A 72,089-nucleotide genomic window follows, 5' to 3' on the forward strand; every position below is an offset into this window, starting at 1 on the left:
TCGGAGACTGGCATGAGGAATGGAGAACCAGGATTGGTCTATACCAGCCTGCACTTCCCTGCAGCCCAGGGCTCATCCCAACGCTCATGTTTCCTTGGAAATATTCCCCACCCCTAACAGGGCTTCATGATTGCTTCTCATCTAGTCACTCAGCATCATTCATTGAGCATTTGGAGGTGCTGAGCATAGGAGATATGGCTGTAAACAAACAGACACTGTGCTGCCTTCCTCCTGTTCTGTTTCTATGATAGTAATGCACATACTTAGTATATTTTGTGGAGTCTATGACACTGGGTATCTCTCTGAGCCTCAGTTTCTTCATGTATAAAAGGGGGCAATAATGTCCACTTTATTGTTGCAAAACTTAAAGATAGTGAGCATACAGCACCCAGGATGTGCCCCGTTGATGCCCAGAAATGGTAACTCCTAAAATATTTGTTTTCCCCATCTGAGGGATGACTTTCTTTGCTGTGAACTATTTTGACAGTCTGGAGTGTTTTCAAATGCATTAAATAAAATACATGGGATAAGAAAGGAAACCAACTATATCAAAAGACTATTATCAAGATAGTTAAAAATATTTATAATATAGAAGTATGTTCCTTATTGATAAATAACATAGTGTCAGATCTGATATTATTATCTAACTAGAGGCCCGGTGCACGAAATTCGTGCACGGAGGGGGGGGCGTGTCCCTCAGCCCAGCCTGCACCCTCTCCAATCTGGGACCCCTTGAGGATGTCCGACTGCCCATTTAGGCCCGATCCCGGTAAGATCGGGCCTAAATGGGCAGTCGGACATCCCTCTCACAATCCAGGACTGCTGGCTCCCAATTGCTCGCCTGCCTGCCTTCCTGATTGCCCCTAACTGCTTCTGTCTGCCAGCCTGATCACCCCCTAACCACTCCCCTGCCAGCCTGATTGATGCCTAACGGCTCCTCTGCCAGCCTGTTTGCCCTAACTGCCCTCCTCTGCAGGCCTGGTCACCCCTAACTGCCCTCCCCTGCAGGCTTGATCGCCCCCAACTGCTCTCCACTGCAGGCCTGGGTCCCCTCCAACTGCCCTCCCCTGCTGGCCATCTTGTGTCCACATGGGGGCAGCCATCTTATGTGTTGGAGTGATGGTCAATCTGCATATTACTCTTATTAGATAGGATAAAGGCCTGGTGCATGGGTTGGGGCCAGCTGGTTTGCCCTGAAGGGTGTCCCGGATCAGGATGGGGGTTCCCTTGGGGTGTGGGGCGGCCTTGGCGAGGGGCCTGTGGTGGTTTGCAGGCTGGCCACGCCCCCCAGTGACCCAAGTGGAGGCCCTGGTATCTGGGATTTATTTAACTTCTACAGTTGAAACTTTGTAGCCTGGAGTGGAGCCAAACCTCCTGCTTGCTCCATGGCGGCAGCCATTTCTGTTGGTATTTATGTATCTTCTATAATTGAAACTTTGTAGCCTGGAGCGGAGGCCAAGGCAGGCCAGGGCTTCAGAAGCGTGGCTTCCTCCATCGCCAGGGGCAACCCTAACCTCCTGCTCTTTCCAGCTCCGTGGCTGCCGCCATTTCTGTTTAGATTTATTTATCTTCTATCATTGAAACTTTGTAGCCTTGAGTGGAGGCCTAGGCAGGCAAGGGAAGGCAGAAAGCTTGGCTTCTTCCATTGCCAGGGAAACCCAAGCCTCCCTCCTGCTCTCTGTGGCTGCAGCCATCTTGGTTGGGTTTATTTGTATACTCACTCCTGATTGGATGGTGGGCGTGGCTTGTGGGTGTGGCGGAGGTATGGTCAATTTGCATGTTACTCTTTTATTATATAGGATATTATTTCAAAGGCGTGATGGTGGAGACCTGCACCTGCTACCGCCCCAGGGGCAGCGCCTGCCTCCGCACTGCTGACCACGGCCCAGGCTGGTGGGGGCAAGTTGTTTGTCACCAACATTCATATTTTAAGCAAGTGCTTACTTTCAGATACAGGCTAGGGAAAGTACAGATGCAGTTCTTCCTAGTAAGGTCTCAGCCCCACCCCCACTCCATTCTTCCCGTGGACCCTTTGGGAGCTCAGGGACCTCAAATTAAAAACCTGCCCTGGAGTTGGGGCAGAGATGGCCTCTTTTCCCCAGGCCCTAAAAAGAGCATCCAATAAGATCTCTATACCCGGAAGACCTAAGGAGTGGGTGTGTTCTCATTTCCGGGTACATACTAGAAACCGTGTACACACACGGAGGTGCAGGCTGGGCCTTCTTTTCAGACCGCAGAGCCTGGCAGGGCTTCGGACAAGTTCTCCCCGTCAGTGGCAGTGGCTGTGTATATCCAGTCTCTCTCCTCTTCCAAGCTGAGAGGCTACTTGGAATCTGCAGGGAGCTCTACTCAGATGGCAGTGGCTGATCCCTAAGAGAATCAGGATGCCTTTCCTTGGGCCAGGCCAAAGGGCTGCCTGAGGCTGTTGACAGGAGGCAGTGCCTAGCAAAGTGAGAGTCCAGAGTTCTCAAACTGCACCACCAGATTAGCTGTGTGACCTTGGCTAGGCGGATCTTCCTCTCTGAGTTTGTTTGCACATCTATAAAAAGCAAGGGTTGGGGGAGATATTTGTCAGATTGGGCTCCAGGCATGCATTCTTGGTGTTTAAGAATTTTCGACTAATGGCGTGCCTCTCTTTCTGTGTGTGATTTCATCTGGATAATTTTTAAAAGACATTTTCTGGACACCTTACAACTAAGTCTTATATATCTCAGCATCTGAATTTGCATTGATATTTATGATTTTAGGCAACAATACTATCTCAATTGTCACAAGCCAGTAAGGAGAGGCGGGCAGGCAGGTATGGCACACATATGATGAGCTGGTGCCAAATAAAGGCCACATGACAGCACAGTGTGCTGTGCTGGGGATATTCCCCTGTGGTTAGAATACAAAAAGTGATGGAGAGCAGTTATTCCACAGGCGGAAAATAAATACACTCAATGAGCAATGCCTTGGGATGAAGTGCCCCAGTTCTATGCGCAGGAGATTTGTGCGGGCACACGATGTATCACATATATTAACGAGATCACTTTGAATTGTATTGATTTTGTTTGTTGACTTGTTCTCACTTAATTTGAATTTTTATTTCTGTTTATTCTTGTATGGCAGTTTTCAGTATAAGGAGCTTATTGGTAGTTTTATGTTTGCATGTTTAAGTAGCATTACCACAAAACAGGAAAGCGAATTAAAATAACATTGGATATATTCCTAGAAGTGAGATTACTGGGTCAAATGGCAGTTTGATTTTTAATTTTTTGAGACAACTCCATACTGTTTTCCACAGTGGCTGCACCAGTCTGCATTCCCACCAGCAGTGCACAAGGGTTTCCTTTTCTCCACGTTCTTGCCAGCACTTATTTGTTGATGGTAGGCAATCTGGCAGAGAGTTTTTCAAACTCTCTTTTTAAAAAGAGAGTTCCCAATTTGACATTCGAGAAGCAATGAACTAATAAACATATTTGGAGCTTGTCCCCGCCTCTGACCTTCAGGGACTCAAATTCCCGGACAACAAAGTCAGTCCCGAGTGCTTTCAAGGTATGGGAGGGGGAAGAACTTTGGGTGTGCTCTGCTGCCCTCTGCTGGCCATGTGGATCATTGGCTGGGCTCTGGGAGTTTGGAGGGATGCATTTATTTTCCCACAGGTGGTGGGGACAGAAGGAAGGTGGGGTGATTACAGCTCCAAATAACCTTTATTTAGCTAGGCCCCGACTCTTATCAACCCTTAAGATCTAAATTGAATAAATTTCACAAGCAAGTATTTTTCCTGCTTGTGGCTGAGGCCTGGGTAAGGCATGGTGGAAAGAAGCAAGTGATGAAAGGGAGGACCCAGAGGTGACACTCCTGTGTCCCCCTAGCGGCCAATCGTGGGGAGGCTCCAGGGCTTTGAGACTCGGAGCACTGCCTCAGGCCTGGGTTCTGTACCTGTTACAGGGCCTTGTCCTGAGCTTCCACTCACAGCTGAGGAACCTGGCCCTACGTGCACGCTGTTCTGTTCCGGGAGGTGCCGCCTTCTCCAGGGCCCTGGTTTACAAGAGACCTCTGTGATGACCAGACCATCGGGAAACAGTGCTGAACCTGGGACCCAGGCACCCAGCGGGCGCTTGGAGACCCAGTCCTGCCTTCTTCCCCCACCACTTCCCTCTCGCCCGGTTAGCCTTCCTCCCGGCAGCTCCTCCGCCAGCTCCGTCCCAATCAACCATTCTCAGGGCCACACTCACCGAAGGCTGGGTTTCCTGCCTAGATGCTGGGATGGGGGTATTCGACAGCAGACTTTAAGGAATGTGTAAGGGATGGGAAAGCAGACCCCTAAACCAAACACTAGGACTCTGTGGGTCAGTGCTGAAGTGGGGCGGGGACGAGGGGCCAAAGGAGGGCTGACTGGGCTCTTGCATTCAAGAACCAGTTGCTTAGAGGCCTGGAGCAGCGCCAGGGTGTTGTCCCAGACATTTACCTTCTCATCAACTCCAGCACATCTTCCCCTACTTTTTTATCTATCCCTTGGTATTCAGTGTAGTGCCCAGCACTTGGTAGGAAGTCACTACACTGCTCCTCGGCATTTGCCCAGGCCCTGGCCCCCAGGAGGCCCCCAGGAGGCCCCCAGGTTGTGGGATTGACGGCCTGAAAGGGAAGATCTGGGAAGATGCTCTTTGGGCAAAGGCAGCAGGAAGGACAGCAAAGGTCCTCTTCTCTGTCCAGGAGGCTAATGGCCCTGCCTCGTCTGTGTTGCCACCGTTTGTTTATTCGGGGACACAGAAGATGCATGCGGTCAAGCCTTCCTGGCTCATCCAGCTGCTTTCTGAGTCTTCCCAGTGGGGCCGACCGGGCTCAGCCTCCTTGTCAGCAGCTGGAATCCCACAGAACAGCTCTGACTCCACTCTGTACTCTAACACCCACTCCGTGCAGCAGACACCTGTGCCCAGCCAGCCCCAGTGAGGAACCCAGCTCCAAGGGAGAGCCCCAGCCAGAGACAAGCTCCCTGCAAAGGGACCAGCTCTGTGCCCCTACACAGAGCAGCTGGCCCACCTCCTAATGTTGGGCCCTCTTCTCCCCACCTCTACCTCAGACATGGCCAGCTCAGTGTGCGCACATGCCTCACCTGCAGACTCTGATTGGAAGACTTGGAGGCCACCCGAACCAAAGCACCTCTCCTAGTCTAGTACACGATTAAGCTCAGAGACCCTACACCCAGCCTCATATATCTCCTCCGTCACCTACTGGCTGGGTGGCCGTGGGCACGCTGCTTAACGTCTCTGACTTCCTTTCCTCATCTCTAAAATGGGGATTCTAGTCGTATTTGTCATCCAGTCTTCATGGGGATTGAAAGAGTCTATGTCTGGAGAGCGCTTTAAAGGGCTCAGCACATTCGTGCTCAAGAAAGGAAACCGTTCCGCCATCATCATTGCAACTAACCCATGACCCCCACCCCCAGCAGCCCTCGCAGAGCCTGTTGCCGGGCACGAGGGCTCCGTGATGGCCACTCCAGCCCTGCACCAGGCTGTGCTGGCACTCTGAGGCCACACACAACTCTGTCTTCTGGGAAGTGGCAATCTCACTGGCAAGATAAGACTAATTCTTGAAGCAATTAGCGAAATACACAAGATAGCTTAAAAGTACTAAACTGATTGGTGCAGACTATACTTGTGCTAATAATCAGAACCATTTGTATGGCATTTTAGCATTTACCCAGCACTTGGAAATGCATTACCTTATGTAATTCTCAGAACAAACCAGCAAGGTTAAGTATTGTACTGTAATTAGTAGGCGGGGAAACTGAGGCTCATGGCGGTGAAATGCTGGTAATAGCACCAGCAGTGAGTGAATGAGAGGACAACTTCAACCTGGTTCTGACTTCAGTTGTATGAGGCTTCTGCCTTCTTCTATTGAGCGGGACGTGTGTGTGCCTGGGTGTATGTTTGCATGGGTGGGTACTTCTTCCACACTTGGCCCCAAGACCGCTGTGGCCAGAGTATCCTCTAGTTCACGTTTCATGTCTGTTTGTGCTGTGTCCAACGGCTCTGTTCTGGTCCCCTTTCACAGGTGTGGTGGCCTCTCAGAGCTACTAGGTCTCTGAACTACAAAGAGGACAGGGGATTTGGTAACCCCTGTGGCCCTCGCACTGACCTGAGGCCCTCAGAAAATGGAGCAAAGGAGCAGGTGGCTTGGGTGCAGGTCACAGAGCCCCGGAAGGCAGGGCTGCAGCAGCCCCCTGGTGGGGCTCCCGGAGAAGCCGCCATGCTCCCAGGTCCACCCACAGAAAGGGCCATGGCCTGGGGAAGGATGCAGAGTGCAGACCGCAGCAGAAGGTGGCCAGCTCCCTATGACATGGTGTGATGAAAAGTACACATTGGGTTTGAAGTCACATGCCTAGCTCAAGTCCAATCTCTGCTCCCTGGCCAGGCCCCTTACCTCAGCTCCTCAGTCTCCTTCCTAAAATGCAGACGATAGTAACGCCTACTCCACAGGTTGCTGTCAGGATTAAAGTAACTTTTGTCAAGTATTGCTTGGCACATAGTAGGTGCTCTCAGTGCCACATCATTCCATCTGTGGGCCCTAGGCACATCTGCTTTTCCTTTGAAAGAAATGAAGGCACTTTTATGCCCTCTAAATGCATCATGACACAAAGCTCCGGGCCTCTTGTGCTGACAGGTTCATCATGCATGCTGCTGTGGATGTTCAGGTATCTTGGGGACTAACAGTGCTGTGCTATAGGCCACAGTCATTCCTTCAGGGATGCCTCCCATCCTCCCGGGTATCCAGCATCGTTGTATTGAACGCCATGCTGCGACGCCAAATCTCCCAGCACATGGGTAGCCTCTCCCTTCCTTCCCTGGGCACCATGGGATGCAGGGTGGCATGTTCGATGTGGGGATGGCAGGCAGAGTTTAGCCTGAGGGACCGACTCATTTAGACCCAGTGGAGGCCAGGTACCCACTGGGTCCTCACAGCGACCCTCAGACTGGTAGCAACAGCGGCCTCTAGTGGCACCGCCACGCGATGCCTGCCTCACCTGCCTCAGGGGCCCCCACAGTCCAGGGCATGACTGAGGCTTGGGCTGACATTCGTGTATTTGTGTTTGCGTAACCCCCTCAATCAACACAGGATTCGAATCCAGAAATAGAACTAAACCCACAACTGTGTGTGGTGTGTTCATGTGTGCACAAAGCCAAGGCTGAGCTCCAGATCACTGCTGGCCATAAGTACAGGGTGAGCCACAAGGTGAGCCACATGTATAACTTCCAATGACCTTGTAAGTGAAACCCGATGAAATTGATTTAATGTTTTATTTAATCCAAAACATCAAAATATTATCAACATGTAATCAATATAAAATTATTAATGAAAAATTTTTGATATTTTTCATTCGAAGTCTTTGAAGTTCCATATGTATTTGACAATATGGCATATCTCAGTTCTAACGTAGTGTTCCAACTAATTTCATTGGAAATACCATCTGTACTTTATGGACTTCATAAAATTTACAGCTGAAAAGCAGATTCACATACCAGCATTTCCCAACCACACTGCAAAATTTTCTAATAACCGATACAAGTAATAGTTTTTAAATGCAAATTAATTAAACATTAAATAAAATTTAAAATTTAATTCCTTAGTTATACTTATTCCCATTTCAAGTACTCAACAGCCACATGTGGCCAGTGGTTACCGAGCTGGACAATGCAGGCTAGAGGGTAAAACAGCAGAGGAATCAAGCACGCCTTTGTGAGAGGGAGCACTCTGCAAGCGGAAGACCATTTGTAAGCAAAGTCCTCGCTGTCGGGTACAGGAGTCATCATTTCCAGCTGGGCTGACGACGGACAGGACACAGGACCGAACCTCGGGCAGCCTGCGGGGTCTCTATGGCCTCATCCGAGGACGGGCTCCCAGAGGCCAGTGCAGTGTGAGGCATGGGGCGGGGAGAGCAAAGTCATGTGCTCAGAAGAGGATCTGACTTCTCCGGGGCGCTGTGACCATGGCCCCATGGAAATGCAGGCGTCTGGGCTGGGCTTAGTGCTCAGTGAGGGATCCCTGCTTCCTGCTGCTCTGACACCTGCCCTGGGTTCATAAAGTAGGCGAACCGGTACTTGTACCGGTTCTCAGTCCGCACCTTGCGGAGCACTTTCCCACATGGCGTCCACCTGGTGATCCCACAGCTCAACCCTCCCCGCCACCTGTGCCACCTGCCAATGACTGCCCTGCTGCCCCTCAACGCTGGGCCAATGAAAAGCAGGTGAAGGATGTAGCACATACCACGCACCACCACCACCCCTGGCAGCCACTGTCCTCGGCCACAGGCCGGCACAGTGGACATGCACTTGTGTTCTCGGGATTCCGACACTCGGCAGGGTGGGAAGGCCAGCCGGTATCTCCAGATAAACAGGTGCAGACGGCGGAGCCCCAGGCTTGTGCTAATGGAGTATGCAGCCCTGCCTGCACAGGCTTAGGGTCTGGGGTCCCAGACTCTGGGGCCAAGGTCAACTCTGTGCCCAGGAGCTCCATTTGCAGGCCCTGTGCTGTCCAGCGGTGGGGGTGCACTTCCAGCAACCACGCACGGCCCTATGCAGCCCCGCTGACGAGGCACCACCCCACCACGGCGAGAGCACAGAGCAGCTGTGGGAATGAGCAAAGCCAGCAGGCTCCAGACCCCACTGAGCAGCCTCCTGAGAACCTTCCACATCAACTCTTAACAGGGAGAAGGTAGCTCCGAAGGCACGCCCGCCCCCACCCTGGGGTCTGAAGCCTAAAGGAGGCCAGCTGCAGCCGGGCTCTCTGGGAGCACTGGGGACGTGGCCCTCCACCACCGGCCCATGTCCTCAATTGTGTCCCGGAGCATCACCGTCCAGTCGTCACTCCTCCGCATTGGGGTGCAGCACGTCTCCTTTCCCTCCAGGGCTAGGATGTCCGCGGGAGTTTCCGGGCTCAGTCCAGCAGCCGTGACAGCTTCGGGAAACTTGGCTGCAGAGGCAGGGGCCAGACAACACCGGGGAGGGCTGCGAGGGTGGGGCGGGTGGAAACAAGTATGTTGGAGACACAGATGGAGGGACAAGGACAGAAAGGGGAGGGGAAGGAGAAGGAACAGAGATGGTTAGGAGGAGGAGTGTGGGACACAGAGGAAAAAGAGAGAGACAGACCTTAAACTTGTCTCTGCAATGACTGCTGAGCAAACTGCCTCTTCCTGTGGAAGGCCCAGCTCACCCACCACCTCCCATGCGGGCTGTCCTGGGACACCTATCATGTCCCCTCTTCCAAGACCACGATTCTTGAGGCCCAGTTCCACAGAGCACCCACTATGCTCACTCAAGCCATTTGTTCACATTCCTGTGTTCCCTGCTTGGGGAAGAAGAGGGTCCCTGAAAGTGGCCCAGGTGCCCACAGCCGTACCTGGGGGTCTGCCTGAGCATCTGCTGGTAATGGTAGCTCACGGCCACGGCCGTGTGAGGGCACAGCAAGGACTGGTTCTCTTCCCAGCAGCGGGCCATGGTCTGCATGATGGTCTCGTCTGACACTGACTCAGATGTCACTGCCGCTGAAAGCTAATGGTCCCAGGGCCGGGGGTGGTAATCAGGGTTAGGGGAAGCAGGAAGAAAGGTGACAAAAAAACACACTAAATAACAAGAGTCTCAGTTCAGATGAAATGGCTTAGATTCAGCTCAGAGGAAAACCCGTTTTCCCACATTTCCCAGTTGTAAGCTGACTCACTCAACTTGAGGAAAGGATGCATTTGACTTCCAGGCCAATAAACTTAGGATTTGGCTCATGAATCAGCAAATATAGAGTCTGGTTCAACAACCTCAAGAACACAGAAAGTTAAGGGCATTCAAACACTCCCAGTGTTATGTGGTTGGTGTACCCTGGTCCTGTGGGCACAAGACCCCTTCCTGTATGTTTCCACCTGGCTCAGCAGCAGCTCCTCTGGGAAACCTCCCCACTACACCAGGCGGAGAACACCCCCCTTCTTGGTGTCCCCTGGTGGATGGCTTATTTGATCATCCTCTGAAAAGTTATTGCAGGCCTACGATGTGCCAAACACCCTGCATACACTCGATGGCAACAGAAACCAGAGGGTGTTATAAACTTCTCCCATTAGGGCTCATGGAAGACAATGAGTGCATTTTATTTGCATTGTTATCTCCAGCACCACACACAGTCTCTAATATATATGGAATATATAATAATATATAATATATATGGAATGAATGAATAATATATATGGAATGAATGAATGAATGCTATTCTAGCGATGAAGTGTCTTCTGCATGCGTAGACAGGGAGAGAACAAAGAACTGGTGGATACTGTGTCTGTTCCTGCAGCACCTCACTCACACGAGGAGAAGGAAAGTGGAGGTCAAAACAAACCATTAACCTAACAAGTTGATCTGTGCTTGTGTTACAGTCTGAATGTGTCTACCCCAATTTCATATGCTAAAAATGTGATGGCATTAGGGGGTGGGCTTTTGGGAGGTATTTAGGTCATGAGGGTAAAGTCCCCATGAATGGAATTAGTGCCTTGATAAAAAGAGGGCGGAGATCTGGCTAAGTCTCTTTTCTCCTGTGTGAGGGTACAAGGCACCACTTGCAACCTGGCAGAAGGCTCAGCAGAACCCATCTACACTGACCTCAGACTTTCAGCCTCTCCCCATAACTGTGAGAAATGAATTTGCTTTGTTTATAAGCCACACAGTCCATGGCACTTTGATACAGAAGCCCAGACTGATTCAGACAGGTTAAATCAAAAGCAGCACAGATTCTGAAGACAGAAATTCCACTCTGCTCTACATGGGTGGCTAAGCCCAGAGAGCTGTGTCTAGTTCTGGGACCAAACCTTTAAGATGGACAGTGACCACTCAAAACTATGTCACATGAGACATAGCTTCCACTCAACACGAAGAACTGTGCAATGCTTGAACTGGTGTGAGGTGGCGAGGCCCTGGTCCCTGGGGACAGAGCCCAGATGACCACTTGGTGGGAATGTGGTAGAGAAAACTAAACGCAGCTTCAACATACAAAATCCTATTTTTTTTATATTAAATAAGTGAACATCACCAAGGTAATAAGTGAACATCACCAAGGTGGCATTAAAATGAAAGCAATCGCTCCCAACTAGATTCCTATCACTCTGAGGAGATAAAACTGCACCTCCTTTTAAAATAAAGCTAACATGCCCTAACCGGTATTGCCCAGTGGATAGAGCATTGGCCTGTGGACTGAAGGGTCCCAGGTTCGATTCGGTCAAGGGCATGTACCTTGGTTGTGGGCACATCCCCAGTGGGGAGTGTGCAGGAGGCAGCTGAATCGATGTTTCTCTCTCATCGATGTTTCTAACTCTCTATCCCTCTCCCTCTCCCTTCCTTTCAATAAAAAATCAATAAAATATATTTTAAAAATAAAATAAAATAAAGCTAACAGGACAGTGGTCTCTGCTCATACTGGATGGACAAAGTGACTTCCAGTTGAGACTATTGGAAATTAACAACAATAAAAATTAAAATAATAACAGTTAACATATCAAGCCCTATATTGCTTAGCAGTATTCAAAATACTTCATAAGTATTATTTGTCTTAAATCTTCAAGGCTGTAGCATAGGCATTCTTATTATCCCCAATATACAGGTAAGAAAACTGAGGCACTGAGTTTGAGAAGCGGGCCCTGTCTGACTGTGAGCCAGCACTCTCTCCTGCCTCTCCACATTCAATAAACGCATCCACGTAAAGTGACTGCAGAGTGCCAGGCTCAGAGCAGGTGCTCGAGAAACAGGTCTCCCTCCCTGGAACGGATTTTCAAACCCCAAGTTTCAGTTGTGTCTTGGGGCTGCACTCTTTCCTTTCTCTGTGGTGTGTGGGAGAGACTGACCTTGCTTTGCAGTTCCTCAGGCAGCCTCACTTTTTGGGTCCTTTCAAACTGCTCCATGAGGCCTCTTGTCATCTGGCTGTCAGAGCCAGAGAGTAGCCAGAAAATCCTCTCCATGTTGTAGGGCACCTGCACAGAAAGGAGAAGCCGGGGGCGGGGGTTACTCTTATCTCAGCCTTGTCCATCCCACCCACCCAACACCTGACTGCATGCTTCCCCACAGGTCCCACCTGGATGTCCATAGCCGATGCTAAGGTTGGCTTGACAGTCTCAGACAGAGAGAAGTCTCCTCGCTGGACAGTCCTATGAATGATATCATTGCAGTTCACCGCTGCGACCAGGTGGATGGGCAGGCCCATCTTCTGAGCAATGCACCCAGCTTAAGACAAGAGGAGAACAACCATGGCTTCCCAGACACGACTTCAAGAGCACACACAAAACAAAAAAATTATAAATTGTACTTTATCAAAATTATGAAACTTCTGGGGTTTTTTGAAGCTTTTATGCTTCAAAAGACACTATTAAGAAAATGAAAAGACAAAGCTATTTGCAAATCATACATTTGATAAGAGACTTATGTCCAGAATATATAAACACTTACAACCCAACAATAAAAATACAAATAATCCAATTTAAGAATGGGAAAAGGACTTGAATAGACATTTCTCCAAACATATACAAATGGCAAATGAACACATGTAAAGTCACTCAATAGCATGTCATCAGGAAAAGTGCAAAACAACACTACAATGACATACCACTTCATACCCACTAGGATGGCTAGAATAGAACAAAACAGATAATTCCATGTCTTACTCAGGATGTGAATTAACTGGAACCCTCATATACTGCTAGTGAGAATGTAAAATGGTGCAGCCACTCTGGAAAACAGTCTCAAAAAATTAAGCGTAGAGTTACCATATGACCCAGAAATTCACTCCTAGGTATAACACTCAAGATAAATAAACACAAGTTTACACAAAAACTTTTACATAAATGTTCATAGCAACATTATTCATAATAGCTAAAAAAATAAAACAATCCAAAAGTCTATTAATTGATAAATGGATAAACAAAATTGTGATCTATCCATACAATGGGGTATTATCCTATATAATAAAAGCCTAATATGCAAATTGTCCCCTTGACTGGGAGTTCAATCGGGAGTTCAAACGCTCGCTATGACGTGCACTGACCACCAGGGGGTGGCGTGGAACATGGTGGGCATCGGCGACGTGGCATTGGCAGCCGGTGGCAGTGGAGGCACTGCTGGCCCTGATGGACCCTGACGAGAGCCGGACCACAGTGAGATGGTTGGAGCAGGTGAGTGGGCGGCTCCAGGCCAAGGCAGATGTAAGCGAAGGCCCGATCACCCCACTGATTGCTCCACAGATTGCAACCAGCAGCCAGCAGGCCCTGATCACCCAATCAGGGCCGGGCCCCGGGCTGGGACAGGGAACTGGGGGTGGGTAGCGGCGACCAACCTCCCGCGATGCCTGGGTGGCGGGGGGGGGGGGGGTGGCTGTGACCTCTCGCCAGCTACCTGGGGGTGGGGTGATGGAGACGGAGGTGCAGTGAGAATGTGGGAGGGTGTCCGCCAAGCTCGCTCTCCCCCAGGACGCTAGGGCTTGCGCGCTGGGGAAGCCCCCATGCTCAGGTGCTGGGCACCTGCGAGGAGCCCACCCCACACCCGTGCAGCCTCTTCCGGGTAACCTGGGCTGCACTCACCGCATCTCTGCATGGGAACTCAGGCACCGTGACTCAGGCTGAGGGGTGTGTGGAGGGGTCTGGGGGCCCAGGTGCTGCCCAGGGCCAAGAGGTCAGCTTGGACCTGCCCTTCCCCACCAGATGCTCACGTTTTGATCGCTGACCAGGTCTAGGGACTGCACTGTGCACAAATTTCGTGCACCGGGCCTCTAGTTTAGACATAAAAAGAAATGAAGTACTGATCGATGTATCAACACAGAGGAACCTTGGAAACATTATACTAAGTGAAAGAAGACAGACACAAAAGGCCACATATTGTATGATTCTATTTATATAAAATTTGCAGAATAGGCCAATAGAGACAAAATAGACTAATGGTTGCTAGAGCTGGGGTAACAAGGGGCTAGGGAGTGACTATTAATAGGTCAGGGTTTCCTTTTAGGGTGATGAAATGTTCTAAAATTGATAGTGGTAATGGTTGTATAAATCTTTAAATATACTAAAAACTATGGAATCATATACTTTTTTAAAAAATATATATTTTATTGAGTTTTTACAGAGAGGAAGAGAGAGGGATAGAGAGTTAGAAACATCGATGAGAGAGAAAAATCGATCAGCTGCCTCCTGCACACCCCCTATTGGGGATGTGCCCCCAACCAAGGTACATGCCCTTGACCGGAATTGAACCTGGGACCCTTGAGTCCGCAGGCCGACGCTCTATCCACTGAGCCAAACCGGTTTCGGCTGGAATCATATGCTTTAAATCAGTGAGTTGTATGGTACTAGTTTGTGACTCACACAGCAATAAGCTGTTATCAAAAAAAAGAGAAAGAGGAGAATGCCCCTCCCCCCCCCCTGCCCCCCCCACACACACCCCAGGCACTGACACACTCACTACCATTTGCAGAAAAGAAAATGGAGGTTCTGGGAGCCTCCAAAACCTGCTGAGTGGCAGAGTGAAGATTCAAACGAGGTCTAAGCCAGACACAGGTGCTTGCGCTCAGACATCCTCCGAGAGCAGCGCCTTCAGGTGCAGGAGCAGCAGCGCCCTGGGCCCACCCTCACAGCAGTCCTGTCTGCATGGGACAGACAGGAACTCCTCACCCTGAGAGATGGTGAGCCCCCAAAGCAGCGTAGTTTAGGAAGGTTCTATTCAGGAAGGGCAAACGTAGGTTTACAGTTGTGAATATGCGAAACAGAGTTTACTCTTGTATTATCTATTACTTATTGTATTATTTATTTGTATTACAGCTGTTCACCTACTTTTGCCCACCCCCGTATACTTCTGTGAATGGTTTATCTCCGGTGAGTAGTTAAGAAGTTAGGACAGCCACCCACCTCAACATCATTCTTAATTTTGCAAAGTGTTTTCACATTCTTATTTCATTTGCTACTCATGAAAATGTCATGATATACTTCCGTGAAAGAGGGGAAACGGAAGGTCAGGAGGGCCGAGCAGCCTAAGGTAAAGCTGGTCCCTAATGGATGAGGGGGAGATAGAAGCACCCTCTGCTGATGTTTATTTTGTGCCAGGCACTGTGGTGGGCGCTGGGCACCGGCAGGCTGTGTGACTGCAGGTGGCTCCATTCGCTGGGGTGAGCAGAGGGCAAGGAGCATGCTGGGCTTTGCCCCGGGGGTGGGGAAGAAGGCTGAGGCCTCCTTGCCTAACCACTAAGATGTCTGCAGGGTCTCACTGAGGCCACCCATTGGCACCCGCTGACAGAACCCCCAGAGAAAGTGATGCCCACAGGAAGCAGCCCAGCAAGCAGGCGAGGACACGAACCCTGGAGCAGCCTGGCCCCGCACTGGCTCTGCCACGGACCCACGTGGAAGCAGGGGTGAGCCAACCAACCTCTGTGCCGGTGTCAGCACAAAACAGAAGGAACAGCATCATCCTTCTCATGGGCACACGAGTATCAAATGAGTTAATACGCGAAAGGCACTTACAGCAATGCCTGCTATACAGCTGGTGCCTGATGTTAATTATTATCGAAAATGATTTAGTATCATGCAGCTGTACAAAGGTCATGTGCACACAAACCAATCTCACCGTCCTCACAGCTGTCCTGACACGAGTGACCCGTTGTCCCTTTCACATCTGAGAAGCCAGGTCTGAGGGGCCACCCATGGCTGATGGGCCAGAACCCACGTCTGGAACTGCCCAGCCCTCCCAGTGTCCCCAGAGGGGCAGCCCAGTGCCAGGGGAGCTGCCGCCCTCCAGCAGGCAGCACCGAGCAGGAGGAAAGCCCGCATTCGGGAAGAGGGCACCACGAGCCAGTATGGTGGCTGAACCTTGACTTCATCTCCCCACACTCTGCCCAGTTTGGGCATCAGGTCAGGTGACCAGAGGATGTCAGGGTCAACCTGTCCCTCTTCCTCTGCAGCCAGTGCCGGTGTCCCCCAGGGCGTGGGGGGAAGTGTTTTGGAAGCTTCTGCAGTTTCCCATCCCCTTCAGAGCCAGGGCTCAACCTTTCTCAGGGCTGCAGGCAAAGGGCATTTGAAAGGGGTGGGGCCACAGATGATTTCTGCAAAGCCCATTTGTGCCCAGGGTCTCCTTACCTGCAAGGTTACCAGCAGCCCCTGTTGGCACAACCACCTCCACAGCGGGGAGCGGGTGCAAATCTAAGGATGGCACACACTGGAAGTAAGCAAAGAAGTGGTGAGCCATTTGCACGAGGACCCGGGACCAGTTGATTGAATTCAGACTCATCAGATTGTGCTTCTTGACAAAAGCCTCATCGGCAAACACGGCCTTGATCGGTTCATCGAGCTCATCGCTGTTTCCCTCCACTGTTGGGAGAGAGGAGAGAGTCGCTGTCAGGAGCACAGAGCACCCCAGGCAGTCAGCACAGCCCACAGGCCCTCCCAGGCTGAGCCTGCCAGCTGGGACTTTGGCTCAGCCTTGGTTTCTCTACTCTAATGGCCTGGCTTTCTACACTCAAAATTAAGCTCCTCGAGGCTAGAAATCATGTCTCGTGTTCATGTGGTCATATTTCTGATGTTTCTACCATTATATAAACTGAGATATAAAATACCAACCTCTGGGATATTGGAAAAGAATTCCCATTGGTATCCGTGCCCACCTCCCCTCGGGGAAGAGGAATGGCTTGTCAGGTAGTGAGACAGTGACAGGCTGATCCTCTATCAGCAGATCAAAGGGGAAGAGTCACTGGCCCATGTGCCCGCCCTTCCTCCCTCATCTAGATCGCAGGTGGGTGGTCTGCTCTCTGCTCCTACTTGGTAGGTATGCCGGCATGGGCAGGACTCCTCCCTGAGATGGGTACGTACAGAGGTTAATTTATGGATGAATTATTGGGTGAATATATGAATGAACTGGCTACTAGTCCAACTTGCTTTCTCCAACCCAATCAGGCCAATATTAATCTCATACCTGAAACCTGGGTCTATTTCTCCACTGGATCCTAACTTGAAGGACATTGGGAGAAGGGCCATGGCTTGCACTGAGGTTATTAGCCGTCCTACCTTCATCATTGTGCCACAGCAGTGAGGTCTGGGGATGACTTAACCAGGTGCAAGGGGGATCTTGCTGCGATTTCAGGAAAAGATCCACTGCTTTTAAGAGCAAGTCACGGGAAGAGAGAGACTTGCTTACCTCAAGTAGTCATCAAAGGACACAAGAATGGGCCTTAAGATTGGGGAAAGCAGAACAGAGAATGCAAAGAACTGGATCCCTGAAGGTACTGCTGAGTCATTGAATCAACCAATCAGGAGACTACCCCACCTCTGGACTTCCAGTTACATAAGCTGGGAAACCTTACTCAAGCTGGTCTGAGTTAGATTTCCTGTTGCTTCCCACCAAAACCATCCCAAATAATATATTAACTAGCTCATGCTGATTACTCTGTGCTTAACAAGAACCACATACATAATGTATATGGAAACTAATTACTTACAAAAGTGTCCAACACATAACAATCTAGGTGATCCACCCCTACTGCCTGAGCTCACCCGTCTAAGAGAAAATAAATATTTACTGCTCCCGAACTACACACATTCTCCTGGAAACCAAATCGGCAGATTCTAGAAAGGAAAGGAAGAACTTGAACAGTGGTGTCTAGAAACGAAAACTAATTTAAAGTCTGCTGCCTTATATTATTAAAGCTCAGAACATGTACACAACAGAAATGCCCCTTTGGCTCCAGCAGTAACACTTTCTGCCTCTCTTCTGCAATGGGCACCTTCTCCAACTCACACCAGGAATGAAGCTTCCCTGCACATCCTCAGGGAAAAGCCTTCCAGCATCTGTGCAAAGTGAGGGGGAGCAGATGGCAGGACAGAGGTACAAAAAGCTCTTCTCCTCTTGGCTTTGATTCTAGGAAAAGATGGTCCTAGTTCTACAACTAGCAATTTTGGTAGTTGGGGTACAACAGGGACCCTCGAGAACCTGAATCTTGTGCACTAAAATCTTGCAATGACTGCAGGAAAATGCAGCTAAATATGGGCAATCACCAAAACTAATGTGTAAGATCTTGCCAATATCGGCATTAGCTGACTGTGGATGCACTTGTTAAAGAGAGCACACAGGGGCTTTTCCTGGGTCTTGAACAAACAGACAAAGGATAGTCATGCGGCTCCCATGGGTAAGGTTAGTTTTCACTGTGCTTTTGCTTTTTAAAAACGTGGTGTTATATAAAAACACCCTTTATGGGATTATGCCAGGAGACCAGGCCAGCTGGGAAAGGAATGTCTTCTTCCACATTTGCTGCTCTGCCAGATAAGTGACCAAACCGAGCCAGGATGCCTAGACAGCTGGCCCAAGGCCGCCACACACAAAACCTAACCCAAGACCCCCACGATGGGGTTTCCTGGAATCCTGTGGGGTATGAGGTGAAAATAAAAGCTCACCCCCTCTTACTCCACAAAGATGAAACCTATTGGGACTACAAGGCCTGATATTAGAGGAGATGGACTTGTGCCTTTTTCCAAATGCTACAGTTTGTGATGCGGCTTCAGGACGTCACCAGTGATGCATGCAGCTGAGTGGCTGCCTACTTTAAATCTCAGGCCTGCTAACCAAGTGCATGGCTTACTAGTAGTTATTTCCATACTATATGGAGGGCATAAGTAATCCACCGGTAATGACACTTTCTTTTAAAATAATTATTTAACACGGTTTTGTCCTCTAAACTTCAGCGTCCCGGGGAGAAGAAAACCCCCGGCCACCAGCTCAGGCTATGGCGCTGGTTGCTGCACATACACGTGGCCACGTGGCACTGGCAGGCGGAACCGCACGGAGGGGGTGCTCTCGGGGGTATGATTTTAAACCTGCACTTCCTCGCCTGACTGTGAATGTCGCCTTATGCATCTGTCACCTCCAACAGTTTATGAGACTGTAGCCAAGAACCTGCCCAGAGCTAAGCCAAATCATATTACTAACCTCAAAAGATAACTGATCGAGGAAGGAAGGAAGGGAGGGAGGGAGGGAGGGAGGGAGGGAGGGAGGGAGGGAAGGACGGAGGGAGGGAGGGAGGGAGGGAGGGAGGGAGGGGGAGGAAGGATGGCCTGCTAGTGAACCACCAGCTTTGGTCCAGCCCATCTTCCCAAACAGGCGCTGCCCTGAGCCCGCCCGCACTCCCCTCCAAACACGCGGACGTTCTCCTCCAGCACGGTGGTCATCTGCCGCTCCTGGATCTCCGTGCAGTGACCCTGGGGCAGGAGAACAATGATGCCCACATTCTTTGCGCCTCGCACACTCTCAATGGCAGCGCTCCCCGTGTCTCCAGAAGTTCCTGGATGGGAAGGGAAAGAACCTCCCTTGAGAATAAGGGAGATAAGAGGGGGAAATGCCCTAAAGCACTGTTGCCAAATGAGGCCACATCCACCATCAATACTCAGAGGGGAGCAAACCATGAACCACCGAGAGACCCACGGAGAGAATTCAAAGCATCTGTGGACTTAAACCACAGAATCTTATGTAGTCTGTATCCTTAAAAATATCCTTCTGAGAAGGTCCCATAGCCTCCACCAGACCGTGAAAGGGACTGTGGCAGGAGGGAAGGCTGAGAACCCTGCTTTAGGAGACCCGTGACACACGCCCTGAGACAGCAGCGGAGGACACACGGCGGGTGGACACCGGCAAGCCGGGGCACTCAGGGGCTGCGGGGCTCACGCGGACGCGCACCTACAACCACGGTGACACGCTTCCCCCTCTTCTGCAGGAAGTACTGCAGGAACTGTGCCGTGCAGCTCAGGGACAGGTCCTTAAACGCATATGTGGCTCCATGCCACAGCTCCAGCACATTCAGCCCATCCCGCAGCCTGGACAGATGGACCACTTCTCTGTGGCGGAACCTGCGGAAGGCCCGCTGGATCAGACCTGCAGGGACAGCAGGCAGAGAGCATTGTTATGCCTTCCCTCCAGTCTCTCTCAGTCTCTTCACACTTTTGAATTTGAAGTTTTTATCTCCGCTACAAGATAAAAAGAGCAGAAATTTTTATCCTAAATGATACCACACATGAATATAACTGTGTAATTCTACAGAAAGTCTGGAAAGACAGGCACCACACTCCTGACAGAGCCCCCCCCCCCCCCGCCCCCTGTAGGATCCCCCAGAGCAGAGATGGTAGTGCAAGACTTTCATTTTCTGTTTTATAAACATCTTCATCATTTGGATTTCTTGTGAATGTATTCCGATAGAACATTCAATTAAAGTTATGTGACAAACAAATCAATGTCTCATCTCTTCCCATTTTTCTTCCTAAAGACAGCACACTGTTTGCTGCATTATTAAATCACACTGGGAAGCCAGAACTTTGGGAGGCTGTTCATACAAGCCCACCTGAGGCAAGGCAGTCTGAACACATCCGAGTTTCACTGGCAAACTGATCACCTGGGATCTTAAAGTGCAGACTCTGGTTCGGCAGGTCTGAGGGAATCTGAGAATTCTAATAAGCGCCCAGGCAATGTTGTCAAACCACCTTCTGAGTGGCCCTCTTCTCCTAAACTCTCAACATGAGGTATGGATATCGCACACCCGGTCCACGGAACCGCAGCACTGGCATTATCTGGACACTGGATAGGAAGGCTCACCCAGACCTCCTGAACCAGAATGTGCATTTCAGTGAGCCCCTGAGGGGAACCCACAGCACTTTACAGTTTGAGACCAGCTGGTCCAAGACACACTGAGTCCCTTCTGGAAATAAAACAGCAAGCTGAGGGTCTGTGTGCCTTTTATGCAGGAAAGGAAAATCTCAACATTCAAGCTGCTAGTCTTGAAAAGGTGTTTTAAAAGTAATCTAAAGGGAAAAAATTTCTCTGCGGATTATTTTGGCTGGTGGGGAGAGCTGGGTATTTCCAATTCTGGAATTCCGAAGTCTGAAAGAAACACGAAATTTTGGGAAATGTGACTAAAAATCTCCTAGGGATGAAGTGATAGATTTTCAACTCCTTGGGGGCCTGGGCTGGCAGAGGTAGGAGAGTGGAAGTGGGATGGGGGTGCTCACCATTTAAGTCCTCTCTTGGGATGAGCTCCGGGCCAATGAAGAGAGCGCACAGCTCGGCGACCAGGCTTGGGTAGGAGAGCGCACTCCACCGACGCAGCGTCTCCCTGCCCAGCTGCGGGAGCTCCTCGGGCATGAAGAGGCCCCCGTCGGGTGCATAGCCGGAGAAGAGGGCACCCTCAAAGTCGACGCGGGGGGCCGTCCCCCTGGTGCTGACGTACCACATGACTCTGAAGGCCTGCAGAGGGGACAGTCCAGAGGCACCTGGTCTCGTTCCCAGCACCCCGTGGGCAAAGCTAAGGTGGACGCTATCCCCTCAGCTAGCTCCTGGACCACTACTCATTGGAGTGAGTGTTCCAGACCAGAATACCGGAGCCCTGCCCGTCTCATGCCAGCTTCATCTGGGACTAAGCAAATCATGAGCCCTCCGATCAAAATGAGGGAATTCCACGACTTACTGGGGGATACCAGAGCATAATGGGAAAGACAGCGTGGTCCTCGCTGGTGAAGAAGAAGGCCGTGGGTGGGGAAAGATAACAGCAAAAAGAGTGGCTGCCATTTGACATCCCTTTGATAAGGAGAGGACCACCACACTTGCTCACACACCCTTTCGAGAGATGTTTGTGCCCACCTCTGCTCAAAAAATAACCAGTCAGTGGTCACTTAGTCCTGCTGCCTATAACCTAGTGGTTCTCAACTCTGGTAGTTTGTTAGAATCAACTCAGGAGTTAAAAAATATACGTTGACATGAGGCCCTACCTGGATCAATTCAACTAGAATCTTCAAATGAGAGGCTCCTTGTGTGAGGCTCAAATGCAGCCAGAGTTAAGAGTAGGGTGACTAACTCACCTAGTCTTCCTGGGGCTTTCCTAATTTTAAAACTGAAAGTCCTACATCCCAGGTAACCCCTCCGTACCCGGCAAACGAGGACAGCTGGTCGCCCTCGCTGAAACCAGTGCCCCACCTCTCAGCCTGATCCGAGAAGAGTAGCTGTCAGGCTGCCCCTAATGCTCTGGCCACAGCCGAGGGGCCCGGGTGGAATCAGAGGTCTCGGATGGCTGGGTGGGTGTCCAAGAGCCCCTCAGGCCTCATTTTGGTCACACTGCCACATCAATTGGATCCCCAGGTGCCAGGGCCGGAGGGTGACCCCTGCCCTCAGGGGGCAAAGCCACCTAAAGCTTCCCATCTAGAAGAAAAGGTACAAGCTAGCGTTGGCCCAGGAGGAACTCTGGTTTTCTAGATTGTGGATACGATACCTCTGAGCCCTGGGTGCATCCTATAAGGGCTGCTGTGTGCCACCCCCTTGACATGGCACCCAGCTCCAGGGAATCCAACTGATGTGGCAGTGTGGAAGGGAGGCTGGCGGTACCCTTGGACACCCTCCCACCCACCCGTCAGAGACCTCTGAGTCCATGCAGGGCCAGCTAGCCATGCCAAGTATTAAGGGCAGCCCACCAGTACTTCCAACTACTCTTCTCGGATTAGGCTGAGAGGTGGGCACTGGTTTCAAACACAGATGCATCCAACTTACAGACAGAGACAAGTTCAATCACCCACATCATGAATCTTTTGAAAGGGAAAGTGGATACTACTAATCGTTATGCCAGGGCAATGGCTATAAGCACAACTGTCTCAGGCAAACTGGAGCATATGGTACAGGGAGGCATGTCAAGGATATGAAATCAGGGTCACTCCAAAAGTCAACTGCAGCAGGGAAGCAAAGCAGGCCCCATGTTTTACAAACAGAACCAGGGAAGGGACCCGGGACTAGCCGTGCCTTCAATAAGGGGAGGAGTTTCTGTAACTGGCAATGGTTAGAGATGCTGCGAACTGCCCAAGACCCTGGAGTAACCAGGGAGATCCTGCCTGACCACTACACAGGACCAGGCTGAAGGACGCTGCCGAAGACGCTGCCACAGGCAGAGGGCTGAGTGTGTGTGTGTGTGTGGGGGGGGGGGGGGGCGCACCCAGAGCTATAAGGACAGGCTGCATCACGCCTGGCCACTGGGCTCTGCATTTTCTTTTCTTTTCTTTTTTTAAATATATTTTTTATTTCAGAGAGGAAGGGAGATGGAGAGAGAGATAAAAACATCAATGATGAGAATCATGGATCAGCTGCCCCTTTCATGCCCCACACCGGGGATCAACCCTGCAACCAGGTACATGCAGTGACTGTTCCCAGACCAGGAATTGAACCGTGACTTCCTGGTTCATAGGTCGACACTCAACCACTGAGCCGCACAGGCCCGGCTGGGCTCTGCATTTTCTGAAGGATGTGGACAAACGCCCAGGAACGAAGGAGAGGGCCTGACCGCAGGCTCAGCACACGTCAGTGCTGGGAGCTGGGCTGACCAGCCTGGGGCAGGCTATTCTGCCCTATGACCCCCAGGGCAGCACTCTCAGGCCACACAGAGAAACACATCATTAGGTTCAGCATCTCAAACCAAAGAGAGAAGCCCAGAAGTCGAAGGAGCTGCCACAGGGAGCGATGACGTTGAGGAAGAAAATCAAGCAATGCTGTCCCACTGGTGCGTGGGCGCTCCAAGCAGAGGCAGGGACCGGACCAAGGGGCCTCTGAGGCCCACGGTTTTATAACTGATCCTTGTGACTGACCCCACTCCAGGGTGGAGATGGGCCAGATGGATGCAAGGCTGCCCTGGCGGGGGGCGTTTGGGGAAGGGCTCCTGGGAGGTGGAGAGGATTTTCGGAGAAGGGGTGGGGCGGGGCAGAGCCGTGGACCCCAGCAGCGGAACCCCTGGCCACTGGGGCGGATCTCGGGCTGTGTCCCTGGGGTGGAGGCCTCTGCAGGTCACTGGCCTCCGGCTAGCCAGGCCCCGGGCCGGATGGCTCCGAAAGGGCTGCGGACCGGGCTCCCGGCCAGCCCGGAGCCGCCGGGAACCCTGCAGGGGGCGCGGCGTGGGAAGCCCGCCAGCTCCGGCTCCAACAGGCGGCAGCGCCGGAACCTGAGGCTGGTCACAGCCGCCGCCCCGGTCTAGCCGGGGTGGAGAGAAACCTCAAGTTCACTCAAAAGCCCCGAAATACCGTAGACCGACCTTCGGGGCAGGTGCTCCCTCCGCGGCAGGGGAGGCGAGGAGCGGACCAGGCCGCGGGGTGCCGGCTGCTGGCGGGGTGCACGGGCCCCGCCCGAGCGAGAGGGAGTCCCAGCGCCTGGATCGGGTGGGCGGTCTGGGCTCCCGGTGGCGGCTCCCGGCGGCCGCGAGTGGTCACCGTCCAGGCGTTGGAGGCTGCGGGCTCCGGCCCCGGCTCCGACGGGCACTGCCCGGCCGCGGCCCCGGCTTCGGCCTCCGGTGAAGGACGAGAAGGGACGGAGGAGGGAGGCGGGGCGGGGGGCGGAGGGCGGAGGGGGAGGGGCAGGAGGAGGGAGGCGGGGCGGGGAGCAGGGGAGGGCGGAGGGGGAGAGGCAGGGGGAGGGGCGGGGGGCGGAGGGCGGAGGGGGAGGGGCAGGGGGCGGAGGGCGGAGGGGGAGGGGCAGGAGGAGGGAGGCGGGGCGGGGAGCAGGGGAGGGCGGAGGGCGGGGGGGGGAGGGGGAGGGGCGGAGGGCGGAGGGCGGAGGGCGGAGGGGGAGGGGAGAAGCAGGGGGAGGGGGAGGGCGAAGACAGGGAATGGTAAAACCATTCCTCACATGGCAAGTCTATAAGGCACTTTGCCAGGTGCTTTGTTCAGTTCCTTCATCTTCATCGCAGCTTCAGAAATAGCACATAATCTCATTTTTCAGATTCGAAAGCTGAGGGCGAGCTGGAAAGGAGAAAGGCTCTGTCTTCGGCTTCATCCTCTCACCTGTGGAATCAGACGCCTGACAAATTTGTTTCTCAAAGTGGGGCCAGTAAATCAGGAATCCAGAATCCAAGGGATACAGACACGGTTTTAGCTCGAAAATTCTCTGTAGGAAAACACTTTTTTATTAAGCATAGACCTATTCTAAGGTAAAATGCCTCTGCAATTAATTTTTTTAAAAAAGGCAAAACGCCTTAAAAATGTCCCCCAGACATGCCCAAGTGCCCTGGATCCTGGGGTACTCCTGGGTCCTGCCCACTTAGGTAGCCAAGTCGGAGGAGCTGGGTAGGACCGATGTCCTTTATGGTTGATCCCGCATCTGGGCTGGTCCTGGTCACTGCAGCAGGCCCAGCTGGGCCTTACGGGGAAGGTGGGCATGGACGTTGCTCTTTGCTTATTTTCCTTTCTTTCTACTTCTGACTTTCTCTTAAACCCAGGGTTTCTGCTCACTCAGGTTGCCTGCTCTCCAAACCTTGGCCCACACACGGTGGCCATTTGACATATCCACACAAGGCAGTGAGTGACAGCAGTTTGGGTAAGTCTTCCGATTCCAGAAAGAAAGAGTCTGACTGGTCACTGCTCAGCTAATGGATTGTGGGCGTGGAAGACACACAGAAGCCAGGCAGGTGGTCCATTCCCAGAGAGGGAGATAGGCCAGCCAGGGACTCCCAGACGGTTTTCATCCCTGCATCGGGTGTTAATCACTCAAAGCCAGGGAAACGGAGGCCATCAGGGGCAGCAGTGTTTTTACAGGGCTCATAACCCACCAGGATGGAGTCTCAGAAACCATCAGGAAACCAGTGCCTTCAACAGAGCTCTCCCACCAGCCCCCTGACAGTTCCAGAGACCTGCAGAACTTCTTCACGATTCTGAGAGCAGGAAGCTCATCTGCAAGTTGTACTCTGACTCCCTGAGAAAGGACAGTAGCAAAAGGCTCAGTGTACAAGAGGTTTAATTCGCTAGGAAGCCCTGCCCAGGACACTTGGAACGCTGCAGCTACAGAAAATAAAACTGCGTGGCCCATGAGTCCCAAGCAGCAGTGGGAATGTGGAGTTCTCTGACATTCCTACATGGATCAACATTTAGTTTTTATACGATTAAAAACTGCTGTTATCTATTTATTTTGCCTTTTGCCCTTATGGATTAGAGTGCTTAACTGTCTGTGACTTAGAAGCCAGCAATCTTTGAATCAGAGCCCAGGGTCCTTGCAGGGCTGTTTCTTCCAAGTGTCCCTGCAAAGCTCTCTGCCGGGAGGGGAGGCTTCTGCTAGAGTGTGTGCACAGAGGATTTCCAGGGCCTCTGAGCACTGGGAGGTAGGACTCAGGGACCAGAGCCCTCTCAAGATTTGAGAGCACACAGGGCCTGGACTGCTGGAGAAGAAAGTGACCTGCCAGAAGTCCTCCAGCCATTTCACAGGCCCCAGGCCAGGACTCAGGCTTCTGCTAGAGTCCAAGCTGGCAAGGACAGCGAGGCAGAGGGAATAGAAGATGACAGTCGAGTCAGGACATTCCTGGTCTCTCTGAGCATTTTGACCTCCTAAATTGATTACCCTTACTGTGCCTGGTGGTTGTTTGAAGAGATGGGGTAATATTTAAGCTTAAGTACTCTCTGACTCATCCTCATATCACTGAGTTCCTAACTCTACAACTAAGGGCTCCTAATAAATAGTCTCTAATTATTAAGCAAAAACTGACTGGCATATGTCACTGCTTTTTTTTTAGGTTTTATTCTTCTTTTTTACAGAAACAGCCAAGTTGATCCTAAAGTTTATATAGAAATGCAAGGGACTCAGAATAGCCAAAGCAATCCTGAAAAAGAAGAAAGAAGTTGGAAGTCTTACACTTCCTGGGTTTAAGATCTAGTACAAAGCTACTGTAATCAAGACAGTGTGGTACTTGTGTAAGAATAGACAGACAGACTAATGGAATAGAATGGAGAGTGCAAAGAACCAATTCCAGCATGTAATAATTACAAGAGTTTTACCAAAAGATTCGTGAAGCTTGGGGAGCTCAATACGGCTGAGTCACATGTAGTTTACCTGTTGGAAACGGCTACAAAGCATCTCCCCCAAACCTGAATGGGATTGTTAACTGCCAGACAGCTCAGGGCATTTTATTGCCTCCTGTTGGCCAAACACCTGAACAGCTGTAGGCTGTTCCCCAATCTGACAATCTCTGTATACCCTTTGATACCTTACCCTTTGAAGTATATATTTCCACCTTGCCTTGGGACAAATTGTGTTTAATAAAAGCACGGGTCCTTGGTCAAGGGTGGAATCTTCTAGCTCCTTCAGCTGGAAGCTCCTCTGACCCCCAAAGCCTTTCAAAAATATCTTTCGTCCATGGACTCCTTCTTAATCATCTGCACGCAGCCCTTTCTCCAGAATGCTGAACCCTTTGTAAGGCTGGGGGAAAAGAACCCCGGCAGGAGAGTTCAGAAATAAACATATGGTCAACTGATTTTTAACAAGTGTGTCCAGACTATTCCATGGGAAAAGAATAGGCTTTCAGCCGAAACCGGTTTGGCTCAGTGGATAGAGCGTTGGCCTGCGGACTCAAGGGTCCCAGGTTCGATTCCGGTCAAGGGCATGTACCTTGGTTGCGGGCACATCCCCAGTAGGGGGTGTACAAGAGGCAGCTGATCGATATTTCTCTCTCATCGATGTTTCTAACTCTCTATCCATCTCTCTTCCTCTCTGTAAAAAATCAATAAAAAATAAAAAAAATAAAAAGAATAGGCTTTCAATAAATGATGGTGAGACAACTGGACATACACATGTATGACTGAATCTGGATCCCTACCCTACACCATATGCAAAAATTAGCTCAAGATGGATCAAAGACCTAAATGTAAAAATTAAAACACTTGAAGAAAATATAGGTATAAATCTTCATGACCTTGGTAGGCTACAGTTTCATAGATATGACAACAAAATCACATGCCATGAAAGAAAAAAATAGATTATTTGTATTTCATAAAATTTAAAAACTTTTTACTAGATGAAAGAAGGTGAAAGGATTAACCAAAGAACATATATGCATAACCCATGGACACAGACAACAGTGTGGTGATGGCCAGAGGGAAGTGAGGACGGGTGCGGGGTCTGAGTGGGGGCCGGCAAAGGGGGGGGGGGGATGGGGATATCTATAATAGTCAACAATAAAATAAAGTTAAAATATTAACAACTTTTGTGCACCAAAGTACACTATTAAGAAAGCAAAAAGCCGAAACCGGTTTGGCTCAGTGGATAGAGCGTCGGTCTGCGGACTGAAAGGTCCCAGGTTCAATTCCGGTCAAGGGCATGTACATTGGTTGCGGGCACATCCCCGGTAGGGGGTGTGCAAGAGGCAGCTGGTTGATGTTTCTCTCTCATCGATGTTTCTAGCTCTCTGTCCCTCTCCTTTCCTCTCTGTAAAAAATCAATAAAATATATTAAAAAAAAAAAGAAAGCAAAAAGACAACCTAAAAAAATGGGAGAAAATATTTGCAAATTATATATCTGATAAGAGTCAAGTATCCAGAATATATTAAAAAACTCTTACAACTCAATAATAAAAAGACAACCTAATTTAATTTTTTTGTTAATCCTCACCCAAGGGTATTATTTCTGTTTATATTTTTTTTTAAGAGAAAGCAGAAGGGAGGGAGGATGAAAGAGAAAAGAGAGAGAGAAAGATCAATGTGAGAGAGATACATCAATTGGTTGCCTCTCCTGTGTGTCCCTACAGGGACCAGGGGTTGAACCTGCAACCCAGGTATGTGCCCTTGACTGGAATTGAACCCACGACCTTTCAGTAAGGGGGCCGATGCTCTAACCACTGAGAAACACAGGCCAGGGTGACAAACTTATTTAAAAATGGACAAAGGCCAAAACCGGTTTGGCTCAGTGGATAGAGCGTCGGCCTGCGGACTCAAGGATTAAACAGACATCTCCAAACAAGATATGCAAGTGGCCAATAAACACTTAAAAAAAGGCTAAGCATCATTAGTCATTAGGGAAATGCAAATTGAAACTGTAAGATACCTCTTCACACCCACTAGGACGGCTAGAATAAAAAAGACACATAACAAGTGTTGGTGAGGATGTGCAGTAATGCAACCCTCACACATGTACTGGGACTCATTGAGGTTGGGAATGTGAACTAGTCCGCCACGTTGGAAGACACTTTACCAGTTCCCCAGATGTTGAACAGTTTTACTGATAACACAATTCTTTTCCTAGGTGCACACCCAAAAGAACTGAAAATATATCTTTAAATAACACCTTGTACACAAATGTTCATAGCAGCATATTCATAATAGCCAAAAAGTGGAAACAACCCAAATGTCCATCAACTAATGAATGGACACACAAAATCCAGTCGATTCATACAATGGAATATTATTCAGCCATAAAAGGAACACTGGAGCATGGGTGAACACACTATGACATGGATAAACATACTAGTACTATGACATGGATGAACTTTGAAAACATTATGCTGAGTGAAAGAAAGCAAAAACAAAAGCCCACGTATCATTTTATTCTACTTATACAAAATATAGAGAAGAGGCAAATCTGTGGAGAGGGAAAGTAGATTAGTGTTTGCAAGGAGCCAGATGAGAGGGAAATGAGGAGAGACTCCTAGGAGGATGGGGTTTCTCTTGTGGATAATTAAATGTTCTGGGATTGGTGCTGGTGGCTGCACAGGTTTGTAATATACTAAAAATACTGAATTGTACACTTTAAAGGTGATTTTTATGTTCATTGAATTAAGTTGTAATAAAAAATTGCAAAAGAAAAAATAGAACAAATGATTGTCCAGGAACCAGGGCACATTATCCAAACAGCTGCCCAGAGAGGAAAGCTTTGAAGGCCTGAAGGGCAGACTGAATCCTGGGAAGGGGCAGGTGCTACCACTGGAAGCACAAAACAATCAGATAATGGTTTTAATTCAGACACAATCCAATTCATCAGTAAACAACTTAAAAATAATGTATAACATTTCAGGAAAGAACAATCAAGCATCTTTCATTGCTGGAAGCTTCTTTATATGTATTAATCATACACTCTATATTTGGAATAGCAGTGAATGGTACATAATTAATACAAATCAATGATGCCTTTTAACATTCTGATATCTGGTTTGCTCAATAAGTTTCGAGAAAGCTGCAGTATACATTTGAGAAGGGTACAAATGATTCTGTAGATATTGGGACTTCAGTCCATTCCGAGCAGAGCATGGGTTTACGGGAGAGGCTTGTGGTAAGGACCCATAGGCTACAGGATCTTCTGTCACACCGATCCTTATCTCTCCTTGCCCCCTCTCCCATGCAGGAACTCCATCTCCTGCTCCTGGAGAGTCCTGACATCTCCCTAACTCAGTCCCCAGCCCTGAACCCAGCCACTCTCCTTCCCACTGCCTCCACCCAACCTGCGGCAACGCACTCCTGCCCCGAGGTCGTCAGAGGCCCTCACTCAACCTCGGGCGGGACTCTCAGATCTTCCTCTCTCTAATCCTGACTTAACTCTGTTTGTGGATGGAAGCTCTTGTCTAGACCCCCAGGGACGTCAGAAAGCCTCCTACGCGATAGTAACACTCGAGTGGACCCTGGATACGGCCTTCATCCCTCTTCACCTCGCCCACACTGCCAGAGGCAGTCACAAGTGCCTGCTCCTCCTGCTCACCCCAGGGAGGAATGCGCCCCAACTTTCCTACTCATCAAATGAGGGGACACCTCCCAGGGCAGGACTGGCAGGCAGCTGCTCCGGAAACAGGCTGACAGGTGGACGGGACCTCACACAGTAATCCTCACAACCCCCACTGCGGCCAAACTACTTGATGATCCATCAGGGCACCACCTCTCCAGACTCAAGAGGACCCCGGAGCAGCATGACTTCTATAAATGTGAGGTGTTGGGCCCCACTAAGGTCTGCCTTAGCCGCCCTCCCCCTCCTCCTTCTCCTCCCAGCCCTGGGCAACCTACACCCTCCCACACCTGCTTATGGGTGGAGGTTCAAGGTCCATGAAACATACAACCAGGACAGCACACAAGTCACCCGGCAGGTAGCACACAAGTCACCCGGCAGGTAGGATCTCAGGACTGCCCTCTGGTCGGATGCCAGGCGGAGATCCTGATTGCTGTCGGCCTCCGGTCAGTGTCCAATGGTGGCCGACCATATGCCTGCTTTGCTTACGACCAGCGGAACCCAGACGGGTATAATCGAGACGTCAACACCTGTGGGGGTTGCCGCTGGTCAGGCTGTGTCATCCATGATGCCTACAGTGAAGTCAGGTCTGGTCCCTTTTTTTGGAAGGACGAGACCTTCAACATCAGGGTCCGGGACCCCTGGGACCAGCGATGGGTTGCGGGCGTTATGGGAAAACTATATGGGGATGGTTGGAGCTCAACCCCTTCAGGGACCATCTACATCTCCAGGGAATATGTCATGGCCCAGGAGGCCCAAATCCAGGTCTCCAAAAGCATACTACAGGCCGAACATTCCCTTAAAGGGAAGCTGCCTGATTCCCCCCAGGGTAGAAGTCCTTTCTTCTTGGCTCCAACTTATCCAACACACTCTACTATTCCTTAACGAGACCCGCACCCTGCCCAATGTCTCGCACTGCTTTTTATGTGTCTCTCTCCAAAGACCTTTGCTGGCTGCCGTCCCACTCATAACTCCTCCAGGAACCCAAGGACACGGTGAATGTCAGCCTCCCCTGGCTGGCATTCCCCTCTGGGAACCCGAAACTCCAGAACCCACCTTGCCCCCATGGATATGCTACCAGACCAGCAACCCGGTAACTGTGGGACGGGTCACTTGGACTGTACCCAAAACCACACTGCAGCCAGTCCCACCAAGGCCAGCCCGGGTACCTTCTTTTGGTGCAACGGCACCTTAAGCAACTGCATAAACTCCTCTGACCCCGGCCTTGCTTCGGGGTCACAGTAGTTCCCCAGCTAACCTTGTATGGAGAGTCGGAGCTCGCCTGGTTGCTCCCTTCATCCCACCCCTGGGCCCGCCAGGCCGCCTTCCTCCCTGTCATGTTGGGGGTAAGTATCGCTGCCTCGATAGGCCTCGCTGGGGGGGCCCTCGGGAACAGCATAATCTCTGCTCAGGATTTCAATGACAGACTCCAGAGAGCCCTGGAGTCTACTGCTGCCTCCTTAGCCTCCCTGCAGCGGCAAGTAACATCGGTACCCAAATAGCCCTGCAGAACCGAAGGGCCCTAGACCTTCTTACTGCGGAAAGAGGAGGAACCTGCATGTTCCTTCAAGAAGAATGCTGCTGCCAAGGCCGGTTTGGCTCAGTGGATAGAGCGTCGGCCTGCAGACTGAGGGGTCCCGGGTTCGATTCTGGTCAAGGGCATGTACCTTGGTTGCGGGCACATCCCCAGGAGGGAGTGTGCAAGAGGCAGCTGAATCGATGTTTCTCTCTCATCAATGTTTCTGGCTCTCTATCCCTCTCTCTTTCCTCTCTGTAAAAAATCAATAAAATATATTTAAAAAAAAAAAAAAAAAAAGAAGAATGCTGCTGCTACATCAACGAGTCCGGAGTGGTGGAACAGAACATGCAGACCCTGACTGAGCTGAGTGAAGAATTACGTGCAAGACACTCCTGGAACAACTCTCTTTAGAGCTACCTGGACCCTACCCCTGATTGGGCCCCTAATTCTCATCTGTGTCTTTTTTTCCCTAGCTCCCTGCCTCCTCAAATTCATCTGCTCCCGGATCGCAGAAATGTCTCGGGTGACTGTAAACCAGCTCCTGCTCCATCCCTACACTCGGCTGCCCCTCAACCCGCCTCTGCCTGACCCTGGCCTTTAACATCCCCCACCCTCTTCGCCCCTGGTCAGCAGGAAGTAGCCAGGACGATTTCGGTGCCCCCTATCACCAAAAGGCCGGATGTTAGGTCGAGGCAGGGGGGAAAGACCACAGCCATGCAAGCATCCGCAAGGTAGATGGTGACAAAGATAACTGGCCCTTCCCAGACCCTTGCCAGCCTTCCCAGACCCCTGCCCGAGGCAGGAATTCCACACCTCTCATGCCCTCCACCCTCCCCTCACTAAACAGCTGTATAAAGGAAGTACCTAAGCCCCCATTTTGACGCGAACTCCCCTGGCCCACTCTTGGACCGGTGAGTTTCGCCCGGGAGCGCAAGATTAAAACCTCCCCCCTTTTCATCGCCTGGACTCTGTGTCTTGTTGCCTGGACTCTGTGTCTTGTTTCCTGCATCGCAAACCTTTCAAGACTAAGCAAGATCATGACCTTCCTAAGGGCACACCATTACTAAACAGCACAGCTTGGATTCAAATCCAGGCCTACCAATTCCCTACCCAATAACTGTAAGTTGTTTGAAACTGGAAAAGTATTTCCATTGATAGGAAATTGTGAAAAGCTGGGAAAGATGGCAGTGGAACAGCCGGGTTACAAACACCCTGGGAGAGGCCCTGTTAGCTGCGTCACTGACACCCACTCCCACCTTATTCCTTGGTATCAGACTCTAAGGTAGTCTGGGGTGGCAAGGCATGCAGCTAGAAATCTCGTATGTACCCTCAAACTTATTTGCTTTGAGGAGTGCTAAGTTGCCAAGTTCTGGCCAATTGTATAAGCTAAGGGTCCCAAGATCGCCTTTACAAGGAACAGCCTCAGCCTGTGCACCTGAAACTTAGATTTGTTGTCAGAAACTGAAGGGTCTCAGACGTTGCCTTGCTTGCAAGCTAACAAGTTAGCCTGCCATAGTTTATAGACCGTATATATACTGTCAGGAGGCAGGAGGCGCTCTGAGTCAGAGAAACAGGTGATTACTCATGGCAAAGGCAGCCAGAGCAGGTTCCTCAATCCCAGGGGGAGGACAGTGAGAACCAGATGCTACCTGCCCATTGGGTTAGCATCACAGTAAAGCAATCCCAAAATTAGGAGGCTCATACGCTATTGGTACATTTGCCACTTGAGATTACTCATTACTCAAGTCTCCTTCAGGAAAGAGAGGGAATCATCACTAGATTATAAATGTGGAGAGTAAGAAATGTCTCCAGGATGGAGGAGTGTTCTCACTCTTCAAATCCCCCTGGAGGTTCTCTACCTTTAGGGAGATACTCTCTCAGTTTCCAAAGATTTTCTATTGAAATGTGCCTTTTCTCATAAAGACTGAACCATGCAAAAATGAAATATTCTCGGAGAATTTTCTACCAACACCGAGGGCTCAGCAGCCATCTCACACCGCAAGGAAAGCCCCAGACTGAGGCTGGAGGAACAAAAACAGATTGGGCCTGGCACCTTGAAAAGCTGAACTAGTCTGGCTCCTGTTCATACCTTGCTTCCCCTGGGCTCCCTTGCTAGGAGCCAGACAATATTCTAACGGCAAAGAGAAGAAGAAAAAAGTGGGTTGGGGAGAGACAATCATTAAAAAAACAGTATGGCAAGAAGTGCCTGTTTCATTTTCAATGCAGCATGCCCTCCTCCGGCTCCTCATTCTCCCACACGCCCCTGGCTCAGTAAATAGCACCTCCATCAGCTCATTGCTCACGCTTCCAAGTTGGCATTTTTTTTATTTTTCCCTTATCTCCCATACTCAGTTCTTCAGCAAGCCATGAATTGTACCCCAAAAATATATCTCCTTGGTCCACTTCCCACCATGTCACCTTCCCATAAACCTCACCTCTTACCTACCACTCTCCCTACTGCCCACCATCCTCCCATTTTCCAGTTCAAGAGCAGAGGTTCTCTCATTGAGACACCTGGCCCTTTTGACAGCTGGAGAAGGATGGGGCGCTACAGGACAGTACCTCCCTATAAGGAGGAACTAGCTCCAGGTAGGGGGCGTGCCCTTCACCCCTTTGGGCTGTGTGGGTGGTTGGGGAACACCCCTAGCTTTTCTGCCTGGAGGGAACAGGCCGCTAGAAGCCGGCTGGCGGAATGCTTACTGCACAGGCCTGTGCTTCTGCAGGCCCTCTAACCTGCACCGGGAACAAGAAGCAGGTATGGAAGAGGCGGAAGGTCCCAGGTGCTGGCTCTTCCATTACGAGGCAGATGCCTAATTAAAAACGCCAGCCTATTCAAATGCATGTGTTTTTCTAAAGGCTGGGCTGGAAAAAGACAGATATTTTTGCAGTGCCAGAGTGGGGCCAGTTGGCTTGTCGGCTCCATTTCTCCCGATAAGAAACACCTTCTTGATGGCTGGAGAAGCCTGGGCAACAGTGGCAGCACATGAGGATGGGGACTATCACCAGTGAGGGGGCTCCTCCACCTCTGAAGGCGTTCAGGTGGTTGGGACCACCTGGAGATATCCTGGCCCCGAGGGCAACATCTGCCAGTGGTCAGCTGATGGGGTGCTTGCTTGTGCCTTTCACGTGCCAAGTGGACCCAGTAACAAGAGACAGGTGTCTGGAGAGTCAAGGGGTGTTAGGCACTCACTCATGGAGCACAAGGCAGATAAAAGCCCTAGCTTACTCAATTCACATATTTCCTTCAAGGGTTCTGCTGGAAAAAGCTAAACTGCCCTGCCTTGCCAGGGTGGGGCCCGTTGGGCTGGCCAGACATGGTTCCCTGGAATAAGCCACCTGGATATGTTGACAGTGGAGAAGCCCAGGACACCACTGGGCAGAAGGCCCAAGTGCGGACAGACTACTGCCAGGATGGGGTGGGATTCCTCAACGCCTGGAGGCTGTGCAGGTGGTTAGGGACAGCTCCCGGATCCCCTGCCTTGAACACACAGCCTGCCAGAGGTTGGTCATGAGGTGCCTATGCCCATGCATGTATGGAGCTGATAAGAGTATCCAGGGTTCTGAAAATGCAAGAGCCAGGAGAGGTCGAGTTACAGGATGGGTCCTTGGGGGACAAGGTTTATGCCATGTTGCAAGCTTTAAACTACCCAATGGGCAATATTTAAACTAAATGCAGGATTTCAGAAGCCTGGGACCTGGTGAGACACTAAGTACAGTGGGACTAACTGTGGCCGATTTGCTGCTGCAGCTAGAGAGGGAGCTTGCCATTGGGTGGCCCTCTCCAAACAGGAGACCATGCAGGCAGTTGAAAACAGGCACCAGCTGGACAGGCCAGGAGGGCCCAGCTGCCAAAGCCCACTGTGCACTCACAAGTGGCCAGGGTGGCCGGGGACCTGGAAGAGCCCGTGGGTTGGGAGAGGCTGGGTCACAGGAATAGGATCTTGTGGACACCAGCATCTGTGCAAATCCAGTCCCTGGACTACACAAATTTAGATGTTTCCTCTGGAAAGGAGAGCTGGAGTATATAGGTCTGCCTTGCAAGGGTGGGGCCAGGCCGACTGACTGAGCAATCTTCTATAATAATAAAAGTGTAATATGCAATCACTCGAACGACCGAACAGCAGAACAACCATCTGGACAACCATGCTATGACACGCACTGGCGCCAGGCCAGCCAAGGCGGATGCAATGCGATTGGGGGGCGCCCGCCATTGCCCCATGATCGCCCCACAGGGGGAGTCTGAGGCAACCAACCCAAGGTCTGAGGCGGGTGGGCGGGGCCTCCCTCTTCGGGGCAATCAATCAAGGGGCTCCTGGACTGCAAGAGGGTGCAGGCTAGGCTGAGGGACCTCCCCCCAAGTGCACGAATTTCATGCACCAGGCCTCTAGTCACTTAATAAAAGCAACTGGGACCACTGGTTGCTGGAGAAGCCCACCAGGATCCTCAAGGGTCAGGTTTCCATAGAGACTGACTGCAACCAATTTTAGCTGCCATCTCAAGGTTATTTTTTAGAAGTTAGGCCACCTTCTCACTAAAGATTCCAGTTGGTTAGGTTGGGCCCCAGCCCACAGTCTGGAGGGCCCCAGCTGCCTCAGGTTGGCTGAAGGGATGCTTACTACCCAACCAATGTGTGGAGCAGATCAGAATAGCCACAGATCTAGAACTGACAAGGGTTGGGAGGGCTTGGGTCACAGGATGAGTTCTTGGAGAACAAAGTGATGTCACCTTGAAAGGCCTATAATACCCAATAAGCAATATTCAGACTGAGTGCAGAGTGCTGTGTTACTCCGTTGCCTTGCTAGGGTGGGGCTGGGAGGATGAGTTGGGGTGTCCTCTATAACATACACCTGGGAGCTAGAGAAGCTCTCCACCTGGGAGGCAGCAAGTCCAAATGAGAATGACTGTCTCCAATATGCAGCTGCTGCCCCAGGGTTGTTTTGAGGGGGCGGTCTCTCTCCACAGCTGAGAGTATGCAGGTGGGTGAGGCTGGGTCCCAGCTCCTCAGGTCTGGAGGGCCCTGCTGCCCACGGAAGCAATGCAAACTGCGCATGCGTGGACCTGGCCATAGGGGTGCCAGGGACCTAAGCTAAGGAATGGTTTGGGAGAGGAATGGTCACAGGAGCAGAATCCCTGTAATACAAGGCAGCTGCCTACTTCTAAGCCTCAAATTAGACAATTTACTGCTGCAGCTAGAGGGTGAGCACATGCTCCCTGAAGGCAGAGCTGGAGGGGACTGGCTTCTTTGTCAGGGCAGGGCCAGCGGGCTGGCTGACAGGGAATCATCTCAAAAGAGACATCCGAAACCCTGATTGATGGAAAAGCTCAGGACTTCTCATGCCGAGAGTCCACATGAGGGCTGAGTGTCCCTAATCTGTAGCTACCACTTCAGGGTGATTTCTAGAGGTGGTCCGCATAGTCATTGAGGACTATCCAGGCCCCAGCTCTGCAGGTTTAAAGGACACCTGCTGCCCAAAGCATGGCGAAAGGTGCATTCTGCGGCCAGCGTGTGCAGAGCAGTTCAGGGCAGCTGGGGATCTACAGCTGGGCACAGTCAGGGGAGGGTGGGTCATAGGTGGAGGCAGGAGGAAGCATATCCCTCCTCTCAAGCCCTAAAATATTCACTAAAGAAATTCTTACAAAACATAGGACTCCAGGTTTTGGACTGCCTTGCTAGGGCTGAGTGGTGAGTGAAGCTGGGGTAACTACTGGTAAGACACCCGAGAGCCCTTAAGGCAAATAGGATTGACTGTGGTCATTTTGCAGGTACTACCACAGGGTAGACTTCTGGAGGAGGCCCCTGTGGGAGAGGCTGCTTCAATAAAGACTATCTGGTGGTTGGGGCTGAAGGAATGCCTACTGCACAAGTCCCGAGGCAACAGTAAAGATAGAGAAAAAGTAAAATGCTATCATTTTAACCAAGCTGCTAAATTATTAACATTATGAAGGTTGAGGCTTAAGGAAAGGATTCTTTTCTTATCTTAACTACCCTGGTAACTTAAACTTTTGAACTTTGCAGTCCTGTCAATACTTAGGTATATACTAGTTCATTATGCGTCAAGCCTGGACATACATTAAATCTCAAATAGCCCTCTGACTATCCCCTAAACCACTGGTCGGCAAACTCAGTAGTCAACAGAGCCAAATATCAACAGTACAACGACTGAAATTTCTTTTGAGAGCCAAATTTTTTAAACTTAAACTATACAGGTAGGTACATTGTTATTAACTTAATTAGGGTACTCCTAAGCTGGCCTGTGCTAAAAATTCAAGGGGCCAAAGAGCCGCATGTGGCTCGTGAGCCGCAGTTTGCCAACCATGGCCCTAAACTAAGGTCTCAGGACATGACCAGACCTCCTGGTGCCCATCCTCAGACCAGCTGGCAGCCATCATCCAGACCTGACATGTGACTAATAATAGTCCGGCACCAATCCAAGGTCTAAGAATGCAGGACTGAATATTCTCAAGGATATAATTTTTACAATAAAACTGTTAACTTTTACTTCTTCTTGGGAACACTTATGGACTTTTGCCTAGCTGTTTCTAGTTTGCAACTGTAAGACCTTTGAATAAAACTTTATCATTTATTTCTAGCCAAAGCCTCCTGACTCTTTGTACTCAGTCGACATTTTGTGGTATCAGCATTGTGGAATCCAAAGGTTCTCTGCTTTAATTTCAGCATTGTTGGATTTGAGCAAGGTAGCTGCTTGAAACTTTTGTGCTCTGGGGTTCCAGTGGTGACTTCTCTTGTTTCTAGTCTCCCTCCTTCAGTTGAGGCTCAGAACTTTTATTCATGGGTTCTCTGATACCAGTTTTTTGTCTAAATCGGCTACAGAATGACAACCCCCATCTGCCACACCAGCTGGATTTATGTTTAAACATTATAGTCAGTCCTCTGTTAATTATCTATTTAATGGACCTCTGTTACAAAAGACAATTTGGAATGACAGTGGCCACTTGGGAATCTTTTGAAATTCCAAAATTAGTGTATTTACATATACAATTAGAAACTTTTAGAAACAAGAAGCTGAATAAGAAACATTTTCAACAAGTACTTAGAAGCCTTTAAATAATTAAATGATTCAAAGATAGTCTTAACATCTCTTTTGCCGTTTTGTCTGGCCATGACATCTTTCAGGGGACTTTATCTTTACATGAGATGTTCGTCCTCTAAAAGTTTCCCCAAAGTTCCTTCCTCGGGAACTCTACTAGTTATATGTACAAACACATTGGTTTCTCCACTTGTGTTTTTTATTTTTTCTATTTTTTTTAAATTCTTTTTTATTTTTTAAAATAAATCTTTATTGTTCAGATTATTACAGTTGTTCCTCTTTTTTGCCCCCAAAGCTCCCCTCCACCCGGTTCCCACCCCACCCTCTGCCCTTACCCTCCCCCCACCCCCCGCCACTGTCCTCATCCATAGGTGTATGATTTTTGTCCAGTCTCTTCCCGCACCTCCCACACCCTTTTCCCCCAGAGAATTGTCAGTCCACTCCCTTTCTATGCCCCTGATTCTATTATATTCACCAGTTTATTCTGTTCATCAGGTTTTTAATTCACTTGATTTTTAGATTCACTTGTTGATAGATATGTATTTGTTGTTCATAATTTTTATTTTTACCTTTTTCTTCTTCTTCCTCTTCTTAAAGAATACCTTTCAGCATTTCATATAATACTGGTTTGGTGGTGATGAACTCCTTTAGCTTTTTCTTATCTGTGAAGCTATTTATTTGACCTTCAATTCTGAATGATAGCTTTGCTGGGTAGAGTAGTCTTGGTTGTAGGTTCTTGCTATTCATCACTTGGAATATTTCTTGCCACTCCCTTCTGGCCTGCATAGTTTCTGTTGAGAAATCAGCTGACAATCGTATGGGCACTCCCTTGTAGGTAACTAACTGTTTTTTCTCTTGCTGCTTTTAATATTCTCTCTTTGTCCTTTGCTCTTGGCATTTTAATTATGATGTGTCTTGGTGTGGTCCTCTTTGGATTCCTTTTGTTTGGGGTTCTGTGTGCTTCCTGGACTTGTAAGTCTATTTCTTTCACCAGGTGGGGGAAGTTTTCTGTCATTATTTCTTCAAATAGGTTTTCAATATCTTGTTCTCTCTCTTCTTCTGACACCCCCATAATTCGGATGTTGGTATGCTTGAAGTTGTCCCAGTGGCTCCTTACACTACCTTCATATTTTTGGATTCTTTTTTCTTTTTGCTTTTCCAGCTGGGTGTTTTTTGCTTCTTTGTATTTCAAATCTTTGACTTGATCCTTGCAATCCTCTAGTTTGCTGTTGGATCTCTGTATATTATTCTTTATTTCAGTCTGTGTATGCTTAATTTCTAGTTGGTCCTTTTTCATATCCTCAAGGGTCTCACTAAATTTATTGGCGGTTTCTAGAAAATTCTTGAAAAACCTTATAACCGTGGTTTTGAACTCTATATCCTCCATTTCTTTCATTTGTGACCTGTTTCTTTGTCTCCACATTTTGGCTGCTTCCCTGTGTTGATAGAGTGGCTTTGTGTGCTAGGTGTCCTATAGGGCTCAATGGCTCAGCCTCCCCAGTTACCTGAGGTGGACACTCTTGGTGCACCCCTTTGTGGGCTGTATGCACAGTCTTGTTGTAGTTAAGCCTTGATTGTTGTTGGTATCCCTGGAAGGATTTGACCTCCAGGCCAATTGGCTGTGAGGATCAGCTGTGTCTACAATGGGAGAACTTTTGTGCTGGAGACACCCTTATGAGGCAAGACTTGCTTCAGTGGGGCTTTGGTGCTCACTGAGTCTGCCCCCTGAGTGTGTCCCTTATGGATCTGAGGAGTTGTAATCTGGATGGTCCTACTCTGACCACTGGGTACACTGGCTCTTGGATCTCCAAGGAGGTGCTAATTTAGCCTCTGCCTGAGGCCACCCAGCAGGAGCTATGGAGAGATCTGCAGATTCTTCCTCTTTGTTTGGGATTTGGGGTCCCCAGATGAGGCCCAGCTGTGAAGCAATGCAAGCTGCTGTGGGGCCTTGGGCCTTCTTTTGGATGTGCTGGGTCTCTCTGACTCAGCTGCAGTTTGTTAGGTAAGTTTAGATTTCAAAGGACAAGGCCATTCATATGCAAAAGCCTCTGCGCACAGCTTGGGTGGGGTGGGGTCTCAGGGTGGAGCAAACAGCAATGGCTTCCCGTCAGCCCTGCCCTAAGAGGCCCCCGGGTCTCAGTGTCCCTAGGTAATCACTGCAAGCACCTCTGAGAGAAGGCCACTCTCGAGTTCTGCCCGATGCCAGACAGTCCAGTTTCTCCCCATATGAGTTTAGGTCCCCAGAGTCTCACCTGGAACTGGAGTTCAGAGCAGTCGGGAGCTTGTGTCTCCCTGTGGATTGAAAAAGCCAGCCACCTACTCAGTTGCCAGCCCTTTCCGCGCACGCAAATGCCTCCGTACCTCTGCACTTTACTTCCGCAGCTCCTCTGAGTCTCAGTGTGCTTTTCTCTTTCCTTCTAGTTGTAGAATTTCCACTCAGCCAGCCTTCCTGTGGTTATGGATGATGTCCGTTTTGTCTTTTAGTTGTAGTTTTGAAGTGGTTGTGCGAGGCAGCAAGTACAGGTGTTTACCTATGCTGCCATCTTGGTTTCTCTCTCCACTTGTGCTTTTTAAATAAAAGAGACCAACTTAGTCAAAATAATTTAAAACTCTAATGGCCAGTTTAAAAATCCTTTGTTCTAAGTCTACCTGGAGAGCCCACCCCTTTAAAGAAAAGGAATTCAAACATATCAATGCATTCTGTGACTGATATGCAGAAGCTTCTAAAAGACAAAATGACTTTTTAAAAAAAGAGCTCCAAAATGATCCCCAAAGAAACTTTGGGCATCTGAGCAGGTGCTGTAATTTTTCTTCAAGTGTAAATTGCTGCTATGGCTCTAAGGCTCCTTTCCAAGGACAAATATAAATCTTAATTGTCTTCTCCACAAATATTAATAAGAAAAAACCTTAGCCATCTGAAATAATACACTTAACATACCTCAACTGCTATATATTATTGGGGTTTTTGCCTTACTTGTACCTATCTCATGGCTGACATTTTAAAATGAAACTATCAGGTCTCTGGTTACATCTGTGTTGTGTATGTACTAGTATGTCTACCTCTGAAGGATATTACCAAAATTGGTATGTAAAATGCTCTAATTGGCTTAAAGGAATTAAGCACTTGTATGAAAGTTCTTTAAAATATAATATAAACTAAGCCAAATACTTTACAGGATCACATAATCTGGAAAAATATTTGATACTGGAGCTGGTTGACATTTAGTGTGGCTAAATAGGCATGTCTTTGTGGATATCAACATTAAGTATAATACTTTTATTCTATCTGGGTTTATTAGTTAAATGAGTTCATGTTATCTCTATTGCAAAATTTGTCAGAAAGAATAACTTTGTATGGTGAAATTTTTATAACTAACCTATCCATAATTGTTAAAATAAAGTAAATCAGGTGAATGTAAATAGGATGAAAAGGTTGTTTTTAGTTGTAACTTTTTAGTAATAACTGTATGTGTTATAGTATTTGTACTTAAAAATAGTTTCTCAAAGTCTTTTAGTACCTTGAAACTTTACTGTTTTGCCAGCTAAATTAAATGACGAATAGTCATTGAACATCTAGATCATTTCCAAATAAGATAAAATATTGAAACATTAACTGCTAAATAAGTCTTGGTTTACCTACTTTTGGCTTCTTATTACAGATAAACTAAAAGGTAAATTTGGATCTGTTAATGAATATATATAGATGAAATAATAGGAGTAACAATGGTAAAAGAAGGTATAAAGCATGAAAAATGCATTTCTGAGGACACTTTTAAAAAGTGATTTGTCTTATTTCTGAATGAGTAAGAAGAGACAAAATAGGGGCAAGGTAAGTTGTGAAAAAAATTATAAAAAAGGAATCTTGAAAAAGAAAATGTGGTATGATCAAGCTAAATAAGATAAAGTTAATTTAATTAAATTAAGTGAACTTAAATATTAAAAGAAAGCTTATACAAAATTAGAACTTGGTTCTTTTTCTGTTAAAAAGACAAAGTTGTCCTGTACTATTGTATGCTCTTAATAAGAGATTATAAAGAGAATGCAAAGATTTTGTTTTATTAAAATTACTCCCTATGCTCTGTATTATCAGGTCTTTGAGTACTTAGATAAACCAAGTCTTTTTAAAATTAAAAGAGCTAAATTTTTCTTAAAACCATTTAACTTTCTGTATTTGCCTACAAAGTCTTTGTCACTATTATTAAATTGATAACTAAGTATTGTTTCACAATGATCTATTGATACTAGGAATTGGCGAGCTCGGACTTTCATTGTGGGTTCTTGTCCTATGAAGTTTGAAGAATAAAATTTGCGACTAAAAGATTATAGGCACAAGTCTGGAAGTTTATTGCAAGCATATACAAACTCCCCCTGGGGAGGGTCCCCACATGGGAAAACCTGCTCTGTCTCTAAAATGGGGAAACATAATTCTGAGTCTCTTTGTTCGTCCCAGTTTCTAATTGCTTCCTCATATTATATGCTCCACTCCCCCCTGCTTCCCCCATGGAATCAGTTTCAAAGTTTCAAAGCTCACCTAGTGCCCCCCTCTTCTCCTCATTATCTTGTAACATTCCTCCCTCCTCTGTGTATGTAAGATAAACAATCCTGGGGCTTAGAGCTGTCTCTGCCGGGTATGGTATGTCTTCCTCTCCCATGGAACCCGTTCCCTAAAACTGCCTTTCCTGTCTCTAAATTCCTTTCACTATGATTTTATTAACCACGTGTTTTAAAACTTTTGACATGCTTAACAAACTTCTAAAAATTCAAATGTTTAATAGTTTCCTCTTAACCTAAAAATAACTTTGAGATTTTTTTCAGAAGGTCCTTTGAACTCTTTAAAGGAAATCTCTCTCTCTCTCTCTCTCTCTCTCTCTCTCTCTCCTCTCTCTCTCTCTCCCATAGTAAGTAAAAGGAGGGTATTAAGCTAAGTAAACACATTGATGTGTTAAATTTACATGGGAAGCATTGGCTATTAAAAAATAATAATGTATTTGTGTGTAAATAGTTATTAAAATAAATGTTCTAGAAAGTATATAAAACCGCTGAGAAACCACAATGACCTGTATATTTTCATTTGCAAATTTAGTTATCTTAACATATTGTATGTTGCAGAGAAAAGCACATTTCTTTGTCAATTTCATTGTAATCAAATCTTTAACCATGTAATTCTAAGCCTTTGCCATTTACAGAGTCATTGTCTTACTGTTTCATTTTTCAAAAATGTTTCATATTCAGTGAGATTAATGAAGGGAGGACTGACACCCTAAAGTACAGGATTCTGATAAACTTTCACATTATATCATTTAACTGGGTAAGAATAGGTAGCACTCTAAGGAAAAACTGAATTTGTAAAATTGCTAACAAATGGTCAAGATCAACAAGAATGAATTACATGGAACTGAATGAACTGATGAGGATGATTATAATTTTTATGACTTTATTTGAAACATAAATAATCTGGTTCGTTAACCTTTTGTTTTCAAGATATAAGGACATCATTTCTCTTAAGCTACCTATGACTTATAGTAATTTGGTAAATTATACCATTGTGAGCAGAATTGAAACATCTGTCTTTTTCTCTTTGACTCCTCCAGAATTTGGAAACTATCAGTTAGTATCCTTATTTTCATGGTAATATTATTATTTGCATAGTATTAATAAAAACCTGTTTTCTTTGTTACAGGACTGTTGTGGGGTCGAACCCTGGAGTCAGAATAAGACCACTGGAGGCTGCTGATTGATTAAAAAAGCAGAGAAGGAACCAAGATGGTGGCAACGTTAAACAACTAAACTGCCGCCGTGCACAACAATTTCAAAAATACAACTAAAAGACAAAGTGTCTACCACCCAGAACCACGGGAAAGCTGGCTGAATGGTAGATTTACAACTAAGAAGGAAAAAGAAAGAACAAACGCGGAAAGGCTGAGGTATGGAGGCGAGTGAATCGGGCTGGTGGCGGGCGACGGGACGAGCGGCTTTTTTTCCAACCCAAAGGGAGATAAGCTCCTGATCACTCTGAAATCCAGTTTCTGGGGACGTGCGGGGGACTCAGACACCTACGGGGAGAAGCTGGACTCTTGGCCATTGTGTCAGAAAGTGAGAGTGACTTTCTTGCAGAGGTGCGCCCAGCAATCAGTGTTTACTGCGCTGGAGCACGGGACGCAGGGACTTGGAAACGGGAAAGGCAGAAAAGGCAGACTAGCAGCCATTGCTGTTTGCCACGCCCTAGCCTAGTGATGCCCTGAGACCCCGCCCCGCCCTGAGACCTGCCCCGCACATTCTACAAACCCGCCCAGGCTCCAAACAGCAGCTTTTGCATATAAATGGCCTGCCCTATGGCAGCTTAACCAAATAAACTGCAGCTCCAGTCAGATTGCTCCAAAACCACTCAAGCAAAGAGGAGAAAACTGCAGTTTTTGCTGTAACTCCTGCTAAGTGGCCTCAGACAGTAGCTGACCTGCACCCCATTGGAGATCCAGAAACAAGGGCATCTAGTGGTCGGTGTGAGACAACACCAGATTTCAACCACTCACATAAGGGACACATTCAAGAGGCAGACTCAGTGAGCGCCAAAGCCCTACTGCAACAAATCCCGGCCCATAAACGTGTCTCCAGCACAGCAATTCTTCCTTTATAGACACAGCAGGTCCTCACAGCCAATTGGCCTGGAGGTCAATTCCTCCCAGTGACACCAACAACAATCAAGACTTAACTACAACAAGGCTGTACACACAGTCTAAAAAGGGGTGCACCAAGAGCGTCTACCTCAGGTAACTGGGAGGCTGACCCATTGAACCAATAGGACACCTAGTACACAAAGCTACCCAACCAACTCAGGGAAGCAGCAAAAATGAGGAGGCAAGGAAACAGATCCCAAACAAAAGAAATGGAGGAGAACAAACGACTGGACATAGAGTTCAAAACCACGGTTACAAGGTTTTTCAAGAATTTCATGGAAAAAGCCGATAAATTTAATGAGACCCTCGAGGATATGAAAAAGGACCAACTAGAAATGAAACATACACTGACTGAAATAAAAAATATTATACAGAGACCCAGCAGCAGACTAGAGGAATGCAAGAATCAAGTCAAAGATTTGGAATACAAAGAGGCAAAGGACACGCCTCCAGAAAAGCAAGAAGAGAAGAGAATTCAGAAAGTAGAAGATAGTGTAAGAAGCCTCTGGGACAACTTCAAGTGTACCAGCATCCGAATTTTTGGGGTGCCAGAAGAAGAGAGAGAGCAAGATATTGAAAACCTATTTGAAGAAATAATGACAGAAAACTTCCCCCACCTGGTAAAAGAAATAGACTTACAAGTCCAGGAAGCACACAGAACCCCAAACAAAAGGAATCCAAAGAGGACCACACCAAGACACATCATAATTAAAATGCCAAGGGCAAAAGACAAAGAGAGAATATTACAAGCAGCAAGAGAAAAACAGTTAGTTACTTACAAGGGAACACCCATACAATTATCAGCTGATTTCTCAACAGAAACTATGCAGGCCAGATGGGAATGGCAAGGAATATTCCAAGTGATGAATAGCAAGAACCTACAACCAAGACTACTCTACCCAGCAAAGTTATCATTCAGAATTGAAGGGCAGATAAAGAGCTTCACAGATAAGAAAAAGCTAAAGGAATTCATCACCACCAAACCAGTATTACATGAAATGCTGAAAGGTATTATTTAAAAGGAGGAAAAAGAAGAAAAAAGTAAAGATAAAAATTATGAACAACAAATACATACCTATCAACAAGTGAATCTAAAAATCAAGTGAATTAAAAATCTGAAGAACAGAATAGACTGATGAACATAATAGAATCAGGGGCATAGAATGGGAGTGGATTGATAATTCTCAGGGGAAGGGGGTTTCTGTGTGGGGGGTACGGGAAGAGACTGGACAATATCATACACCTATGGATAAGGATAGCGAGGGGGGGCAGGTAAGGGCAGAGGGAAGGGTGGGAACTGGGAGGAGGGGAGATATGCGGGGGGGAGGGAAAGGAGAAACAATTGTAATAATCTGAACAATAAAGATTTATTAACAATGAAAAAAAAAAAAAAAAAGCAGGCAAGGATTTGTTGAACTGGCCAGGACGGCCGCGAGAGCACCACACGCAGGTGGAGTCCACACAACCGCGCCGTTTCAGGTCTAGCCAGATTTTTTAAAGGTCCAAACCACAAAAATTTTCCTTTGTTCTAAATTCTAAATTCTAAATGCTGGCAACAGCCTGCGGGGGGTTCCCAGCCACCTCCTGCTGGACATTGGAATGTGGCCCTATCTTGCGAAAGCAGGTTGTCTCTAAAGGTTATCTGCAGTTTTACTCCTGGAGCCATTGAGTCAGTGGGAATCAGTCTCCTGCAGTCCTGGTCCACAGGCACAGGAAAATCACCTCTGTGAGTCTCCAGGCCTCAGTCTGGAAGCTGAGGTAACCACCCTATTGTTTAAGCAAGCAAGTGCGTGCAGACGCCAGAATAGCAGGGTTAAAGTTCAAACAGCAGTTTTTACCTCAGTATGGTTGCTTCCATACTTCAAGGACCAATTGGAAACTATGACAGACTTTGACTGAAATGTCGTATTTGAGAGAAACATGCATAGACTCAGATATGACAAGACAACTGTAAGGAATTAATAAAACGCTTGGAAATACAGGCCTGGTACCTTGTTTGTTTACAGAGTTTTCAGTAGCCTTACCAAGTGAGTGAGGAAGGTCGCTTCCTGGAGGTGCAGGAACCTCAATAATTTGGGAATTTTGGAATTAGAGGAATTCACCACAATTTATAAATGTTGCAGGTGAAGTCTGGTGGCAAGCCCTCTCCTTAGCTCTTCTGGCCTTGGGCGGACATCTTAAACAACCTGAAGATTCCTTATAAAACACGTCAGCAGAGCAGATTAAAGAAGCCTGTATGGTTAATTACTATTCTTCCGGCTTTTATGTAAATGACATGCCACCTTTATTAAAAGTAAACTTATTTTACAAAGAAATCAGTCTAATTTGGCTATCTTTGGTAAGATGAGGGTGATTTTACAAAGAAAAATTATGTTTCAGTGATAAATCTTTGTGGATGTTAAACTCTAGTGTTGCTGATTACTTTTAAGATTTTGTTCTTGAACCGAATCCTGAATTCTTCTAGTTCTTTTAACATCTGGCTACAACTCTCTAAACTAACACTTCCAATTTTTCTTTCATTGTTTGACTTGGAATTTTTGAAAGTAAAACTTTCCTTTTCCCAAAGCCATACAAGCTAAAGTGAGACAACTTGTTTTATTTATTTATTTATTTTTTAAAAAAAAACCCTTATTGTTGAAAGCATTACATATGTCCCTTTCTTCTTCCCCATTGACGTCTTCTAGCTCCCCCTCCCCCTCCCCCTCCCCAGTCCTTCACCACCCTATTGTCTGTGTCCATGGGTTATGCATACATGCATACAGTTCATTGGTTGATCTCTTCCTATCCACCCACCCACCTCCATCTTTCCTCTGAGATCCGTTCAACAGTCTGTTCCATGCTTCTATGACTATTGATCTATGCTGTTCACCAGATTATTTTCTTCATTAGATTCCACATATGAATGAGATCATGTGATACTTTTCTTTTTCTGACTGGCTTATTTCTCTTGGCATAATACTCTCCAGGTCCATCCAGGCTGTTGTAAACGATATGACTTCTTTCTTCCTTACAGCTGCATGGTACTCGATTGTGTAAATGTACCACAGCTTTTTTTATCCACTCACCTGCTGATGGGCATTTGGGCTGTTTCCAGATCTTAGCTATTTTAAATTGTGCTGCTATGACCATAGGGGTACATATATTCTTTCTGATTGGTGTTTGTGATTTCTTAGGATAGATTCCTAGAAGTGGGATCACTGGGTCAAATGGCAGTTCCATATTTAATTTTTTGAGGAAACTCCATACTGTTCTCCACAGTGGCTGCACCAGTCTGCACTCCCACCAGCAGTGTATTAGGGTTCCCTTTTCTCCACATCCTCGCCAGCACTTGTCATTTGTTGACTTGTTGATAATAGCCATTCTGACAGGTGTGAGGTGATACCTTGTGGAGAGCAGCTACAGCGTTCAAGCCTCGGACTAATTAGAGGGCACGATCTTCTCGTGGCAAAGCCACGTGCAAGTCCCAGCACAATTATAGCCAAAGGCTTGTGGATGAAAGGGGCCACATGCTGACCTGACAAGCTCAGGGGAGGCCTGCATGGCAGTCTTGGCAAACTCAGAGACCTAAAGTAACCACAAAGGATGGTCTGAAATTAAACTTTAACTAAACGCAGTTATGGTGGGCAGTTATATCCCAGCCAGTGGTCGGCAAACTCATTAGTCAACAGAACCAAATATCAACAGTACAACGATTGAAATTTCTTTTGAGAGCCTAATATTTTAAACTTAAACTATATAGGTAGGTACATTGTTATTAACTTAATTAGGGTACTCCTAATTTTGTGGAAGAGCCACACTGAAGGGGCGAAAGAGCTGCATGTGGCTCGAGAGCCGCAGTTTGCCGATCACTGTCCTAGGCCAGTATCTTCACTGACAAGGTCAACCTTTACCGTAACTGAGCCCATCTGTCTTTTTGCATCTATGATAACATACCCTTCAAATGTCTGGGTAACTTGTAACTTCCTTTTTCTGGAGCCCCTGGGGCACAACCCAATGTGGTGGGCGCCAGGACAGATACCACACTTCATTATCATGTTAATTGTTCCTGACCCACCTACGTATGTGTCCATCATTTTACTTTTTATCCAGTCCCAGGGGTTTCCTCCCCCCGCCCTCCCTGCTTTGCTTTATCCCACCTCCTTAATCTATCACCAATGAATTTCATGTAACCCACCTATGTCCCTCCTTTGATTGCAATGTATAAATACAGATGTAACCTGCCATTCTCTGGAGCATTATCTCAATTCGTTGAGGTTCTGCTTCCCTGCATATGTCGACAGTTTGGCTCAAATAAACTCACAAAAATTCTTTACAGGTTTCAATGTTTTTTTTACGTTAACAGGCTATAGTTGTAAGCTTGACCTTATGGTCCGAACCTGTGGTCTCAGGAGGCTGAGTTCAGGGCTGGATAGAGTTCAGGTGCATGTAATCGTGCAGGCCAGGCCGAGGGACCCCACTGGTTCATGAATTTGTGCAACGGGCCTCTAGTTATAAATAATGTTGCAGTGAACATAGAGGTGCATATATTCTTTTGAAATAGTGTTTCCGGTTTCTTTAGATATATTCCAAGAAGTGGAATCACTGGGTCAGACAGAAGTTTCATTTTTATTTAAACTTTTATATGTTTTTACTAGAGGCCCAGTGCATGAAATTCATGCACTCAGGGGTTCCTCAGCCTGGCCTGCACCCTCTCCCAGTCCGGGAGCACTCGGGGGATGCCCTTAGTGCTGCCGCGGAGGCGGAGGTGGAGGCGGAGGCGGGAGAGGCTCCCACCACCACCGCTGCACTCACCAGCCGTGAGCCCGGCTTTTGGCTGAGCGGCGCTACCCCTGTGGGAGCGCACTGACCACCAGGGGGCAGCTCCTGCATTGAGCGTCTGCCCCCTGGTGGTCAGTGCACATCATAGCAACCAGTTGTTCTGCCTTTTGGACGATTTGCATATTACCCTTTTATTATATAGGATTGATTTTTGAGATAGAGGGAGTGGGAGGGCAGTAGAGAGGAAGAGAGGGAGAGAGAGAGAGAGAGAGGGAGAGAGAGAAAGAAAGAGACAACGATGTGAGAGAGAAACATCGATTGGTTGTCTCTGACCTGGAATCAAAATTGCAACCTGGGGATGTGCCCTGGCTAGGAATGTAACCAGTGACTTTTTGGTGTACCGGATGATGCTTGACCAACTGAGCCACAGTGGCTGGGGCTCCATGCCTACTTTTCATGGTCCAACCCAAGTGCCCTTCTGCCACCCTCTTCAGGTTCTCCCCACATCTCCCTGTGTGCCACTGTGGCAGGCCGCTAGTAGTTCTTATCTGAACCAGCTTGCCTCTGCAACCCACTGCACTGAATTCCTCCTCTGTAATCTCAGGCACACTCCACAAATTACCTAACCTCAGTTTCCACACCTGTAAAATGGATATCATGCTTAATCACGTGTGAGTCAAGAATTTAACAGGAGTTTGGCATAGAATAGATTTCAGCTCTCGTTAATGAACTTGAGTTCCTCCTTCCCCTAGTCTCCCTCGTTCCCATCCTGGCCTCTGACCCTTTCTTGTGAGTTAATCCTGTAATTATTCTCTTTAAAGTGAAATATGAATTCATAGAGATGACCTTTCTGCCTTGTCTTCACTAGTAAGGTGCCAATTCAACACCAACAGGAATCCCCAGTTTGGGCTGTGGTGAAGAATGAATCTTTATTGAGTGCAAAACAGCTCAATTGTGATTCAGCACCACAGCACAGCTGTGGGGCCAGGCCCGTCTCCCACTACACAGCTCTGCTCTGCCCCTCACTGGTCTGCTCTGCTCCTGGCTGGTCTGCTTTGTGCCAGGCTGGTCTGCTCCTCCTCCATTCTGTGCCAGGCTGCTCTGACCTTCGGAGGTCTGCTCTGCTCCTGCGAGACATCCTTGTGTCAGTGTTTCAGCTCAGCTCAGCCAGGGAGACCATCTAGAGATGAAAAGCAAAGTGTGCTCCCAGAGCCAGAGAAAGCTGGCTTATATGGACAGAAGCGCCGCCCCCCCCCCTCCCCGTTCCCCCAACCCCCCCCCCCCGCCCCCGTCCTCACAATTTGATTGGTCCAAAAGACACTGTCCTGATTGATCAGAATAGAACCGCTTGGGTTGGTAAGAGCTGTGCAGCTCTGATTGGCTGGGGAAAGCCTCAGTCTTCTTGTTGAGATAGGGTTCCAGGAACTCCGTTATAAGGGCTGGCTCAGATGCAGGAACACAGTGCAGGCCGGCAGTTCAGTGCAGGCTTCTCCCTGAAGAGCAGTTTGTGTGAGAGGCCTCTGAAGAGAAATGGATGCTAAGTCCTGGCTTTCGTTGTTGTTTGTGTTGTTGTTTTAAATCTGAGTCCAGTGAGCTACCCAGAGGCCTTCTTAGCAGATGTCTTCTTTCTCATAGACCATATAAAGCTTGTTTGCATTCATTTGGCATGTTTGTGGGGCCAGGTTGGGCTGCTCCGTGTGGCCTGAGGAGGAGCCCAGTCCAGGGCTCTGTGGGGACCCAACCAGAGTGAGGTCAGTCCTATTGGGACTTTCAGGGAAGGCTTTCCAGGACAGTATTTGAGCAGAATTTTGCAGGGATCTTTATGGAAAGATAAAGTTAAAAAGGGTGATGACAACAATGGATGAAGCAAATGAATGGAGAAAGACAAACCAGGAGTAAATTGGTTCACAAAGCATTTGCTGGGCATCCTGTACATTTGCTGGGAGCCACAAATTTGGCTCTGAGCTTTCTAGTGGCCAATATAAAGATTCGACCTCAGTTCTGTGACTGTGTCCTTATATGAAATGCACAACAGTGCTCCTGGCCCTGAGAACAGACTTTTCTGCTGAGAGTCTTCAGAAAGAGAAATTACAGAATAAAGGTAACGAAGGTCCTGCACGTGGTCTCTACTAAATATGTCATGGTGCTTCTCTAGAGCTGCAGAGAGGGCAGGAGGCTGCAGGAGAACAGCCAAGGAGAGTGCTTATCTTCTCCTTAAGTGAACGTGGATGGCACAGTTCATCAAGGGTGGTGAGGGGCACAGGCACTATATCAAGGAACAAGGATTTGTCCCCTGTCCAGACCCCGCCAAAACCAGGCACTGGCACGTCCTCTTTCACCCCATCACTTTCTGGCATGGAGACGCTCACTCTATGGAATGGAGGTGGCATTCACAGGCATGCTGGGTAAGAGGGCCTTCTCGTACAGAGTGAGGACCAAGAGGCCTTCCAGGAAGGCCCTCAACCACGGGGCGTGGGCATGACAGCAAAACCTGGCCTGTGTTTATTGTCGGTCTTTGCCCCAACCCCTGGCAGGTCGCCTTTAAGAGCCAAAGCTATTGGTCTGTTCTGTCCACTGCTGAGTCCCCGGGGCCTAGAAAAGAACCTTGACCAGGTTGGCCACTCAGCAAGTATTCAGCTGCCTGCCAAGGAGAATGAGCAGTGGGTGGTCTCCAGGTTGTCTGACTCTCAGATGATGGCCACCAAAGTATCCTCATTCTTTCCTCCCCTTTCTTCCTCCCCACTCAGCTCTTATTTTCCCCTCTCTCACCTCAAGGTCATGCCTAATACTCTATCTTCTTAGCCCAGTTTATGGACCCCTTTTGGGACAAAGTTCCCAGAGCCATCTGCCTTTCCCGGCATAACTATGCCCTGCTTCCTTTTGAAGTCTTGCCAAGTAAAGACCACACAGCTGTTTTTGTAGCTTTTTTGCAGTAACCCTGGTTCTCCCGGAGGCAAACCGCTACCTCGGAGCTTCCAGGAAGAGGGTCAGCAAGTGCTAGGGAGAAAAACAAACATTTAGAGTTTCAAGGCCTTATCTTTCATGGGCACTGCTGGCACAATCCAGGGCCCAGATTTAGGTCAGGGCTAGGGTACAGAATGTTCTCCTCCAGCTTAGATTTTTGAAAAGCATTCAGGGCCACTCCAGATGCCAAGTGCCCTCAGGGCCTGTGCTCCTCTACTGGGCCCTCCCATGTGAAACAATGACTGTTCCCAGCAGGAAAAGGGCCAACGGGAATGCACTGACCTTGGAAGCAGCACAGAGACAGGAAAGAGGGCTGGCGGACCATGTCCTCTCCGTTCCAGCTATGAACAAGCACAGAGTCAAGGGGCAGCTCTAGGTTCTGCCTCTGGTTGCATCTAACCTGTAGCCAGCTGGCCTAGGCATAGATTAACTCCTCCATGAAAGAGGAAGAAGTCACACAAGTCCAGGAGGCACAGAGAACCCCAAGCAAGAAGAACCCAAACAGGCCCACGCACAGACACATCATAATTAAAATGCCAAAAATTAAAGACAAAGAAAAGAAACTATTACCTACAAAGGAGCTCCCATAAGGCTGACACCTGATTTCTCATCAGAAACTCTACAGACCAGAAAGGAATGGCATGAAGTACTCAAGGTAATGGAAAGCAAGAATCTGAAACCAAGATTACTATATCCAGCAAGGCTGTCATTCAAAATAGATGGTGAAATAAAGAGCTACCTGGACAAAAAGGGGCTAAAGGAGTTTATCACTACCAAGCCAGCATTACAAGATATGCTAAAGGGACTGCTATAATGAGAAGAAGAAATAGAGAGAGAAATCTAGGCATACAGAATTAAAAAGGCAATAAATAAATACCTATCAATAACCTTAAATAGATTAAATGCTCCCATCAAACGACATAGAGTAGCTGAATGGATACAAAAACATGACCCAACTATATGATATCTATAAAAGACCCATCTCAGAACAAAAGACACACAGAGAATGAGAATGAAGGGATAGAAAAAAGTTTCCATGCAAATGGAAAAGAGAAAAAAGCTGGAGTAGCAATACTCATATCTTACAAAATAGACTTCAAAATGAGGGCATAACAAGAGACAACAAAGGTCACTACATAATTTTAAAGGGATCAATCCAACAAGAGGATATAACTCTGGTAATCATTTATGCACCCAATATAGGAGCACCTAAATATATAAAAAATAAAAACTTCTAGAGGACTTTAAGGGAGAGATAAACAACAATATATTCATAGTAGGGGACTTTAACATCCTGCTGACTTCACTGGATAGATCTTCCAGGCAAAAAATTAACAAGGAAACAGTGAATCTAAAGGACACACTGGATCAGATGGACTTAATTGACATTTATAGAACATTTCACCCCAAAGCTGCAGAATATACATTCTTCTTAAGTGTACATGGATCATTCACAAAGATAGACTACATGTTAGGACAATAAGTCTCTACAAGTTCAAGAAGATTGAAATCATATCAAGCATCTTCTCAGATCACAGTGGAATGAAATTAGAAATCAACTACAGTAAAAACACCCAAACACATGGAGGCTAAATAGCATGTTACTAAACAATGAATGGATTACCAAAGAGATCAAGAAAGAGATTAAAAACTTCTTGAAAATTAAGGAAAATGAACACACAACAATCCCAGACCTCTGGGACATGGCAAAAGCAGTCCTGAGAGGGAAGTTCATAGCACTACAGGCTGACCTCAAAAAAAAAACCAACAAGAAAATTTAGCAATAAACTATTTAACCCTACAACTTAAAGAACTAGAAAGAGAACAATAAGAAAAGCCCAGAGTAAGTAGAAGGAAGTAAATGATAAAGATTAGAGCAGAAATAAAAAAAAAAACATAGAGACTAAAAAATAAAAAATCAATGAAACCAAGAGCTGTTTTTTTGAAAGGATAAACAAAATTGATAAACCATTAGCCAGACTCATCAAGAAACAAAGAGAGAGAACCCAAATAAACAAAATCAGAAACAAAAGCAGAGAAATAACCATGGACACCACAGAAATGCAAAGGATTGTAAGCAAATACTATGAACAACTATATGCCAACAAGCTGGACAATGTGGATGAAATGCACAAATTCCTAGAAAAACACAATCTCCCAAAATTGAATCAGGAAGAATCAGAAAACCCAAATAGGCCATTAATAACTGATGAAATAGAAGCAGTAATCAAAAAACTCCCAGCAAACAAAACCCAGATCCAGACCACTTCATGGGGGAGTTTTACCAATCTTCAATGAAGAACTAATACCTATCCTCTTCAAACTATTCCAGAAAAATCCAAGAGGAAGGAACACTTCCAAGCTCTTTTTATGAGGCCAGCATTATCCTAATTCCAAAACCAGATAAAGAAACTACAAAGAAAGAGAATTACAGGCCTGATTACCATTGATGCTAAAATCCTCAACAAAATATTAGCAAATAGGATCTAGCAATATATTAAAAAGATTATACACCATGACCAAGTGGGATTCATTCCAGGGATGCAAGGCTGGTACAATATTTGCAAATCAAAAAACAGATACATCACATAAACAAACTGAAAGACAAAAATCACATGACCACATCAATAGATGCAGAAAAAGCATACGATAACATCTAACACCCATCTATATATATATAAAAGCCTAAGTGGCCAGAATGCCGGAACAACCGGAACAACCAGTCGCTATGATGCGCACTGACCACCAGGGGGCAGACGCTCAACAAAGGAGCTGCCCCCTGGTGGTCAGTGCACTCCCACAGCAACCTCCCACGGCCAGCCAACCTCCCCTGGTCCCTCGCCCCATCCAACAGTCCCCAGCTGGCAGCTGGCAGGAAGGCCTCGGCTGGCAGCCGGAAGCAAGGCCCCGGCCAGCAGCTGGAAGGCCCCGATCAGCCCTGATCACCAGTGGGGGAGGGGGGGCCTCACGGCTGGTGAGCACAGGGGAGGTGGTGTGAGCCTCTCCTGCCTCCACAGCAGGTGGGCAGTAAGGAGCAAGGGGACCTGGACTGCGAGAGCCCTGGACTGCAAGAGGGATGTCTAAATTCCAGCTTAGGCCCGATGATCCCTGGGGAATCCTGGACTGTGAGAAGACATGAATTTTGTGCACTGGGCCTCTAGTCCTATATAATAAAAGGCTAATATGCAAATTGCCCAAATGGTGGACGAACGGGTCGCTATGACGTGCACTGACCACCAGGGGGAAGATGCTCAATGCAGGAGCTGCCCCCTGGTGGTCAGTGTGCTCCCAAAGGGAGCGCCGTTCAGCCAGAAGCCCTGAGCCGGGCTTTTGGCTGGCGAGCACAGTGGCGGTGGTGTGCTGAGGGACCTCCCTGAGTACACAAATTTCGTGCACTGGGCCTGTAGCAGATAGATAAATGATAGATAGATATCTTCTGTTGGTTCTGTTTTTCTGGAAAACACACTAATACACCACTGATAAGGGTTAGCTAACTAGCTTAATTAGGTAGACAGGAAGGAGGGAGGGGGTCCAGAGAAACATCTTGGCCTAAACAATTAAAGCAGCCCTGACCTAAGGGGTAATAAAACATCTCCGGCTAGGACAACTGAAAGGAAACCATAGGGAGATCTAAAATAACTCCAGCCTGAACAAATAAGACAACCAAAAAGAGGAGAAGCGTGGATGTGGGGGTCGTGAGAACTAATGACAGGGTTAAGGTGGGACAGGTACAATAAGGGAAAGGGTCTCCAGGATATATAATACCTCAGACAAAGAAAGCAGTGGCCAGCCTTCCTAGGGGACCCCTCTGTTCCTCTGTGCCAGGAGGTACAGAGTTTTAGGATGAAGAATTTAGGATTGGGGTTTTAGAGATAGCATCTGCTTCAATAAAGTTTCTTCTGCTTGCTATAAAGTTTCTGTACTTCTCACTTACCACCTTTTGTCTGTGGTTTCATTCTTCAAATCCTTCTGGAAAAGAACCCGGGAAAGAAATCAGCCTTGCACCCTGCTCAATAAAACAACCCGAATCACCACTAACATCCCCCTTACACAGGCTTACACAGGTCCCCAAAAGGCTCCCATCCACCCCAATACCCCAGAATGTACATAGATGTGACAGAGTAGACTCAGAGTAGAAAGATACGCAGTCTTAAGGTGAATTGACTACAATGAAAGATGTACAAAAGATTTATAAAGCTGTGAGACCACATTTACAAAACTATGGGAATGCATCACTAATGGCCCCCTTACACTTATGCCCTGGAAGGCACTCTCCCCGGGAGCGGGAGCGGCCCTGAAGTTTACGCTGGGTGAGCTCCTTGATCAGTTCTCACCTGGTCCCATGTCCAAAGCTGAGGCCCCTTTTCTTCTTGGAGCCCTGCTTCCTAGACAGCTCGTGCACCATACAATTTGGGGACTCAATTTCCTCCCCTCTCACCCACAGAAAGATATCTCTCCAGCCATGCTCCCCCATAGTGAGTTAGCTGACTGCACAGGACTCCTGAGTTTGGATGGGCTGTGTGGTGAGAGATACCCCAAGAGAAGAGTTGAATCAGGGACCAGCCAGGTGGAGGTCTTCTCTGGCAGGATCCGAGGCAGGACAGCTGCCAAGGAGATACTTAGTTCTACCAGCCACTTATGTTTTCTGCATCCATGAAGCCGATATAGTCTCTAGGACTAGGGGACACCAACAGGTGCCCAGCACATATTACTGAGGGCAACATATTTTATATGTAAACTATGTAATGAAACCAATTGAGAATAAAAACGAGGTCGGTTGGTATTTCTGAGGAAAGCATTTTGTCTGCACCCTGATTGCACCTAGAGCTATGCAGCTGGATAATCCTGTTGTTTTCTGATCTCTGGGACTGAAATAGACTAGAAAAAGGTGCCCTCTGGCAAAACTCCAGCACTCCCTCTGTGATTGGCTCTTGGCTCTAAGACTAGTAACTGCCTGCATAGGTAGCCCTACTCATTAGTCATACAGACACCCGGCATGTTTTCAAGCAATCTTTTGCTTTTATGAGTCTGCTGCTTTGGAAACATAAATCACGTGTTTTATGTTCCATAAGCCTTAATGGGGTGGAATTTCTGGTATGACAGCTTTTAGCTGCTGAACAAACATGTTCAACTTGGCCTTTTTTAGAAGGGCCTCAAAGGAAAAACCTGAAGTGAGTAAAACAAAGTTTACATTTCCACAGATTTATTTTAATATCCTTTCAAATACCATCCAGTGTGCACTCCAAAGCCTTCATGAAGGAGCTTTTAATAATCCATTACCATTTCAGGCATTTATTCCAGGGTTCCGGTCACTCCCATTCTGTTGCGGGGCAGCTGACATTTTGATAGGAGCTGCACATTTTGTGCGATCTCCTTGCAGCGGCATTAGTTCCCCCCTGCCATTCCACCACTGCCCCCCCCCCCTCCGTCCCTCCCCAAGACCACTGTCTGTAACGTGATGGTGTTTATCAAATTTGAACAAGGCTTCAGAGTTAGATGAGGAGAGGTACAGCTAGGATGGCAGCCGCATTCCTGAGCTGCTCTGGAGTAGCCATCTTCTTGGAGGGCTGGGCGAGTGACAATTAAGAGAAGGGAACACAGTACCCCTTTCAGAATCCAGCCTGAGAAAACTCCCTAAGCTTGGGACAAGGGCAAAATCATGTAGCCTTGGCAAGAACCTCACACCTTGGGTTCTTTACACATCTGAAAACGAAGGAGATTGCATTAGGTGACGGCTGATGTCTCATCAGAACAATAATGGCATTATTTAGTGTCTGGATTCCTGGTTTGAGGATTTACATTCGGAATGTCAAATTCCTATACATCTTCAGTTTCGTGGGGGCCTGCATTATTGCACTGCCTGGGTGGAGTGTTCCTCAGCGTCACCTCAGGGGCTTGTAAAAGGCTCAGACACCAGGTCTTACCCCCAAAAGAGATTTGGTTTCAATCTGCCTGGAGGCCAGGCATTACTAGTTTTAAAAAGCTCCTGAGGTGATTCTAAACGGTAGCCCAAATTGAGAACCATTAATGGGAAGGAAGTTGAGCATTACATATTGGCGAAATATGAAATAGCTTGTTCTATTGCCAAAGGGTTCTGAAGTCAATATAAAGTTCAAATAAAATTTATGTAAACCACAAGTGGCTGCTGACTTTGGATAGGTCAAAGTTGACCGGTGAGTGTGCACAGCAAAGGGCTACCCTCCGGTCAGGTACGATGAATCATTCATCCCTCAGAATAGCATTTTCTAGCTGCTCATTTCTTCCTGTTCCTCCAAGCTTGAGGGTTGACATCATCAAATTTTTATCTATGTAAATGCCTGTCAAGAGAAATGAATTTTTGCTCAAAGAAAAATCATTCCTGTGACCAGGCCTTGAAACTCATGGCAGAGATCTGCCCAGGTCAGTACTTCCGAAATGATCTTTTTTGGACCCATTGAAGAATTGGATGTAGCTACGGATTCTCCCCACCCCCGCCAATTTTTAACAGCTCAATGGAGATATAATGCACATACCATATAATCCCATATTTAAGGGAATGCAATTCAGTGGTTTTAATTCACAGGTTGTGCAACCATCACCCCCAGCTAGAATATTTTTATCTTAGTCTGTTTTGGCTGCTATAACACAAGTCCATGGACTGTGGTTTATAAACAAAAATTTATTTCTCACAGTTCTAGAAGCTGGAAGTCCAAGATCAGGCAGCCAGCATGAGCAGGTGAGGGCCCTCTCTCATCTTGCAGACTTCCCATATCCTCACATTCTGAGACCCTTGCAATTCCTTATGTAATCTAGAATCAACTTGTCAATTTCTACAAAGAGGTCAGCTGGGAGTGTGAAAGAGGCCACCTTAAAACTGTAGATCAATTTAGCAAGTATTACCATCTCAACAGTGTTTAGTCTTCTGATCCATGAACATTAGATGTTTTTCCATTTATTTACATCTTCTTTAACAATCAAAACTTTTAAAAATGAATAATTACAATTCTATGTTTACTAACCAAAATTGAAATTTAATTTATTTATATGTAAAAGAATTTTCTTTCTATAAAGTTCTGATAATTAAAGCTTTCTCAATTATTTTCTTTTATAATTTTTTTAAATCTATGGAGCTAAAGTTTTTTGTTTTATTTTGTGTTTGAGATTATTTTATTGTTTTTAAGATTGGCATTTTTTAAACTGATTTTTAGAGAGAGATGAAGGAAGAGGGATAGAAAGACAGAAACATCGATAAGAGAAAACATCCATCGGCTGCTTCCTGCACACCCCCTACTGCAGAAAAGCCTGCAACCCAGATATGTGATTTGACCAGGAATTGAACTGGTGACCTCTTGGTTCATGGGTTGATGCTCAACCACTGAGCCATACCGGCTGGGCTAAGATTGGCATTTTTATTATGATGAAATTGGTACAAGATTGTATATATTTTAGGTTTATAACATTATAATTCTACTAGAGGCCCAGTGCACGAATTCGTGCATGGGTGGGGTCCCTCGGCCTGGCTGGCAATCAAGGCCTATGGGGGGCGGGAGCTGGCAGCAAGGGGGAGGGACCACGGGAGGGTGGCTGTGGAAGCGCACTGACCACCAGGGGGCAGCTCCTGCGTTAAGTGTCTGCCCCCTGGTGGTCAGTGCGCATCATAGCGGCTGGTTGACCAGTCATTCTGGTTGATCTGGTTGTTCAGTCATAACAGTTGCTTAGGATTTTATTTATATAGACTAGAGGCCTGGTGCACGAATTCGTGCACAAGTGGGGTCCCTTGGCCTGGAGGGAAGTTAGAGCCTATTCGGGCTGTGGGAGGTTGGCTGGCAGGGGGAGGGGCCACAGGAGGTTGGCTGTAGGAGTGCACTGACCACCAGGGGGCAGCTCCTTCATTGAGCTTCTGCCCCCTGGTGGTCAGTGTGTATCATAGAGGCCGGTCGACCAGTTGTTCAGTCATTCGGTTGTTCAGTCACTTAGGCTCTTATATATATAGATAGTCACACTAGCTTTCTTTTTATTTCTATTGGCATGGAATATATTCCATCCCTTCACTTTCAGTCTTTGTATAACTAAAAGGTGAGTCTCTCATAGGCAGGATAGAGATGTGTCTTGTTTTTATATCTATTAAGTCACTCTATGTGTCTTGATTGGATAATTAATACATTCACTTTTATAGTAATTATTGATAGATATGTACTTATTGACAGTTTGTTAATTGTTGTTGGATGTTTTTGTATTTCTTTTCTATTTCTGTCTTTCTTTTTTAAAAAATATATTTTTATTTATTTCAGAGAGGAAGGGAGAGGAAGACAGAGATAGAAACATCAGTGAAAAGAGGGAATCATTGATTGGCTGCCTCCTGAAACTGTGCATGTGCCCTTGACTGAGCCTGCAACCTGTGCATGTGCCCTTGACCAGAATCAAACCTGGGACCCCTCAGTCCACAGGCTGATGCTCTATCCCCTGAGCCAAACTGGCTAGGGCTTTTATTATTATTATTTATTTATTTATTTATTTATTTATTTATTATTACTATAATTATTACTGTTTAAAAAAGTATTACAAATAGTAGTACACATGTCTCCTTTTTATCCCCATTGACCTTCCCCCAGCATCCCCTACCCCCCGGTACATGCCCTCACCTCCCGCCCCCCCGCCCCCAGTGTCTTGCGTCTAATGGTTATGCTTATATGCATGCACAGAAGTCCTTCGGTTGATCTCTTACCTCCCTGCCACCCACCTTCCCGCTGTAATTTGACAGTCTCTTTGATGCTTCTCTGCCTCTGTATCTTTTTGTTCATCAGGTTATAATGTTCTTTATTATCCATTAATGAGTGAGATCATGTGGTATTTTTCTTTCACTGACTGGCTTATTTCACTTAGCATAATGCTCTCCAGTTCCATCCAGGCTGCTGCAAATGTTAAGATTCCCTTCTTTTTTATAGCAGTGTAGTATTCCATTATGTAGATGTACCATAGTTTTCTTTTTCTTTTTTTTTTATTAAGGTATTATATGTGTACATATCTTATCATTGTCCCACCCACCCCACTCCCATATGTGCCCTCACCCCCCAGAGTTTTGCGCCCATTGGTTATGCTTATATGAATGCATACAAGTCCTTCGGTTGATCTCTTATCTTCCCCACCTCTCCTTAACCTTCCTGCTGTAATTGAACAGACTGTTTGATACTTTACTGCCTCTGTTTCTATCTTTTTGTTCTACAGTTTATAATGTTCTTTATTATCCATAAATGAGTGAGATCATGTGGTATTTTTCTTTCATTGACTGGCTTATTTCACTCAGCATAATGTTCTCCAATTCCATCCAGGTTGCTGCAAATGGTAATAATTCCTTCTTTTTTATGGCAGCATAGTATTCCATTGTGTAGATGTGCCATAGTTTTCTGATCCAGTCATCAGAATACAGACACAAAAATAGATATGACTACAAACAAATGCCTTTCAGTAATAACTTTAAATGTAAATGGACTAAATGCTCCAATCAAAAGACATCGAGTGGCTGAATGGATAAAAAAACATGACCCATATATATGCTGTCTACAAGAGACCCACCTCAGAACAAGAGACTCACACAGATTGAAAGTGAAGGGATGGAAAAATGTATTTCAGGCAAATGGAAATGAAAAAAAAGGTGGGGTAGCAATACTTATATCTGACAAAATAGACCTCAAAGTAAATGCCATAACAAGAGATAAGGAAAGCCACTTCATAATACTAAAGGGAGAAATCCAACAAGAAGAAATAATTCTGGTAAAGATATACGCACCCAATATAGGAGCACCCAAATACATAAAAAAACTCCTGGAGGATATCAAGAGAGAGATTAATAGCAATACAATCATAGTAGGAGACTTTAATACCCCACTATCACCATTGGACAAATCCTCTAAACAAAAAATCAGCAAAGAAACATCAATCCTAAATGACTCACTAGACCAGATGGAATTAATTGACATCTTCAGAACATTTCACCCCAAAGCCACAGAATATATATTCTTCTCAAGTGCACAAGGGTCATTTTCAAAGATAGACCATATGCTAGGTCACAGGCAAAGTCTCTTCAAATTCAAGAAGATAGAAATTATATCAAGCATCTTTTTTTTTGCATGTATCTGACCAAATTTCCCAGCACCATTTATTAAAGAAACTCTTTTGACTCCATTGTATGCTCATGCCTCCTTTGTCAAATATTGAGTATAATGGCTTGGCTCAATTTCTTGGTTCTCTGTTCTGTTCCACTGGTCTATATTTCTGTTCTTGTGACAATACCAGGCAGTTTTGAGAATTGTGGCTTGGTAATATAGCTTGATGTCTGGTATTGTGATCCCTCCAACTTTGTTCTTCTTTCTCAGGATTGCTGTGGCTATTTGGGGTCTTTTTTTATTCCAGATGAATTTTTATAGAGTTTGTTTTAGATCTTTAAAATATGCCATTGGTATTTTAATAGGTATTGCATTGAATCTATACATTGCTTTAGGTAGGTTGGACATTTTAATGATGTTGATTCTACCAATCTATGAACATGGGATGTTCTTCCATTAGTTTATGTATTTCTCTATCTCTTTTTTCAATGTCCTGTAGTTTTCTGACTACTGGTCAAACAGGAGTGGTGAAAGTGGGCATACTTGTCTTCTTCCTGTTCTTAGGGGAAATGGGTTTAGTTTTTGCCCATTGAGTATGATGTTGGCTGTAGGTTTGCCATATAAGGCTTTTATTATGTTGAGGTATGATCCCTCTATTCTCACTTTGCTGAGAATTTTATCAGGAAAGGATGTTGGATTTTGTCAAATGCTTTTTCTTCATCAATTGATATGATTATGTGATTTTTGTCTCTCAGTTTGTTTAAGTGATGTATCGCATTTATTGATTTGCAGATATTGTACCATCCTTGCATCCCCAGAATAAATCCCACTGGTCATGGTGTATGATCTTTCTAATATATTGCTGAATCTGATTTGCTAGAATTTTATTGAGGATTTTAGCATCTATGTTCATTAAGGATATTGGCCTGTAGTTCTCTTTTTAAGTGGTATCTTTATCTGGTTATGGGATTAGGGTGATGCTGGCTTCATAGATAGAGCGTGGAAGTGTTCCTTCCTCTTGAATTTTTTGAAATAGTCTGAGGAGGATAGGTTTTAGTTCTTTGAATGCTTGGTAGAACTCCCCTATAAAGCCATCCGGACCAGGGCTTTTGTTTGCTGGAAGAATTTTGATCGCTGTTTCAATTTCTTTGGTAGTTATCGGCCTATTCACGTTTTTTTATTCTTCTTGGTTGAGTTTTGGGAGCTTGTATTTTTCTAAGAATATGTCCATTTCATCTAGGTTGTCCATTTTGTTGGAATAGAGTTATTCACAGTATTTTTTCATAATTATTTGTATTTCTGTGGGATCGGTTGTTACTTCGCCTCTTTCATTTCTGATTTTGTTTATTTGGGTCCTCTCTCTTTGCTTCTTGGTGAGCTTGGCTAGAGGTTCATCAATCTTGTTTATCCTTTCAAAGAACCAGCTCTTGGTTTTGTTGATCTTTTGTATTGTTTCTTTGGTCTCTATGTCATTTATCTCTGCTCTGATCTATATTATTTCCTTCCTTCTGCTTAGCTGGGCTTTTCTTGTTGCTCTAATTCTTTGAGTTGAGGGTTAGATAATTTATTACCAGTTTTTCTTGTTTTTGCAGGTAGGCCTGTAGAGCTATGAACTTCCTTCTCAAGACTGCTTTTGCTGTGTCCCATAGATTTTGAATTGTTGTGTTTTCATTGTCATTTGTTACCATGATGCTTTTTATTTCTTCCTTGATCTATTTGGTAACCCAGTCATTGTTTAATAGCATACAATTTAGCCTCCAGGTGTTTGATTTTTTAAATTGTTTTTATTGTCGTTGATTGCTAGTTTTATGCCATTGTGATCTGAGAAGATGCTTGATATGATTTCTATCTTCTTGAATTTGAAGAGACTTTGCCTGTGTCCCAATATGTGGTCTATCTTTGAAAATGACCCATGTGCACTTGAGAAGAATGCATATTCTGTGGCTTTGGGGTGAAATTTTCTGAAGATGTCAATTAATTTCATCTGATCTAGTGTGTCATTTAGGATTGATGTTTCTTTGCTGATTTTTTGTTTAGAGGATTTGTCCAGTGGTGTTAGTGGAGATATTAAAGTTCCCTACTCTGACTGTATTGTTGTCAATCTCTCCCTTAATACTCTCCAGAAGTTTTTTGTTTTTTTTTTTTTTAATGTATTTGGGTGCTCCTGTATTGGGTGCATATATGTTTACCAGAGTTATATCTTCTTGTTGGATTGCTCCCTTTAGTGGCCTTCCTTATCTCTTGTTACTTTGAGAACTAATTTGTCAGATATAAGTATTGCTACCCCAGCTTTTTTATTTTTCATTTCCATTCGCCTGAAAAACCTTTTTCAATTCCTTCACCATCAGTCTGTGGGAGTCCTTTTTTCTGAGGTGGGGTTCCTGTAAACAGTAGATATATGGGTCATGTTTTCTTATCCACTCAGATACACTATGTCTTTTGATTGAGGCATTTGATCCATTTACATTTAAAGTTATTATTGATAGGTACTTGTTTGTCACCATTTTTATTCTTTATGCCTGTGTTCCTTCTTCTCTTCCTATTTCTTCTTTTTACAGCAGACTCTTTAGCATTTCTTGCATTTCTGGTTTGGTGGTGATAAACTCCCTTAGTCCTTTTTTGTCTGTGAAGCTCCTGATTTCACCCTCAATTTTGATTGATAGCCTTGCTGGGTACAGTATTCTTGGAGTCAGACCCTTCCTTTGCATGACTTTGTATATTTCATTCTATTCCCTTCTGGCCTGATATGTTTCTGTTGAGAAATCAGTTCCTCATCTGATGGGGGATCCTTTGTAGGTAACTTTCTGTCTCTCTCTGGCCACTTTTAAGATTCTTACTTTGTTGTTGGTGTTTGCAAATTTAATTATAATGTGCCTTATTGTTGGTCTTTTGGGATTCATTTTGTTTGGGACTCTGTCAACTTCTTGGATTTGTGTGAGTTTTTTCTTCCCTGTATCAGGGAAGTTTTCTGCCATTATTTCTTCAAACAAGTTTTCTATTCCTTGCTCATTTTCCTCTCCTTCTGGCACTTATATTATGTGGATGTTTTTTAGTTTTGTGTTGTCCCCAATTTCTGTTAGGCTCTCCTCCTGTTTTTTAAGTTGTTTTTTTTCTAGATGCTGCTCGCTTGGGTACTTTTTTCCTACCTTGTCTTCTAGCTCACTGATGCGGTCCTCAGCTTCTTCTAGTCTACTGTTGATGCTTTCTATTGAGTTCTTTATTAGAGTGATGTCATTTTTCATTTCTTCTTGATTCTTCTTCGTTTCCTCTTGGCTCTTCCACATATTGTTGAATTTGTCTTCCAACCTTTTCAGCGACCTTTAAACATTTCTCTGAATTCTTTCTCTGACATATTGCTTGCCTCCATTTTGCTTACTTCCTTTTCTGGTGATGCCTCCTTTTCTTTAGTATGCAGGCTCGGATGGCTTTACAGGGGCATTTTACCAAACATTCAAAGAAGAACTAAAGCCTATCCTCAGTCTATTCCAAAAAATTTAAGAGGAAGGCACACTTCCATGCTCTTTCTATGAAGATACCATTACCCTCATTCCAAAACCAGATAAAGACACTACAAAGAAAGAGAATTACAAGCCAATATCCCTGATTAACATAGGTGCTAAAATTATAGCAAATAGGATCCAGCATTACATTAGAAAAATCATACACCATGACCAAGTGGGATTTTTTCCATGGATGCAAGGCTGGTACAATATCTGCAAATCAATAAACATGAGACATCACATAAACAAATTGAGAGACAAAAATCACATAATCATATCAATTGATGCAGAAAAGACTTTTGACAAAATTCAACATCCCTTCCATATCAAAACTTTCAGCAAAGTGGGAACAGAGGGAGCATACCTCAACTAATAAAAGCCTTTTATGACAAACCTACAGCCAACATCATACTCAATGGACAAAACCTAAAATCATTTCCCCTAAGAACAAGAACAAGGATGCTCACTTTCACCACTCCTGTTTGACATAGTACTGGAAGTGCTAGCCATAGCGATCAGATAAGAAGAAGAAATAAAAGGCATCCAAATTGGAAAAGAAGTAAAATTGTCATTTGTCGCAGATGACATGATATTGTACATAGAAAACCCTAAAGACTCCATAAAAAAACTACTAGAATTAATAAATTAATTTGGCAGTGTAGCAGAACACAAAATTAACACCAGAAATCTATGTTTTTTTATACACCAATAATGAACTCACAGAAAGAGAAATGAAAAAAACCCCAAACAATCCCATTTACTATTGCACCAAAAAAATTAAGATACCTAGGAAAAAACTTAACTAAGGATGTAAAATATCTGTACTCAAAAAACTATAAGACATTGAAAAAAAATAGAGGAAAAGCTAAACAAATGGAAGAATACATCGTGTTCATGGATTAGTAGAATCAACATCATTAAAATGTCCATACTATCCAAAGCAATTTATAGATTCAATGCAATCCCCATTAAGATACCAACTGCATATTTCACAGATCTAGAGCAAACTCTCCAAAAATTGATAGGGAATAAAAAAGGACCACAAATAGCCTCAGCAATCCTGAGAAAGAAGAACAAAGTTGGAGGGATGACAATACCAGATATTAAGCTATATTACAAAGCCACAGTTCTCAAAACTGCCTGGTACTGGCATAAGACCAGACATATAGACCAATGGAATAGAATAGAGAACCCAGAAATCAACCCAAGCCATTATGCTCCATTAATATTTGACAAAGGAGGCAAGAGCATACAATGGAGTCAAAACAGTCTCTTGTTGCAAAAATTTGGTCAGATACATGCAAAAAAATGCAACTAAACCACCAACTTACAACATACACAAAAATAAACTCAAAATAGTTAAAGGACTTAAACATAAGATGGGAAACCATAAAAGTCTTAGAGGAATCCATAGGCAGCAAAATATCAGACATATGTCGTAGCAATATCTTTACCAAACAGCTCCTAGGGCAATGGATACTAAGGAGAAAATAAACAAATGGGACTCCATCAAAATAAAAAGCTTCTGCAGAGCAAAAGAAACTATTAACAAAACAACAAGAAAGCCCACTGCATGGGAGAATGTATTGGCCAATGTTATCTCCAATAATAATTTAATTGCTAAAATTTACAGGGAACTCATACAACTTAGCAAAAGGAAAATAAACAATGCAATCAAAAAATGGGCAAAGGACCTCAATAGACACTTTTAAAAAGAGGACATACAGAAGTCCAAGACTGTACATAAAAACAAAGATTCATGTACAATTGTTCATAATGAGTTATTTATTAGTGCAGAAGCCAACTAAATCAGAAGATGGTTAAGTAGGCTATGATATAGTCACATGGTGGAATATTAGGCAGCATTGATAGCTATGTTTTCTATGGACATTTAATGGCTAAAAATGCTCAAAATAGTCAATAAGAGATTGCAAAATTGTGTTACTCAATTTTATTTTTAAAATAATTTTAAAAAATAAAATGTAAGCATATTGCTCTAAAAGAGTTACAAAATTGTGTATATATAACTGAATTTTACATAAAATATGTATTTGTGATATGTGTAAATATATGTAAACTAGAGCCCAATGTACAAAGATTCGTACAAGAATGGACCTTCCTTCTCCTGGCTTCCAGCACTGCCTTTGCTCCGGCCAGAGCTTTCTGCCTTCCCATGCTGCCCAGAAGCCCCGAGAGGCTGGGGCAGTGCAGAATGCCTGCATTGTCACCATGGCGACAATGCAAGCATCCAGTCCCCGGCCACTTGGTGCTTGTTTGTACAAATTAACCCACTATCTTTGTTGGGTTAATTTGCATACTCACTCCTGATTGGCTGGTGGGCGTCACGAAGGTACAGTCAATTTGCATCTTTCTCTTTTATTAATGCTTACAGGTAAATGGGTGCTGTCCTATCCCATAGCATAGATGATGTCAACAGTAGATACCTTTCAGTGGAATGCTTACAGGTAAATATAGCTTCAACTTTTTATTTTAAAATTTGTCAAGCATGAAAAAATTGTCAAAAGAATAGTATGATGGCACTGGACTGGCGTGGCTTAGTGGTTGAGGGTCAACCTTGAACCAGGAGGTCATGGTTCGATTCCAGGTCAGGGCACATGCCCAGGTCGTGGGCTCAATCCCCAGTGTGGGGTGTGCAGGAGGCAACCAATCAATGATTCTCTCTCATCATTGATATTTCTATTTCTCTGTCCTTCTCCCTTCCTCTCTGAAATCAATAAAAATATAGTTTTAAAAAAGGATAGTATGATGAATACCCACATGACCTTTAACCAGATTCACCACTAGCTAACGCTGTATTTACTTTGTTTCTTTGTGTGTGTGTGTGCGCACACTTTTTGTTTCACATCTAAGAAAATTAATGATAATCCCATGATATCAGTTATTTATCCATTAACAAAATGCCCCCAAATTCTTCTCTCTGATTTTCTTTTCTAATCTATGACTCAGTGAGGGTTTATGCATTATAACGTTTGGTTGCTTTGTAATCTCTAGTCTTTTTCCATCTAGAAACAATCATTTCACTTTTCATAATAGTGACTTTTGGAAAATTCCAAGACAGCTGTCTAAATTATGGGGGTTTTATTCACATAGTTTTCCTTTTATCCCTTTTCTAATTTATTTCTGAGAGCAAGGTTTTTGTTTTGTTTTGTTTCCAGAAAATAGCAAAAGGTTATAAAAATACTTTATTTTTTTCATTCCACTTGGTGGTGGTGCTAAGGGACCGACTATTTAATAGGAGTTGGGGATGGCAAGTGGGGGTTTCTCAACAGAGAACAAAGAGCCAGAAGCCCAGTTTCTATTCTGTGACAGTGAGCATGGGTCGTCAGAAATCTCTGCCCCAGTTTCTCAGTGCTTCAGTGATTCTGCTGGCTACACAAACCACGTGGAGACATCATCCATCTCAAGGTCGCTGTGCTGAACCAAAGATTTGTAATAAACCTTTTATTTTAATCATTGAAACACTTTACCATAACATCAGTGACTGCCTCCTCCAGACCCAGAGAGGCCATGAGGAATGAGCAGGTCAACTATAAAATTTCCATCTCAACTGGACTGAAAGGGGTACTATTAATAACTGAACCAGGAGGCCAGGTGTAACCAGGTGAATGGGGTATCCAGCCACTCAGGATTAGGGAGGTGGAGGTCTTGTTTGAAGACACAAAAGAAAGGTTTCTCAGAACGATGCTAAGGAGGTTTTTCTAAGCACCGACCAATACTTCTTCACACAAGACTGCATTCACACTGCTGGTACCAGATGCCCAGTTCACATCCTCTGCCACCCCCAGGGTGGTTCTATGTCCACTTTTTGTGAGACACACCAGCTGAGCTCTGAGCTGCATGGAGCTATGGGGAGCCCTGGCTTGTCTGTGAGGTTCAAACCCAAGGAGGTTTTGTTTGCTTTATTTACATCTAAACATTTAGATATTTATTCAACACTTTAGAACTGTGTGGTTGACAGAGAAAAGTATGAAATTAAAGAGCTTTGAATTTCAGGGAAAAAGGAGTATTTAAATGGGCAGGGGGCTATTCAAATTCTTTAACAACCAGCGCATATGGGCACTGACCAATCAGAATAGAATGGGTGCTGTCCTATCCCATAGCATAGATCTGCTGGGCCAGCCGTCCCCCGTTTAGTGGGTGGGTCATGGAGAGAGGGGGAGCAGCTAAAAGGCTTGGGAGTCACAGCAAAATACCTACCACTACTGCCTTATGTCAATATTTCACAATCCATTTGGCCAAATGGGTATTTACTAGCTGATGTCAGCCTAGCTTGGGGTATATTCAGGATAGGGTGTTTTCAAACAGGTTCCTAATTTCAGCACCACTTCCCCTTGGGTTTATTAGGAGGTGTGCATGAAGGGCTGCGTCCAATCTAAGTGGAAGCAGATGTAAGTTGTAGAAGACAGAAAGCAAGAAGAGAACCAGTTGGGCTACCACCTCTAAGTGGCTCTGATAATATATCTACTTTAAGAACGCCCTCCAAACATGTCACTGGCTAGGAAAACACAATTTTTTCTGCAAGGGGAACTGAGCAACCATTTTCATGATTGTAAAAATGTGTTTATAGAAATAAGTTGTGGCTGGTCCCAGCAAACAGACACAACCACGACTGCACTCTGTGTGGAGGGGAGGCACACACGTGTGCAAGGACACAAACACGGCACAACAAATGTGGGTCCTGCCCTTCTCTCCTGTGTTGGAGGTGAGGTGAGAAACACGAGAGTATGTCGCACACCTCCCTGTCTTTTACTGGCCGGTCCAATCCATGAATGACTCCAAATCTATCTTGAAATTTATTCTTTAATATTCAAGTAAGAACCTCTTTCCGATGGCCTTTCTGAGCACCTTCCTGCTCCATTCAGGTGAGGTGGCCTCCCTCTGCTCCCAGGTCCTCCTGGGCTTCCTCCACTGGGACTCTGCTGGATTGAATAGGCCTGTTGACACCCACTGCAGACTTCTAGTGACCGGTCTTGATAAAATGGCTCCAGGAAGGGGAGGGGGAGAATATGAGGGCAACAAATG

The 72,089-nt window shown here is 46.3% G+C and overlaps 1 protein-coding gene across 1 annotated transcript; it reads right to left on the bottom strand.

The window, feature by feature from the left end:
• Window positions 1-8,305: 8,305 nt before the first annotated feature.
• On the bottom strand, window positions 8,306-24,204 carry THNSL2 (threonine synthase like 2). Its single transcript, XM_054721589.1, has 9 exons — window positions 24,070-24,204; window positions 21,020-21,254; window positions 19,698-19,892; window positions 19,165-19,305; window positions 16,115-16,345; window positions 12,079-12,227; window positions 11,852-11,977; window positions 9,382-9,533; window positions 8,306-8,990 (listed from the first exon to the last, which is right to left on the bottom strand). Exons 2-9 carry the CDS (start codon window positions 21,240-21,242, stop codon window positions 8,741-8,743), a joined length of 1,467 nt encoding a protein of 488 aa, XP_054577564.1. The 5' UTR covers window positions 21,243-21,254; window positions 24,070-24,204; the 3' UTR covers window positions 8,306-8,740.
• Window positions 24,205-72,089: the final 47,885 nt, after the last annotated feature.

The sequence above is a fragment of the Eptesicus fuscus genome, chromosome 9 (genome assembly GCF_027574615.1).
Source record: "Eptesicus fuscus isolate TK198812 chromosome 9, DD_ASM_mEF_20220401, whole genome shotgun sequence".
Lineage (NCBI taxonomy): Eukaryota > Metazoa > Chordata > Mammalia > Chiroptera > Vespertilionidae > Eptesicus > Eptesicus fuscus.

Coding starts and splice junctions, on each gene's coding strand:
- THNSL2 (XM_054721589.1), bottom strand. CDS start 21,242: ATGTGGTACGTCAGCACCAGGGGGACGGCCCCCCGCGTCGACTTTGAG. Junction 19,893..21,019: donor CCCAAGAGAGGACTTAAATG/GTGAGCACCCCC, acceptor CTGTCCCTGCAG/GTCTGATCCAGCGGGCCTTC. Junction 8,991..9,381: donor ATGCTCAGGCAGACCCCCAG/GTACGGCTGTGG, acceptor CCACCCTCGCAG/CCCTCCCCGGTGTTGTCTGG.